The sequence below is a fragment of the Phragmites australis genome, chromosome 21 (genome assembly GCF_958298935.1).
Source record: "Phragmites australis chromosome 21, lpPhrAust1.1, whole genome shotgun sequence".
In the NCBI taxonomy this organism is placed as follows: domain Eukaryota; kingdom Viridiplantae; phylum Streptophyta; class Magnoliopsida; order Poales; family Poaceae; genus Phragmites; species Phragmites australis.
This window is the reverse complement of record NC_084941.1, coordinates 18,692,937-18,765,025: the sequence shown is the minus strand read 5'-3', so window position 1 is coordinate 18,765,025 and position 72,089 is coordinate 18,692,937. Positions and strand designations below refer to the sequence as shown.

At 43.8% G+C, this 72,089-nt stretch overlaps 3 protein-coding genes, 1 long non-coding RNA gene and 1 pseudogene across 4 annotated transcripts; 3 read left to right on the top strand and 2 right to left on the bottom strand.

Moving 5' to 3' along the window:
- The first annotated feature begins 24,251 nt into the window (after nucleotides 1-24,251).
- On the top strand, nucleotides 24,252-25,891 carry LOC133904115 (uncharacterized). The gene is made up of 3 exons (XR_009907397.1): nucleotides 24,252-24,882; nucleotides 24,972-25,121; nucleotides 25,522-25,891. It is a non-coding gene; the product is annotated as an uncharacterized LOC133904115 (long non-coding RNA).
- Nucleotides 25,892-26,300: 409 nt separating this feature from the next.
- On the top strand, nucleotides 26,301-30,362 carry LOC133904114 (serine/threonine-protein kinase Nek4-like; annotated as a pseudogene).
- Nucleotides 30,363-31,072: 710 nt separating this feature from the next.
- On the top strand, nucleotides 31,073-33,536 carry LOC133903591 (ribosomal RNA small subunit methyltransferase). Its single transcript, XM_062345008.1, has 2 exons — nucleotides 31,073-31,607; nucleotides 32,530-33,536. Exons 1-2 carry the CDS (start codon nucleotides 31,290-31,292, stop codon nucleotides 33,280-33,282), a joined length of 1,071 nt encoding a protein of 356 aa, XP_062200992.1. The 5' UTR covers nucleotides 31,073-31,289; the 3' UTR covers nucleotides 33,283-33,536.
- An 823-nt stretch (nucleotides 33,537-34,359) lies between these two features.
- On the bottom strand, nucleotides 34,360-39,066 carry LOC133903350 (SUN domain-containing protein 2-like). Its single transcript, XM_062344687.1, has 3 exons — nucleotides 38,653-39,066; nucleotides 36,179-37,295; nucleotides 34,360-35,022 (listed from the first exon to the last, which is right to left on the bottom strand). The coding sequence occupies exons 2-3, from the start codon at nucleotides 37,247-37,249 to the stop codon at nucleotides 34,726-34,728; spliced, it is 1,368 nt and encodes a 455-aa protein (XP_062200671.1). The 5' UTR covers nucleotides 37,250-37,295; nucleotides 38,653-39,066; the 3' UTR covers nucleotides 34,360-34,725.
- A 12,240-nt stretch (nucleotides 39,067-51,306) lies between these two features.
- Nucleotides 51,307-51,867, bottom strand: LOC133903199 (uncharacterized). The gene has a single exon (XM_062344521.1). The coding sequence runs from the start codon at nucleotides 51,865-51,867 to the stop codon at nucleotides 51,307-51,309; it is 561 nt and encodes a 186-aa protein (XP_062200505.1).
- Nucleotides 51,868-72,089: the final 20,222 nt, after the last annotated feature.

Below are 72,089 nucleotides of genomic sequence, written 5' to 3'. Positions count from 1 at the left end.
TATGGTGGGAGTGCATATATTATCGAGAAGTGCACGACATGTACTTACGTTAATGATGTGATGGAATGGCAATTAGTTGATTGGTTCAGACATATGTGGATGATCCACTGTTTATATGGACAGAACTTTGGTTAGCATATGCCTTTCGAAGGTGGTATGGAGTACATCATCATGCTACTCTACCTAAAAAGAAGCCCATCCAAAAGAATCAATGCAGGCCTATCCAAAATAATCATGTTAAGCCTGCTCAGAAACAAGTAATTGCAAAACGGAAGGAAAATGCTAGCAAGCTAAACCTAGGAAGAAGAAGAGAAAGGCAAGGGACACCTCCAAGAATGAGGAGACAAATGCTACTACTTCTTCCAAATAAGTTGAACCTCTGGCTAAAAAACTTCTCTATATATGGTGAGAAAAGGTTCCATGCTCTAGGTGCGGTGATCTTGACCATACTATGACTAGAAGTAAAAAATGAAAACACCTAATGACACTTCGTAAGATGAAGACAATGGATGCAGGGTTGAAGACCATTGCAAGAAAGATGTCTATTTATGATACATGACCTCTTATGTCAGTGGAAGATGTTATGATAGGCACCTATGAGTATGGCTCAAATGAGTTGATGTTCATAGCAGATCTTCCTATAGTCATAGATATATCATTTCTGGATCTTGGAGACTGTCGATGATTGGTAAAGACTATTATGTAAATTTATTTTAAATAGGGATAAATGGTCATCAATTGCACATATAGAACAAAAACACAAGATTTTATATAGCTCTAAGCCTTCCTTAGGATAATAGCCCATACATTTTGTTTCGCCTGGATTAATCTTAGGAAAATACAGTTGCAATAGGGTGTCTAATCTAATTTTAAGGATCTCGATGAGTTCTCTAGTGTTCTAAATCCTAAATCCCCTGTCAGATGAATCTAATCGTGGTATGATTCTATTATTGATCTCAATAGGTTGTTTTTGCTCATATTCGACTAGGCTTGCTCTGTATTGTTTGTCTGGCTTCTGACTTGGAATAAGATGCCTCTAGACATATCCTCTCTCCTCCTTATATAGTTGGGTTAATTATACGTACCATACTCAAAGTTTTCGAATGCAACCCTCCTGGATTGTATAACTTCTGAATATCCGGAAGACTCTTTCCTAAATCAGGGATTGGTTCTTTGTAGATCACAACGACTTGCCTACAATATCGACACATGATTTTTTTTTATCACGATGGAAGTTGTGAAACCTACAGTATCATGTCAAGGACACGTGTACGATGGATGCCAATGCTAGGGATGTACCGTATTTCTATAAATATATAATTATCAATTATTTATTCCTCATTAGAGACTTATCCCCATGTAAGGGCATTGTAACATATCTAGAGGAGAAATACTTTGAGAATTCTCTTGTTTTATATGAGTCATATTAGATAAATATTAAAGGTCATAGGCATATGCGTTTACCATTTATCAATTTGTGCTTTAAATTAGGTCATAAAGAGAGTATGTTTTACAAATGGTGCAATTCGGTAGTAGAAAAGTTTGGGATTTTAACATATATCTTGCATGTCTTATAGTGTGCAACCAATGGACGGAATGCAAGAGATATGTCTAATTTTATTAAATATGTTGAGAGATAGAAAGTACTTCCAGTACATGACTAGCAATGTGCTTACTATAGCTGGCAATTGTGGTAACATTGCTGGGATTTGAAGAACCGTAATTGTACTGGAGATGGATACCAAAATAATCATAGATGATGCATTATTTTTTTGAAATCGACACATACATTACTTAGTTTAAAATATATCCAAAAAATAGTTTCCTTGTGGAAAGTAATGAGGAGAATGGAAATGTGTATCTACTAATAACTAGAAAACTTGGATAAAAGATAAAAATTACGGAAAGGCTTCCATCACTACCCTCAGGTTTGAACTATACCTTCAATAAATCTAATGAAGATATTGTTGCAATGAGCGTTCAAGCACAAGTTCCTAAATTGTTCAGAGTGTGGTATCAATGATTAGGATATCCTGGAACTAGTATGATGCACCAAATCATACGACATTTAGTTGGACAAATCTCAAGTCCAATGTAATCATTAACTCAACATAATTTGTGTGTGAGGCTTGCACTACGGGAAAGTTGATTATGAGACCCTCGTATCAAAAGATCAAGGAGAAATGTTTGAATGAAATTTCATTAAGAGAATTCAAGGTGACACATGCGGACTAATTGAGGCCAAGTATAGGTCATTTTAGTACTTTATGATACTGATATATGCATTCACTAGGTGGATGCATGTTAAGTATGTTTGTCACTAGAAATCATGCTTTTGCTAAGCTGATTTCATAGGTTTTTAACCTAAGGGAAAAGTTTCCAGATCAAAGGAACCAATCTATTAGGATGGACAATGCTATGGAATTTACTTCCAAAGCATTTGATGACAATTGTATGGCCTTAGGTATAATAGTGGAACATTAGTTCCTACATGTTCATACTTAGAATGGACCAGCAGAATCATTAATCAAGCAAATGAAGCTGATAGCTAGACCTTTGTTATTGAAGTCTAGTCTACCAACCACATGTTGGGGAACATGTTTTTATTACATGTTGTGTCTTTGATTCAGCTATGACTATTAGCATACCATGAGTACTCACCTTTCTAGTTTGAGCGTGAGAAAGAACCAAATATTTCCCATATGTGAAAATTCAGTTGCACTGTATATGAAGAGCTATTCCCCATATTATCAGCATACCCTCAACGTACTGCCCTGGGTCCAACATAAGTTCGGAATTTACGTTGGATTTGAGTTTTCTTCTACACTCAAATACTTGGAACCCATTACATGGGATTTGCTTAAGGCAAGATATATTGATTCGATCTTTAATGAAGAGCTATTCCCCATATTAGGGGGAGGAAAGGACCTTGATCAATTGGAATGCTAAGAATTATCATGGAATGATAGTAGCCTTCAATATATTGATACATTCACAAAAGAAGCTGAGATAGAGGTCCAGCATATAATTGATTTACAAACTCTTGTAATCATGTTGCTAGATTCATTCACATGTCATAAGGGAGTAACATGGTTTCATATACCTATGGTAAATGCACCAGAGAGAGTTGAACCACCCTGGATAAAGGGTTCAATCTCTGACTCTCCCTTCGTATGCAAGAAGATGGGGAGACCATATAGTTCTAAGGATCTGTTATGTAAAGACGTTAGCTAAAGAGATGCAAGGAACTTGGGGGAGAAACTCTGTATGAATAATTCAATCATGAGTGATGAGCATACAGTGGACACGCCACTTAATGCTAATACATTGAGAAACACACATGATTTAAGGGAATGTGCACCCGCTAAGATCAGCGCAATAGAACAATTAGGTTTAACCATATTAGGAAATAATGGTGAATTGATTGAACAGAACCATCATCTAACTATGTTGGATAAGGAGTTCAGTATAATCTGCCTTGAAACCGGAGAAGTCTTTTACTAACAAGTGTGTGCTAATAGCAGCCACTTTGCCAATTTGATTGCATTGCATATGAAAAGTATGGATCCGGAACTGAAGACTAGCAGAGTGCAAATGTCCCTTTGTTGATGATCTATAAACCACCAATATTATGAACTTGTGAATGAGGTAGGGGATACTTCCTGCAGTCGATCACATGGCATACATAGAGATTTATATAGGTTTAGGCCTCCCTTAAGATAATAGTCATACATCATGTTTATCTTATATTAATCTTTGAGACTATTTACAAGGCTTTTTGGCTAGCCTAGATAGATCTAAACCTAGTCAAGGGGCTACTTGTGCATAGTCGTGGAGGGTTGATGATGTAGATTGGTAGCACATAAGGCTTGAGGGCTCAAGGCTTCTATAATCTTGAATGGCTTGAATGTTCTTCAATTGGTTTGTCCTCCGCAAGGTCCTTTGGCTCCATATATATAGGGGGATCATCACCACCTATGAACTCCTTTCTTATCATTCTTAGAGATAAACTTCTCTATTTACGAGATATCTCAGGCACCTACGACGGTTTCCATGCATCTAGGGATTCCCTTACTAGGCATAGAGATATTCCCTGAGAATATAGAAAACCCTAGGGGATCCAGATACGGTATTTTAATACTACCCATCGTTAAACTCCCTATCAGTACGTGAAAAGAGGCTTCGACGGATCAAAAGCTTAGTCAGAAAAGAAAAACATTTTGTTCGACTACATCTTCAAGTTGTAACTCGGGTCATCGGATAGGATGATACATCTAACCAGTATCTCAGAGTCCTCGGGACGTCTAGTCGGGATTCCGAATACTTCTGAGTGCTCAGGAAAGCCCCTGAGAAGGTGTTCCATCTGAATAGGAATTCTGAGTCATCCAACAAATATCATCCTAATTTTTTGAAAGGATGGGGAGAAAAGACTTGTCACTGATCGGATTTGAAATTTTAACCATCGCAGCGGAGATTTTGCATAGCGGTGACAAGAATCTTTCCCTGGCAAAGGATCATGATGACGTTTGGAAACTGTGCACGTACGGTGGAGTAGTGTGCCATTCTCCTAGGGGTAATGTTCCAACTATCCCACGTGCGTCAAAAGAGATCCTAGGCATTGAATGTGATGAGATGTTGGCACAAGAGATCATAGTTTTGAATTGTACTCGGAACCATTACCGTGCTAGTCAGAGGGTCATCAAGCGCCTCTTTGTTCACGCGAGCCCGCTGAGTAGACGTGATTTGATTGCTGCTAGATGCATGGTTTACTGTGAATCATTATGTTGCCAAACTCATCATATGACACCTAAAGATGGAGAGTCACAACCGCTCCACTGCCTGGTGGCCTTTCCACCTTTGTATAAAATGAGATTGAGGTAGCCCACACGATGTTAACTTCCTTCATCATCATTTTTCTCGAGCCATCTTCTCTTTTGTATCCAACTTCATGCCTGCAACCACCACCAAAAACCCTAGATTTGTCGTCTACCTCTTCCAGGTGCTTTGGGACGCAAGAAGATCTATAGTACAAAGAGTTCTACTACCGACGCCACCAAAGTGGCGATTCCGCCACCATCGGAATCTGACATTTTGGAAGAGGTCCTGACCTAGGTGGAGCTTGATGATGTCATTCCCTTGCGTGCCTTGATTTCCTGTGCACTAGTGGCAGGCGAGATGATCCCCAGTCGAGACACCACGTGGACTATCACATTTCTTGATTTCTTCCACTACGGCTTCCGTTTCCCTCCTTCTAGCTTTTTCGTCCAAGTGCTCAGCTTCTACAACATCGAGCTCATCCATCTCAACCCCAATTCCATCATCATGCTCAGTGTCTTCGTACACTTGTGCGAGGCCTACCTGGGCGTACGCCCTTCGATTGATTTCTTTCGGCACTTCTACCTCCTGAAGTGGTTTTCGGGCAGGGTTGCCGGCGGCATCGGATTCCGCCTCCAAGAAGAAAAGTTGGTGGAGTACATTGGCTTCTCTGCCAAGAGCTCTTGGTGTAGGTGGCATAGAAGGTGGTTCTACTACCATCCAGGCCTACCTAAAATCCCGTACCGAGGTCTCGCACTGTCCGATATGGATTGAAATGCCAAAGCCCACCACAATCACTTGGACCCTCATTGTCGAGATCCTACATCTGAAGGAGCGGGGGCTGACAATGTGATACGTTGCTAGTGACTTCATCAAGTGTCACCTATGTTCCATGAGGTTGAGGATTTCTCGCTCTTGGGAGTACATGACCGGGGAGGACCCAACCTAAGAAGGTGGAGCAGAGGACTAGAGGACCAAGTTCCTCTTCGACATAGCCCCCAAGCCCAACCGTGAAAACGTCTCGATCTCCATCGTTGAGTTGGAGGCTGATGCTCGGGCCAGGGTATTGCCGGTAAGTCTTGTGAGCCTTTTTCTTTCCTTTCTTCTTCCTTCCAAGTGTTCATGATCTAGGGTGATGGTTAGCATGAATCATGAAGCGACTGGACATGGATGGCCTGACCCGAAGGCTGAGAACGAGGGCATTCGGGAAAAGTAGTCGGACGAGGTTGAATACGTGGGAACTGTAGGCCTAGGTTGAAGCAGAGGTGGTGAAGCCATGACACCGGCCTCGTCCTCTATAAGTGGTGACATGCCAAATGAGGACGAGGTCTCAATAGGTGGCGATTCGCTGGTCGGCGATCCTGTGTTGCCACCATCTTCGATACCCGCCCCTGTGCCTTCGTCCTTAGCTACAGCACTTGAAGCTTCGGCCCCTAGTCCGGCTCCTAAAGCTCTAGCCCTTACTCCGGCTCCTCAACTTGCTCCTTCGGTAAGTGCAAACTTCTCACAAAACCCTTGTAGCTGTGATAGTTGGTTAACTTGTCACGTGGATAGGTGCCGTACCAGGATCACAGAAAGGTGGTCGATGGCATGGGCGCTTTAGCCGTCATGACCTTTCCTGCGCCAGGAGCTGTAGTAGAGGTGGGCGTCCCTTTGAAGCCATCCAAGAGAGCAGACCCCCTCATTTTCCCGTTGAAACCGTCTCGAGGCGTGAAGCGACCCAGGTATGGTTGTTAATGTGGATGTCTTTCTTACGTTCACGGGAACATGATTTTTAGCTTTTTGTTCTCGCATGTTGCTTGGAGCACCAACATCAGCCCTTGAGTCGCAACAACCTCAGATCCAGGAAATTGAATCCTCTGAGGGATGTAGGAACGAGTCCATTGAGCCCCCGGTACCTACCGATGAAGGTAGGGAGGTAGATGTTTCATCCCCTGAGGCAGATTCAAACCTCATCCATGGGGTGCCCAGTGACATGCGCTGGAGGGATGTCTTCATGGGGTTTTGAGCTCCAAGCGGCCATGAAACAAAATAGTTCATGGGCATCTTCTTCATGGTGAGTGCTTCCTTGCAAGGCAGTCGCTTAATTACTGAAACCATAGGTACTGACTTGATGCTTTGCAGTTGGTCCTGTCATGAATGCACATGCTTTGCCATGAGGTTCAGCAGGCGAGGGTCCAGATAGCCAAGCTCGAGGGGGAACTTGCTGAGAAGAAGCACCAGCTGGATGAGATGGGCCTCCAAGTCTCCCAGGAGATCTCTGAGAAGGAGGGGACGTGCTCCGAGCTGGAGAGCAAATCCAAGGGTAAGCCTTAGATATCTTGGACAAGCCATGCCTTGTCTTTTTGTTTCGAGCTCAATGTTTTCTTTATGTAGAGCTATCCGAGACCCACGATGCCCTAGTCTAAGAAGGGGCTCGAATGAACTCCATCTGACAACCTAGCCTAGGAGGGGGCCCATGGAAGACGTTGATGCTGTCAGACTAGCCACCTAGATGACCAAGCTTGCTAAGGCCTTCGGAGGTTTCCAACTGAAGGTGGCCGACCACATCTCGAGACAGGCCCGGTAGGGCATAGAGGAGGCGGTTTCCCAGGTGCTGGTCATTCTGAAGGTGCACTATCGAGGCATCGGCACTGACATCCTTCTGGTAGACTTCCCTAGGGAAACAAAGGAGGAAGCGATCTAGATGGTGGAGGAGATCCTTGGGCTGGCCAAGGGATATGTGGATATGATGATGTTTACATCATCGCCTTAAGACTCTCATTCTCCGCAGTCTATAATAAGAATTTGGTAGCTTGTTAGTACCTTAAGATGTTTATCTTAGGTGTTATGTGCTTAAAATGGGAGCATCGTGGATGCTTAGTATCGAATGCGTTCAACAACACATCATGGTAACTTTACTTGCTTCTCCCTTTGATTAGTTCATGATGCATCAATGGCTAATCAAGGTGTTTATTATAGTTAGCCTTAGGTCCAACTTGAGTGGCAAGCATCATAGCCTTAAGACATTTGTCAAGGTGATAATGAACCTTTTTGCAACCCCATAGTCGCAACTTAACACTCCATCCCTTTTCGTTCAAATTTGCTTTAGAGCATACACAATATATTATTATTTTTAGTTTTCAGTACTAATAGCCTATTTGGGAGGGCTCTAACTCCAAACTCCACTGTGGATCTGTACGGAGCCCTTCCAAACACCCCAGCTCTATCAATTTATGGATTAGTCAACTCTATGGAGTAGCTACTCTCATAATTCATTTTAATGGAACAGCTAAAGAGATATTTTACAAACCTTAATTTTATGTCTCGTGAAGTTATAGGTAATTATTCGACAGTGCCACTGGGTAATACCCCGTCCGTCCCTGTCCTCTCCCCCATCTCAACTCGTCTCTTTGCAGTGGCGACTTGCTCAACCCAAACCCTAGCAAGCCGCCTGGACACCAGAAAATGGAGCCAGTCGCTCTTCCCCATCATCTTGGCTGCGTTTCCCCAAGCTCATCCCGCCCTCACCTCCTCAGGCTCGCCCTGCCATCCGGCCATTGCCACAGCATCTTGGTCTCCTACCACCTGCGCGTCAAAGCTCCTCGTCCCTAGCATGCTTGTTGTCCATTCAGGCTCGGCATCGCCATCCCTCCTGTCAGCCAGCAAGGTGAGATCCATCCTTATTTCTTTGGGTCTGGGATTCGTGGGTAGTAGACCTTGGAAGATTTGGCTTGTGAGGATTCATGGTTGTTTTCTTGATGTTGTGCATGTAGTATGCCGAGCTGATTGAGCCCATCGAGAAGCGCATCAAGGCCGTGGAGGATTACATCAAGGTTGTGCTTACCCTGTCTCCTTGTTTTGTGTGATTTCTGCTGGTAAAGAATGAGAAGGATTGTGAATGACTAGCAAGAAATATTGGTCTCTGAGATTGGCTTGGCAATGAGTTATGTGGTTATGTGGTTAGGCTCGTCTATTTCGTGGTCTGAGATTGGCTTGGCAATGAGCTAGGTGCTGCTGTTTATTGTAGTGTGGTGCGCTCTAGGTATTCGTTGAATTGCCTGATGAGCAGAAAAGTGTGAGTTTTGAACTGTTTAGCCAACTAAACAAGACATATGGTGATCTAGGCTGCCTGCCACTCAACTCAATTGTTGGGAGTAGATATTGCTTGGTGCTCAATTTTGATTGCAGGGTCGAGATATCACCGTTCTCTAAACTGGTTGTCAGGGGAATTCGATTTACTTTGTTTGGTTTGGACCCCAATAGAAGTATAATGCTACTATAGCTGGTTTTTGGTAGGTTACCAGTGACAAGAAATGTTCCTGTCTGACATTATTGTTAGTTTTATTAAGGAATTCATCAAGTACTGGCTTAGCTTAAATCTGTCCGAGTTGGTCAGTGTCACACCTTGATTTTCATATTTATCAAATCTCTAAAATTTTATCATATAAGTTGATAGATTAAATAATTAGAATAAGGAAAAGCCCTATTTTCTAAATTCAAATTCAAATTTGAATAAGGTTATTAATTGTTTGTATGCATTCATGCTGAATAATAGGCATATAGGTTTTATTTTGGCCTTTTGATTTTATTTGGTTTTCTTGGATTTTATTTGGGCTCATTTGGAGTTTACTTGAATTTATTTGATTTTAATTTTATTTCCAAAGTACCAAAATGCTTTCATAAGCTCAAAATATTTTTATTTGGCTTCTAAATGCTTTCAAAAAGCTTGGTGGTATTTTTCCTAGACTTTTAGGCTTCCATTGATATTTTATTTGGTTTTATTTGCTTTCTTTTATTTTATGAAATTCCAAAACCTAAAAGGAAAAGGCTAAACTCTCTACAGGCCACCCCTCTCTCTCTTTCCGGCCTAACCCCCTCTCTTTCTTTCCCCGGCCCGCTCTCTCCCTCGGCTTGGCCTGCCAGCTCGAGCCGGCACGCTGCTCCTCCCACCTTCCTCTGCCTGGGCCGCGTCACCCCGATCAGCCCAATCCAGCCGATCTGTCTCAGCCCAGCCCCTCGCCCCTCCTGGACCCAGCCGTGTCGGCCCATCTCCGTACGTGCACCCCGGCCTAGCTCCCACGTCCTCGTCGTCCACTTCTAGCTGGAGCCGTTGTGCGCCGTCTGAAACAAACTCATCGCCGCCCACGCCAATCCACCCAAATCCGAGCCATTTTCAAAGGGGAGATCGTCTAGAAGTTTGCCAACGGGTTCAAGGAGGTCTCCTCAACCAATTCCCTACCTTATCTCCAACCAATTCATTTTCAAATGTGCAAATCCACTCTAGATGAAATCCGGTGTTGCCCTCCCCTCTTGGTGTATGTGCCACGGACTCCTTGAGCCGCCACCTATAGAAGTGCCCCTCATGCCCCTGCCTCATTTTACCATCAATCCGTCGCCTCCCTGTGCCGAATTCACCGAGTTCTCCAAGCACACATCGCCGTCGACATTGTTGCGCCGCCTGAGCTCGACACCCCGCTGCCCCTAGCGCCGATCTGTCATCATCAACCCGTCCTGGAGCCTCGCCGCCGCCTCTGGGATGCGCCGGTGCCTTCATCTTTGTTTCCCATCCACTGGAGTGTCGTCTCCACTGTAGCACGAGCTTCGCCGACGCCGTTCATTGCTGCCAGCCCTTTGCGCCGCCTTCCTGCCGTCGAAGACAATCGAGGTGAGGTTGCCTGCCGTTCCTCTCTATTCCTCCACTTCCTGTTGTTACCCATGCACCGTAGCTGGGTTTTGGCTGTGCTCTGGCGAAGCGCCGCCGTGTCCCAAGCTTTCGTCGTCGACTCTTCACCGTCGACGTGAGATTAAACGTGAGATGAAGGAAGAGATGAGCACCTGACGGGAGAGCACGAGCGGTGATGGAACCGGTGGCCAGTGGTAGGCTACTGCCCGTGGCGCGAGGGGGAAGAGCACCACAACACAGCTGAGTGTTGTGGTGAAGTCTTGGGCTGTTTTGGTGAGCTCGCGAGAGCCCACCAAAGCCAGAAATCTTCAGTAGAGGATCACACATGTGGCTGTCGATTTCAGCTAAAACGCCTGGGAAGCTCACTATCTCCTATTCTCCTGAAACCCAAGAAAGTAACACTTGAGTAGCAGCACTTGCTGTCCAAGTCCAAACAATTTAGCTCCACGAATCCTAAAGCAGTATGTTTAGTGGACTAGTTAGGTTGTTGTGAATCAGACCCTTAGTTATCGATTTTTTTTAATTATGCATTCTTTTTTCAGAAAAAAAAAGATTCGAAGGAAGAGACGTCCCTTCCAACACTTTCATGAAGGGAGGAGTCGAACCCAAGCTGGTTAGCCCACCAGCCATTGTGCTAAGCAGCTGCCCCAGGAGACTCTCTGTGCTTTAATTCTTAACATAGCATCGGTGAATTTCTCAAATGCATCGTATTAATGCACATCAGTAGTAAAAGTGAGCATACTTCATCTTTCATTTAATGGACAGAGTAGAATTTCTTTTAAAGGATGAATATACCTGAGCTTTTGTTAAGTCCATGCACATACAACCAAGATACCAGAGACACATGATTAGTACACATAGGCATGCGAAGAAGAGTTTATAATACAAACCATCCTTCATTTTTTAGAAACAAATGGTAGAGTTGTCCTTGGAAGTATCATCTCGAAATTTTACTAAAAAAAGAAGTATCAACACTTCACCATTGACATGGCAGGCAGGTAGCAGCTTGCTCAGCCTTCTGAACTTCAGAGTTCAGACAAAAGTAGGCAAGAAAAACAGGTGTTTCAACTACGAAACCAAAGAAATCAAGGTTGCTTACATATTTTATATTTGAAAAACATGCAAGGAAACATCTAGTGCTTCTCGAAGACAAGCATTCCTCACCAGAAGTTCATGACGTCTCCCATATATAAACGTCACATTCTTACCATATTGATCATCATGCGTGAACGAGCTCAAGAATTAGCTCTTGTATTCTCTATTAATGATCATAGGAATATATATATACACGTACATGAGCAGCAAAGCTGCTAACTGTGGCCGATTCCTATGCTAGTCAAAATGGAGATCGTTGGAGACATGCGGTTGTTGAGCGAGACGCGGGCAAGAGCCATGGAACGGAGGTTGAAACCGTTAGAGCATGCTGAGTCCGCACTTGTTGTTGCCGACAATAGCGTGACGTTGAACAGGTCTTCTAACACCCTGCCATAGTATTTGCATGTTCTGAGTGAATGTCCATACTAGACCTGAACTCCTGAAACGCCGAAGTAGTTAGGCCCTTCGTGAGAACATCTGCAGACTGCTGAGTTGTTGGAATGTGAAGAACGCGAATATCACCCAGAGCCACTTTCTCCCAACAAAATGAATGTCTAGCTCAATATGCTTCATTCGATGGTGATGCACAGGATTGGAAGCCATGTAAACTGATGAATTGTTATAACAATAGACAACAGTGGCCTTATTGAGCTTGTAGTGCAGTTCGTCCAACAGTTGCCAGAGCCAGATGCATTTTGTGACGGCATTAGCCACCGCACGATAATCTGCTTCGGTGCTTCATCGAGACACGATTGCTTGACGCTTGGACGACCATGAAACCAGGGAGTCGCTAAGGAAAATATAGTAATTGGAGGTCAACCGCCGAGTGTCTGGACACCCAACCCAATCGGCATCCAAGTAAGTAGTAATGTCCATGGACGACGAGCTAGAGATGGTGATGTTGTGATAGATCGTGCCTTTGATATATCGTAAGATCCGTTTAACGAGCAAAATATGACAATTGTGCAGATCATGCATATGCAAGCAGGCTTGTTGGACGGAGTAGGTGATATCTGGCCATGTCATGGTGAGGTATTGCAAGGTACCCATCAAGTTGTGCTAGAGGGAAGGATCTACCATGGGAGAGCCCCAAGTGCCGGAGAGCTTCGGCTTCGTGTCGATTGGAGTGGAGATCTATTTGCAATTGGACACACCCACACATTCTAGTAAGTCGAGAGTATACTTTGCTGGGGACAAGAAGAAGCCGCGGGATGAGCGAGTCACTTGAATCCCAAGAAAATACTGCAGAGGGCCCAGGTCCTTCACTGCAAATTCAGTTTTGAGCTGGCCAATGATCCGTTGAAGAAGAGAAGATGTCGATGCAGTCAGGGTCATATCGTCGACATAGAGAAGGAGGAATCAGAACGCGTTAGAGTGAGCCCGATTGTCCGGATGAACTACATGAACCTCATGTACCAAGCCCACGGTGCTTGCTTTAATTTGTATAGTGACTTGGACAAGAGGCAGATGTCAAAGGGACGCTTGGTGTCCACGAACCTCGTGGGCTACTGGCAATAGACGCACTCGAGCAATGTTCCATGAAGAAACACATTGGAGATGTCCATCTGGTGAGCTAACCAACGTCGAGAAGCAATCAGAGCAATGATGATGCAAATTGTAGCTGGTTTCATCACATGGTTGAAGGTATCGGTGAAGTTGATGCATTGATGCTGTGAAAAATTGCGCACAATCCATCGAGCTTTATACCGATCGAGCATTCCGTTAGGGTGGAGCTTGTGCTAGAAGACCCACTTGCCAGGGATGACGCTTGTGTTGGGAGGCCGAGGAGTTAACTCCCAAGTGACATTGTTCTATAGAGCGTTAAACTCCAACTGCATGGCATGGTGCCAATTCAGGTCGTGGAGCGCGGCACACACAGAGGAGGGAGTTGGTGAGATAGGATAGAAGCCGACATCGTGACATGAGCGTACTTGGGGTTGGGCTTGCTAATGTAAGCTCGGCCATGGGTCACCATCGGATGAGGCATACGTACGCTGGACTCGGCTGTGGATGGAGTAGTTGCTAGGCTCGGTGAAGCACTAGGCGCGTTATCCAACATCATAGGAGCGGATGGTGCAGGAGACACATACATGGTCGGTGCTGGCATGGACATCATGGAAGAGGACAATGTGCAACTAGAGAAGCTCGACGGATTAGTGCGAGCAGATGAAGCCGATGATGAAAGTGGAGCCGAGTGCTGAATGCGACCCAAAGGCAGTGGGAGAATATGATCCTTAGGCGATGCCGAGATGGAGGACGTCGGTGAAGTGGTAGGCTATTGACACAATCGCTGGAATGGAAAACATGACTCATCAAATTGGACATGACAACAGATGATGATACACCGTGTATTGAGATTATAGCACCGGTAGCCACAATGATCGGCTAGGTAACTCAGGAATGCATAGGTGGCTTGAGAGTTTGTGGGGCATGATGGAGCTGAGCTTTGGATAACAGAGACACCCAAAAGCGCGAAGTCTGATGTAGTCTGGTGGTGACCCGAAAAGAATTTCGTGTGGTGTCGAATTGCCAATGGCAGTACATGTGCGAATGTTGAGAAGATGAGTAGCGGTGGAGAGGGCCTCGACCTAGAATGTAACATGCATTGAGGATTGAAATAGCAAGACACGAACACAGTCATTTAGTGTTCGAAGAATGTGCTCGACCTTGTCGTTCTCATGGGAAGTATAAGGGCAAGAAAGATGAAGCGTAATGCCATGGGTAGAAAGAAACTAGCGCATCTTTGTGTTATCAAATCCACGGCCATTATCTATTTGTAGAGAGAGGATGGGCCAACCAAATTGGTTGCCAACATAGGCATGAAATGAAACAAAGTGCACGAACACCTCGGACTTGTGCTGCAAAGGGGAAGTCTAAGTGTAGTGTGTGAAGTCATCGAGGAGAACCAAATAATAGGGAAAAATGAAAAAATCCCCCCAAAAGTCACTTGGATTTTGATTATCCCCCCCAAAAGTTGTTTTGTTGCAACCCCCCTCCCCCCAAAAAAGTTTGACTTTGTTGAAAAAAACCCCCAAAAATTAAAAAAAAAAATAAAAAATCACAAAAAATTCTAAAAAAACTAGAGAAAATTCTAAGACCTTCTGTGAAATTTGTTTTCAAAAATAATATCCTTTGCATCATATTTCATGGAGAGGAATTTTGGGGGAAAAAAGAAAAATGTGCAGCTCATTTATTAACTCATGTTATTTTAACTTTGTCATGTCTACCATTATTTTTCCTACACAAATAATTATTTAAGTAAACTAATAAAAGTGGTTTTACTAATTTTGGGGGTGTTATGGATTAGTTATGGATTAATCTATCTGCAACACATTTACTCAATCCTGCACGTTACAATAACTATTTCAAGATTTCATGTATTTTTAGAATATAGAGGATCATGTAAGAAGGCTAAAAAAATTGGTTTCATGTTTTTTGGATTACTAAATAATTAACTATGCATTTAACTCGAATTAATAAATGAGCTGCACGTATTTCTTTTTTTTTTAACTTCCTCTCCATGAAATATGATGCAAGGGATATTATTTTTGAAAACAAATTTCAAAAAAGGTATTAGAATTGTCTCTATTTTTTTAGAATGTTTTGTGATTTTTAATTTTTTTTTTGAATTTTTGGGGGTGTTTTTGCAACAAAACCAAACCTTTGGGGGTTTTTTTTGGCAACAAAACAACTTTTAGGAGGGAAAGTCAAAATCCAAATGACTTTTAGGGGGGTTTTTGCATTTTCCCCAAATAATATTGCAATCCAAAAATGATGGATGCCGGAGATGTCCAGAAATCAGCATGAACAATTTGAAAAGGAAAAGAGCTAACTGAATTGGAAGAAGAAAATGGCAGTCGGACATGTTTGCCCAATTGGCATGCATGATAGAGGTGTGATAATGATTTATTTACATGAAAAGGTAAATGATCGAAGAGACAGAAGAAGACATAGGCACCCGGAATTACCAAGCCGTTGATGCCAGAGATCGGTGAAGACTTTTGTCGCATAGAGACCGATCGTCAACATCACGGGCAGGGGGTAGAGCGAGCCATCACTGTTACATCAGAGCATCACCCTCTACATTTGAATATTCTTGATAGAAAAACCAGAGGCATCATATTCAATGGTAACAGAATTATCACAGGTGAGGGCACGAACAGAAAGCAAGTTTTTGATTAAGGAAGGATATACAAAAACATTACCAAGGTGCAATGGCCCTGAGGAAGTGGAGAGCTGGGAATGGCCAGTGTGAGTAATAGGAAGGGCCTGACCATTGCTAACTATAAGTTTGGAGAAAGGAGGAGAAGGACAGAGAGAGGAAAGAATACCAGTGTTGGACACAAAGTGAGAAGATGCCTCGGTGTTGAGGAACCAATTGGAGGTTCCACCAGGAGTAGCTGTGTGTACACCGGTTGTATTGAGAGCGTTGAGCAGCACGATCTGATCTCAAACCGTGGGTGGAGAGGATGCAAATGCTTGGGAAGTTGTGAGCACATGAGGTGAGGACGGAATGCCAGGATGTGGTCCAAGAACATCGGCACTTGGTGGGTGCATCAGCAGAGACCAGGCGTGAACCATGCCCGTCCAAGGGTTGAACCTAGGCTTCCATGGCGGGGGAGAAGTGGTGGATGCCTGAGAAGCACCACCCGTAGTGGACAATCCACTAGTAGTCAATGAAGAGAAGGAAGTGCGGGGTCCCTTCTTTTTCTTCTTCTTGGACTTGGCATTGACGGTCCCAGACGAGGTGTCACCAGAAGCAGCGGATGAAGTGACGTGCCCGACGTAGAAAGCTTTTGCGGTTGCCTACTTCTCACCTTGGTTGACCTGAAGTTCCTCGAGAAGCAGGGAGGAGCGCATGGCCAGCAGGGACGAAAGAAGATCCTTGGATATGATAATGGGAATCACGTGTCAGAACTTTCGGTTCAGGCCACGGGGGAGATTCAAAACTTGGTTTTCTTCACGCACTGGTTGCCCGATGTCATGGAGAGCATTGACTAATTGCTTCAGATTAGAGCAGTATTGCATGATAGGCAGCTCATCTTGGCATAGGGTGCGAAATTCCGCCTCGATGTAGACTGCCCGAGTGAGTCAGTTGTCCCAAAACAACCCTTCGATGGCATGCCAGATGTCATACGAGGTGTTCCCTGACATTGAGATCATCGACTAATTGCTTCAGATGAGAGCAGTACTGCATGACATGCATCTCGTCTTGGAACAGGGTGCGAAACTCCGCCTCGATGTAGACTGCCTGAGTGAGTCGGTTGTCCCAAAATAACCCTTCATGGCACGCTAGACGTCATACGAGGTGTTCCCTGGTTTCATCACAAGGTCAAGGATCTTTTTAGAGATTGTAGTGTAGAGCCAATTCACGATCACAATCAATCATGACCCACTTGGAGTCAGCCAGAGCCTAAGAAGGTGCTGTGTTGACATGAGCGGCGAGGGCAAATTTTTCAAAAACTGTGTCGAAGAAAATTCACCATTGGGTATAATTCGATTCAGAAAGGTCGAGAACAACAGGAATATGAGATTTGATGTTGACCATCTAGATTGTGGAAGAAGGAGCGGTGGTGGGTGGCAAATTGATTGCAACAACACTAGTACTCACGTGAGGAGGGGAGGTGGGCTGGGAAGAAGCTGAGGAGGAAGAGGAGCTGGAATTTGATGCCATAGCAGCGGAATATTGGGACGCTAAGAGGTTGTCGATGGCGGGTCGAACACACTCTAACACCATGAACCAGCTCAAGAATTAGCGCTTGTGTATCTATTAACGATCATATATACACACATACACACACGTACATGAGTTGCAGAGCTGCTAACTGTGACCGATTCCTATGCTAGTCAAAACGGAGATCATTGGAGATGTGCGGTTGCTGAGCAAGATGCGGGCGAGAGCCGTGGAATGGACGCTGAAGCCGTTGGAGTGTGCCGAGTCTGCAGCTGCTATTGCTGACAATAGTGTGACGCTGAACAGGTATGAACAGTATTCATGAAAAAAAAAGATAGCAAAAATGTGCGTTGTCCTTTCTTTAAGATCACTGTAGGGTCCATTTGGACCTACTTGACCACCTTATGCGGTACTATTAGTACCATCGCTTCATAATTTCATCTTCAATGAAAGTTTAGGCCCCTTTTACAATGCAATATTTTACACGAATTTTATAACAAACTATGTACCTAGTGAAAGTGAATGTCTGCGGTCTTATGAAATTCTCATGTTCGAAACATAGTCTAGTTGGTTTTACGGTTACTTTCTGCCCCGAATTACGGTATGATCCGGTTATCTGTGCCATATTTGCAACAGATATTGTGGAGCATTTCTAAGAAAAAAAAAGAGAGGTTAAGAATCAACACCCAAATAAAAAGGGGAAATTGCATTACAGCAAGTGTTTCTCCGCGGTCCCAAACAACACAAAGCCATCCCCTCAGATTTGCAGTGAAGTTGCTGGGTTGCCCAGATCGGATGACAAAGATGCCGCCGTCGGTCTTGTTACCACCACCCGCATTGGATCTGCCCACGGCACGATGCAAAATTCTCCAGCCAGTGGTAAACAAGCTACGTCTAAGTGCAAATGGTAGGTACCCATGAACTAGACCTCAGCATGGGCCGGGCTCGGGCCAGAGAAAATCCCAGTTTGTTCTGAGCCAAAAATGGTTGCATAGGCTCGGTCCAATAATCCTACTACACAGCAAAGTCGAGCTGCTCGATGAATTTTACGTATAAATATAACTAAAATTAATGTTTTGGATGGGCTCAGTTTAGGCCTAATTTTTTGGGCTCATAAACTGCTATCCAGGTCCGTCACAATAGATAATGGGTTGGTCTGGGGATTTTTTTATGTTTATATTTTTTTATTAAAAATTTAATTAAATATATTTTTCGTAGGAGAAATTATAAAACTAGACGCCTACAATACTCTAAGAGGATGGAAGGCCTAACCGCCCCCTCAAAGAACGGGTACGGCCTACCCACCCGTGCCACCTCCCTTACCACCCCCTGAGGGGGCGGGTAGGGGTCCTTACCGCCCTCTCAGGGGGCGGTAAGGGGCTTCCCGCCCGCGCCGCTCGGCTTCTCCCCATCCCGGTCTCTTCTATAAAAGGGGCTAAAATTAGTCGAAAATCTCATTTTATTCAAAAAAAGAAAAAGTTGAGAAGAGGGAGGAGAAGAGAGGAGAGGAGAGGGGAGGAAGAGAGCCCGGCGAAGCCCTGCTGCATTTGAGCCGCGGATTTGAAGATTATTTTTGGGTAAGTCTTTTTTTCCTTTTATTATTGTTAATTAGTGCAGTAGTAGTATATGACATAGGTTTTAGACATGTATGATCTAGGGTTTAAAAAATTGTCAAATTTACTTAGAAAATTGTACGATAGCAGTGAAATATAGAATATTATTTTTACTATATTATTTTTACTATATTTTTACTATATTAGGGTTGTAATATGCGACATAGGAGGTAGCAGTATATGATAATTTGCGAACCTAGGATGTAGCATTTAGAAAATAGTAGCGTTTAATTTGCACACGGTACAATAGGTAGTAAATATAGATTGTATAGAGTGATATTTATAGGTTAGTTTGGTTAGGACTAGTATTGAAAACCTATTGTTATGTATGAATCGGTGTCGGTAAATTATTTTATCCGATAATTAGAAATATAGTTTGTTGGTCTTAATATTGGTTATGTTTGCAGGTGTTTCCAGGGATGACAGATAAATTAATTTTTCGGATATATTATGGTGAGGGTGAAATTAGGTATAGTCCTAACGGTGTAGAGCTGTCTGGATTTCGTCATGTCATGAAGGGTCTTAGTAAAGCTAATGAGAGGACCATTGTGGGTGTGTACAAATGGCTCATGCGGTTTTTCCAACTGGATCCTCAGCAACATGAGCTGAAGTTGAAAGCTGTCCCCAGCCGTGCTAGTCATGGATACTTTGGTGAGCTTGTTCCCATCGAAGCCACATCAACTTGGAGGTAGTATATAGATATATGTTGTGAACGTGACCTGCCGCTGGTTTTGTTAGCTGAGGCGTACCTGAAAGATCAAACTGAGGTGAACTCTGCGGAAGCAGTAGCAGGACCAAGTGAGGCAGTGGAAGATGAATCAGAGGCGGCTAATGTCTGGTCCAGGGAGGATGTTGGTGATATTCCAGAGCTGCAACCGATGGGTGTAGCTGATGAAGGGGAGCACATCCCTAGCATCATTGAAGATATAGAGTTGGAGGAAGGCCTTACCGATGGGGATTCATCTGACGAGGAGGGTAATGCTCCAGTTCCTGCAGAGTAGAGGGATCATGAATTTTTGAAGCTGGTGGTTAGCGAGGCTGACCGGATACTGTGGCAGTACCATGAGAACGAGGTGTCACAGGGTGCTATATACCCTACAAAGGAGGTAGTTATTGATGCAGTGAAATTCTGGTCATTGTCTCTTCAGAGGCAATTCAAGGTTGTTAAATTCAGTAAAAGGGAGTACGATATGAAGTGTTTGGTGCCGCAGTGTCCTTGGCGGGTGCACGCATTCAGAGGGAAATGGGTAGACTACTAGCAGTGCTCAATAGTTAAGGAACATAATTGTCACATTGAGGAAATAGAGTTCGCCCACCGGAACATGTCATCTGCTTTCATTGCAAATGTTATGTACAGGGAGATTGTGGACAACCTAAGATATGAGTCACGATCAATAATCCGTGCTATTGAGCAAAGGTTCTAGTACACAATAAATTATGCGAAGGCATGGAGGGCAAAACAAAAGGCTATTGAGATGAGGTTCGGAACATATGAAGATTCATATCACAATCTACCTCGTCAATTAGCCACAATTTGTGGAAGGAACCCAGGCAGCTATTATGATATCAAGCATTACCCCTCTACTGATGTGGAGTACAACGGGAAAAAAGTGTTGCAGCGTGCTTTCTTTGCATTCGCCACAACTATCAAAGTATTTCGATATTGCCGACCCATCATATGCCTAGATGGAACATTCCTGACTGGGAAGTACAAATGGCAGATATTGTCTGCAATTGGGATCGACGGTAACAACTAAGTCCTGCCACTAGGGTTTGCTTTCATGGAAAGTGAGAACGGGGACAGCTGGTATTGGTTCCTAGAGCGGGTCAAACATGCTATTGTTCTTGACCGACCAGATGTGTGTCTCATTCATGATAAATATGCAGGATTGTTGCAGGCTTTGCTAGATATGCAACATGGTAGTGTTCGACGAGGTGTAGCAGCACAGTGGTCTGACCTCAAAAGCAGGTGGTGCATGCGCCATATGAGTGCGAACTTCTACAGACAGTTTAAAAATAAAGAGTTGATGAAGCTTTTCAAAAAGTTGTGCAGTCAAAACTAGCAACGGAAGTTCAATGCGCTATGGGCAAGACTTGATGAACTAACTCTAAAACAAACTACGGAGGCTGCACCTAACGGTGATGAACCAATAGCTCTCGAACCTCTTCCAACAGATACTCCGCAGATAGTAAGGAGATCAGGCTCATCTATTAGGAGCTTCTCACAGTGGATACGTAATGAGCCAAATGAAAAATGGGCTCTGTTGTACGACAGTGGTGGTGTAAGGTATGGAGTAATGACTACAAATCTTGCAGAGGTTTATAACTGGGTCATGCGAGGAATGATGTCCCTACCACTAGTTAGAATTGTAGAAGGCATTTTGCATGGGACTTGTAAGTATTTTATTGATCGGTATGCAGCTGCTAAGATTGTAATGGAGGACAATCGTATGCTTTACAGACGGATGCTATGTGAGTACATGGAGAAGGCCAATAAGAAGGCTCACATGCATCGCGCAAATCAAGAGAGGACTGCGGAGCACAGGTTCAGTGTCCTATACCGGGATAAGGGTCGGAGGGGGGGGGGGGGTAGACGTGAGCGGCATGTTCAAGAGTGTGTGCTGAGGAGTCTTACCCTAGTCAGGAGGATGAGGCTGGCCCAGACGCCGCATACGACCTCGTTCGTGACTTCTTCGGGGGCACACCTGACTACGACATCCTCCAGCGGTCCCAAGTACCCAGTGCTCCCCTTCGGACACAGCCCACACAGGACGAGGCCTCGACACCGGTGCTCCCTACTAGGCCTACCAGACACGTCGGTCCACCCGACCCCCTCACCTACTCCAGGGATCACGTGAGGGTTAACCAGCGGCATCAGGACCACGATGGGGCGCACGGGCGACGGCAACGAGGGAGGTAGCAGTAGAATTTTAGATTTTATGTAACTTACATATGCATATTCGCTTCGCGATGTACTCCTACGTATTCAGACACGTTTACTCTTTATGGTCCACTTAGCATGTCGTAATTGCATTTCGTATTCCAAAACGATGGCATCCTAGTTGCATTTCTTAATCCGACACGACCACAAGCTACATTATGTCGTCGTCATTATATCTTACAAAACAACTTATGCAACGAGTGATACCTCGCTTCCTCTGTTTGGAGTGTTACTTTAATGAAGAAGTGACCACACTACTGAACTTTAACCATGATATGACAACACATGCCTCCTTGCGCAGGCTTTAAACAAGAAGTGACAACACTACCTAGCTTTTTCCAAACAATAAATGACAACACAGGTACCAATAAATGTGGAATCTCTGACTATGATCAATGACACAATTTTCCCATTCTTCAAGATGGAATCCAATGCTCCTGCCACCAGCTGCGCCCCTGCACTCACTCCTTTCTTCAAGAGCGAATCTAATGCTCCTGCCTCCTCCAACTATAAATAGCTGAACCTCCTTACGTTGATGCACCACTCATTTCTCAGATCTCTCAAGTGCAATGTCTTCCTTAGCTCTATCAAACCTACCAAAGAAATATTGGAGACTACCATACCTGAAGGTCTCGAACAACCAATGTGCAAATGTGGTGACCTTTGTAAGCTCTGCGAGTCGCAAGACATCTTATACACCTATGAGCTGCGTTTCTTCATGTGTGCCAACTACGAGTATGACAAGCCTCAACATGCAACAACTGGTTATCGACCGGTATGACAACATATATCAGCCTCATCTCTTTCGATTTCGCACCCTGTTTTACTAACCGCTCATCTTGTTCCATCTGTTTAGTCCCCTCCACCGCTCTGTGATTTTATTCAATGGCTTGACAATAAGCAAAATGACGCACAGAAGCAGTGGGTTGACATGAACATGAGGTGGAGAAGGGAAGTGTACACACATCGGGAGTACGAGCAACAGCAAGAGAAACTTCGCCTCAAGTGGGAGGAAGAAGAGTGCATAAGGAAGGCGGCACACGACCGTACCGTGGCTCAGTCTCGGGAGGCTGAGAGGGAAAGGAAGCGGGAGAGAGCCCACCGTGCTAAGGCGGCAGGTCCCGATGCCCTCTGAAAGGGAAAGTATCCTGGATGCACTCAGTAGAGAGTATCTAATGTAACCCGACATACTTTCACTCCCTAAGGCATGTTATGATTAGGATCGGCGCACTAATAAGTAGGTCTTAGTACCAACTGTACATGCCACCTTTGTTTCCTCGTCGTGTTGTCGCGGTTACAGTCTATTGTAATATTTTCACCCTATGTTTAATACTATGTTTGTCGTCGTTCGCACCTCATACCCACGTAATATGCTGCGAGTGCTAATTACTTATTTTTTATTCTCCGACTATTACATAACCTACTCCAAATTTAAATTTCAAATTTTCTTAAAGCCTTTTTTATTTCTTGAATTAAAAAAAATACATTTTTAGGGAAAAAATACTCTAACCGCCTCCTCAGAGGGCAGCAAGGGGCTAACCGCCCTCTCAGAGAGCGGTTAGGGGGCGGTTAGACCTGCCACTCTCTCAGGGTGTGGTTAGGTTGCCTAACCGCTCTCTCAGAGAGCTGCAGGCGTCTAGTTTTGTAATTTCTTCTACAGAGAATTCATTTATTTAATTTTTAATAAAAAAATAAAAAAATAAAAAAAAACTCTAGTCTGGGCAGACCAAAATCAGGCTAGGCCTAGGTCAAATTTGGGCCTTTCGGACCGAGCTTTTTATGCTCTGATCTACCATGAACATGAACCCAAAACTCATCTCAGCTAACTAGGCTACCAATCGTCACATAGTACATGATTTTGCTGCAGTATTGTTATGGTCAACTAAATGGTCATGTGAGAAAACAGAGGGCGATCTTGTTAGATTTGCGGAGGATCTAGTTTTGATGGATGATCTGTGAGCAACCTATGCATTATTTTTTTACATATACTTCGTATTAAACATAGATACACGATGACATGAATAAATGTGGATAATATATATTTTTCATTTAAATGTGGATACTCGTGCCATTAACACTCGAGGCTGATGAACACTTTAAGACATTGTTTGGTTCGTGGTTTTGTAACGTAACCCAATTATGGAGGGTAATCGATTTTATTACACACATTTGTTTCCGCTGAGGTGTAATAGGATCACAAGGAATCAGATACCGACGCTATCTCTCCTACTTAAAAAAACACGCAAAGCGTGTTTTGTCTGCCGCCAAATATTCCTTCACTCCCCTTGTGATTCCTTCGCCTCCCTCGCAATTCCTCTGCCGCGCCCGCGCCCGCGCGCACGCTCTGCATCCTCATCTTCATCGCTTCCTGCCCCTTCCTCATCCTGCGCGTCACCTCCCGCGTCGCCCTCGCTATCGGTCGCCTCCCCGCCGACGAGTCACCGTCGACGACGTCCAGGACCCCACCTTCTGAGTTCCAGCGCCGTTGGCAGCCGTCCTTGCCGTTCGCGCGCTGTGCTCCACCAAAGGGAACCCATTCCTAGGGTTTGGCCGTTGCCGCCAATCCGCGCTGTTGCGCCGTCGCTATCCCCGACTCCGATGACGCCGTTGGTTGTAGTTGCTGTTGCGGCTGCTGGGATAACAGCACCGGAGGCAGGAGCGAGGAGGATGCAACGGTGGAGAACACCGGCGTGGGGAGCGTGTTGGCGGCGTCGGGGGCTGACTGTGGCGCGGCGTTGTAAAGGAGGACGGGATCTGGGTGGTGGGATTGGGGTAGATGGCGAGCTCATCCCCACGATGCTGTGTTCTGCGAGCGCCACGCCACCCTCCAGAGCTCGCATGGCATCTCCACGCTGCTGTGTACTGCAAGCGCCGCGCCGCCCTCCACAACTCGCATGGCATTCACACGCGCCACCATTGCCAATCAGAGGCACCTCAATGAAGAACAACCGTGATTCCATGGATGCCATCCTCCACAACGAACAGAAGAACCTCCCCATCTCCAATAAGGTACACCTCTAATTGATGCACGCCAGGCACTCGATGAAATCACCAAGAAGGGGTCGTTCATGCCCAAACAGTGAGTACAACGTCCCCCTTCATTGTTGAAATGCTTGTTAGGTTCTTACCAGTTACCAAAAGTAATGGTTGTTATGGGCATTGGCACAGACTGGGAGTAGAGAGCACTGGTGCTGCTGTTGAGCACGGTGCAGCTCACTGTCACTGGTGTGGCTTAGTGGGTCGAGGTGCTTCTATTGTCTGCCTTACCTTAAATTTGGAGCTGGGTCCGCCATTTCCACCAATGTCTCCTCCCCCAAGGTTCGTCTTAACCATTGCCGTTACCACCTCATTTGCTTGTATTGCTCTGGCCTGAGAAATGGTTGCTTGCAAGGTGTTTGATAAAATGCCCACTACGAATCAGCGACCAGATTCGCTGCGCTCTAGGTCTAACCATTTGCAGGAAAATAAGTTCCTGTTGATTAATCAATCAAATTTGTCCACTACTCTGTATGGACAGAGAAACAGAAATAAAACACAAGCTATCAACCGTCGTACAAGAAGTGCTATTTTTTTTTAAGTGGCTGTCATACTATTCATGCATTTGATTTTCAAAGTTTGTCATTTCCTTTGTGAGATTAGTTCAAACCAGAGAGTTGTTTTTAGTGTAGTCGTCAAAGTTCATAGTGGTAATTGGTTTTGATTTGCTGGTGTATTTCAGTTCATTTGCTATCACTCCCATTCTAATGGTTTAGAAGAAGAGTATCCTATGCCTGCGCACTACTCTGATAACAAGTGCCTGTCTCGGTCTCTCATTAGCCTGAGGTCACTCTCCCATAGTTTACTGCAACTGAGAAATATACTTTTGTTGTATTGCTTGGGAACAACTCTCCACTCTGTTGAACATAAATTCTTTATTATTGCTACCAGGTGGTAAGCATCACAAAACTATTACATTTTATTTCCATAATTTATTATGCACACAAACTAGAAGAACATTTGTACAGAAATACTGTTGCACTTTATATATCCTCCTAGCAGTAGTACTAGAACTTGATTAAGCCCCAGCTGGTGATAGGGTACACCACAAGTATTGTTTGTTACATATTTTTTTTTTATGTTTCCAGATCTTGGCGAGAAATTTGTCTTGGCAGCATCATGCGTAGCCACGGCAAATGTGAGATCGCCAGTATTGGCATAGGAGATATGGATGTCAATAGAAGATGGCTTGACGATGGTGAAGATCTATCATGGTCACCCGCTGAAGGATACTAAGATATGGTAGGAAAATTGGCTGTTGCGAAAATGGTGCCAGACCTGTCAGCTAATTCAGGTACCATTTTTCCTTGTTGTACAATTTATTTGGTACTCTCCTGTTGCTAGGAAATTACTTAGAGCGTTTTTTTTTGGCTGAAAATTTCAACCTTTCCATTCAGCTAGCATGTGGACGCTACTGAGTGTTGGAAATTAAATGGCGTCACTATACCCAAGAAGGTAATGGACTTTTTCCTTAATCTTTTAAAATCCCTCTTGTTTTTATGAATCTTCTCTTTATCAGTGCTGATGTAAAAAAAGTTACAGTTTATGAAGGAGTTTTGTCAAGTCCAAGATAATCTCTCCGGTTCATGTTTCATAGGTCAAAAGATAATTACAATTATTTTGATTTTCTGGTTACTGAAAGCAGCAGATGATTATGACCATAGTAGGCGGAGATGGTCCAATGATTAGTTTCAAGCAGCATGGCAAATCATGTTTAATGTTTGGAACCAATCACTCAAATTAAGATAGCTTGGAGTGGTTCCTCTGCTGTCACTTCAGCAGAGCATGAGAGCAATGTTCTGCGATATTATTTGTGAAAAATGGTGAACTAATTGGAACAAAAGACACTTTGTAAGTATCTTACATATACGATTTAACATATGGGACTATTAATTTATTTTTGAAAAATAATAGTAAAAACAACTCTTTCTGAAACAAAATATTCTCATGACAACTTTGGACCCTGACCACACCTCGCCACCAACTATTTTTTTTCCTGAATGTTCAAGCTGGAGGGCTGCACCGAGAGGAGCCTTCCATCTTTCCCTTTGCTATTTCCTCTGTATTGTTTGGTTGGTGTATAAATTTTGGTTGTGACAAGCGCTCCAATTTCTACTGTTCAGTTATTTAACCATGTACAGGATGAGGCTTTGAAGACGGAGATGACTGCCAGAAGAACAAACGCTCTGATTGTAGAAATCTGATCCGGTTATTCATGAAGGCAGAGGTGACAAGCACTCCAATTTCTACTCTTATTCAGTTATTCAGGATGCATGTGAATCCCGATTCTTTTCCATTTTTTATAGGGGAAATAGTAGGGGAGACCCTACTACGGTAAATATATATACTTAAAAAAGCAGTAAGATGTGTTCCATCCGCTCAGCATATTCCTCTGTCGATTCCTTCATCGTTCGTTCGTCCGTGTGCGCCGACACGTGGGACTGAGCCAGTACCCCCGTCCGCACCCGCAACGTCCCAACCGCTCCTCCGTGCCTTCCTCGCCACCTCCTCCCCCTGCGCCGTTGTGGCCCGGGCTCCCCCGCTCTCCCGGGCCTTCCGTGCTGCCACAGTCTCCCGGGTTTTCCGCACCACCGTCAACTCCCCCAACTGTGCCCGAAATCATCCGCCCTCCACCAAGATCCTGACGCTACTGCTCAGATCTGGCTGCCCAGAGCCCCTGGCCGCCTCCCCGAAGCCCGAGGCGCTCCCCAAATTTTTGTTTCCTGCCAGAACCGTAGGAGAAGCATCGCTGCCGCATTCGGCGGTTCCGGCCACTGGCCAATGCAGGTGGAGACCGCCGTGGTAGGTCCCCTATCTCCGCCGGGTTGCGGTTGGTGGGAGCGGTGTGCTTGCTGTGTGCAAATGCAGTGCTGTTACGAAATCAGTTGTAAATTTGCCTCCTACTGTTTTGGATAACTGGGCAATAGATTCTCGTCGAGTAGTTCATCGATTCCCGTGGTTCAACAACTTTCTTGTGCAAGCGCAACATCATCTCTCCTTTCTAAGTGAAGGCACATGTCGTGAATTTGATTGGGTTGCACGTGACGCCAGTGCACCTTCATCAAAGCTACTTGCCTGTTTGGCTTATTAGGTGTTTGGGTTCTTTGTTTGCAGAGCTCGCTTAGGATGTGAAGGTGTTTGAGCTGTAGGTGGGCTGGATAAATGTGATTCGTTCGGGTTCTTTGAGATTGACATATACCTGTCACGAATTGCTGTTGTAAACCTGTGATAGTTCTGTTATGGATTGGGGCTCATGGAGTCGCGGATGGATCAGTATGAGATCATGGAGCGGATTGGTCGTGGCGCATTTGGTGCTGTCATCCTTGTTAATCACAAGATTGAGAAGAAGAAGTATGATATAGCACCCATCCATCAGTTGGCTTTCTCCCTTCAACTAGGTGACTGTATGCTTGTCTTAATTGCAGGTATGTGGTGAAGTAAATCCGACTTGCAAGGCAGACGGAGCGTTACCGCAAGTCTGCCCATCAAGAGGTTGGTAGAAATGTGAAATTCTTAGGTTTTGTTCTTGATTCACTAGGTGTGCTTTGAGGATTTGATAGGAGAAAATGCAAATTATAGATGACTCTGATTGCTTGGCGGCAGCACCCTTACATTGTTGAATTCAAGGAGGCTTGGGTTGAGAAGGTTTATAAATTTAGGAACTTGTTCTTACTATGTTTCTTCTATCTGAGCTTGTTTAGTTGACAAGGTGAGTTATGCAGGGTTGCTATGTCTGCATCACAAGATATTGTGAAGGTGGAGATATGTGAGTGTGATTTAGCATTTTGGAGGTTAGTTTTTTCGTTGCCATATATAGATTGTATTATGGCTCACTTTCCTCTTGTACCACAGGGATGACTTGTCTTTTCTGTTGGTCTGATTGAAGGAAGAAAAACATCTAACACTATGATCATAACACTGAATAATCTTCAGATATTTCTGAAATGATTTGGTCAGTTGGTATTAGCTGTTGACTACTTGCACTCGAACTATGCCTTGCATCGTGACTTGAAAGTAAGTGGCAATGGGTAGAGCATCATCAATTCGTCATCGTCAATTTTTACAGCAGTAGATGGTAATGCTTCTTCCTCATAATTGCAGTGCTCCAACATATTTCTCACCAAAGACCACGACATATGCCTTGGTTAGTTTCTTATAACAAATACAATAATGCAAGTTTGTAGCTGACATGTTACATTTGTATCTTGTAATCCTTTGTTTTTACCAAGTTACAAATATTATCTGTTTTGCATGCAGGAGATTTTGGTCTAGCCAAGACTTTAAAGGAAGATGATCTAATTTCATCGGTATGACCGTCCTTCCTGTTTCCTTACTTTCCTATTTTTTTCCGCCAAAACATTGTGCTTCATCTTAAATTTTCCTGTTTTGAGGAAAAAAAAGTTATGCATCACTCGTACCGTGCATGAGCAAAGACACTAACCATGGCAGCATGCAGCTTATCATGACTCATGACTATATCCCTCGTACCACTTATATTTGGATTATTTTCCTTTTTACCACTCGACTGGAACCTCATTTTCTTTTTTGCCACTGGATGGGCTTTGGGGCTTTGAGCACAAAATTTCAGTGAGAGACCCTAGGGGCAAAAAGGAAATTCTAAGTGACAAAAGGAATTAAATTTCAGATCCAGTGGCAAAAGAGAAAAAAATCCCTTTATTTCTTCCCATATTTACCATGAACCATGTAGACATGCAGATTCATCTCACAAAAACATATGAAGTTATAATTCTTGTTCTATGCTCATACTCTAACTGGCGGCACCGTGCTTTCTTTAGGTCGTCAGAACACCAAATTACATGTGCCCAGAGCTGCTAACAGATATTCCCTATGGATTCAAGTCAGACATATGGTCTCTTGGTATTTCATATTGTCTGACTCGGTTCTCTTTGTAATATAAGATGTTCACATGACTGCTTATCAATTCCAATTTTCTAATTTAACATGTATGCATCTGCATAGGATGTTGCATGTATGAGATGACAGCTCATCGACCCGCCTTCAAGGCTTTTGTGAGTTCTCATCAGATTTTATTTCTTGCTAAAATGATTACCCAGAAGTAGATTTCCTTGGTTGATATGAGTTGGAAATTTCCCCTTCCATGGTACATTACATAAAAAAAGGTTGCAAACAAAACTAGAGGATTCCCTACATGTTCCTGTCTAGTTATTACATGCAAAATGATATACATTAATACATCATATTGTGATCTTAGAACTAGCTGGTGTAAGTCAAAATACCAGTTGAAGTGTTGGCAATGATAATATCAAATAGTAAGTTTAGTGTCGCAGTAGAGTGCATCTTTTCATTGTTTAAAATTTATCTGTGTATTTTAACTCCTGAACCTACCAAATACATCACGGAAAATGGTACTGTAGATTCAAAAAAACTAAGAGCAAGACACCACCTACTACTACTGGACGCCCTAGCCCTCGGAGGCAAGCTGGAGTAGGGACTCCAAGCCTCCCAGTCACAGTGACAAAACGAGTTCATACCAAGGTCATGCCAGAGAGAACTCCACAGCAACTTTCCCGTGGCCTAGATACTGCTCTCGCTCTCGGTGATCTTCCATGTAATAATGTGACAATGTCTACAAATCCTAAAGGACAGCATATGAAGCTTAACACCCCACAAGCAAAATTGGCAAATCTTTGGGAATTTTCACTGTAGCATCCAAGGAAGACAACAGTGCTTGCTCAAGTTCTACAATTGGTTGTACTGAAAAGATGGATCATTCTGAAATATCTGAACCTAATTCACCAATCTGCTTGATTTCATCATGTACAGGTTCTGCACCCAACACTGTCAAAGAAGAAGATGACTTAAGCACCATACCATGTTTCAGAATATTTGGTGCTGTGCTATACCATGAGCATGTGGTCTAGGCATGTGTGGCAGGAGCCATGCATGTATGCAGACTATTTTTTACATGCATTTATCGTTTGGTCTACTTACTTTCTACGTGGTGTGTTTTGATTATTTGTCTATTATTATTGAAGGAAATTGAAATGTATGGATTGGAAAACTGAATTAAAGTTGCATGAGCATGTGGTCTACGGTATGCTTCACTTCTAACTGTCGGTCGTGACAATTCTGCATATTTTTATTTAACAAATTTTTTACGTCTATTAATACAAGTAGAAGGACGGACAGAAAATTAATACAAGTAGAAGGACGCTTCACGCCTGCGTTTCCGCCGCCTTGCGATGGAGAGTCCGGCCTCATAATTTGGGCTAGTTCGGCGCGGGCCCAATCGAGCAAACGAAAACGAAGAGGAGAGAAAAAGCCCTTGCCTCAATGCCATAAAAACCCTAGCCGCCCCTCTCTCTCTCTCCACCCGTGTCCGCCACCACCCATAGCGCCTCACCAGAACCAACGCGACCTACTCCTCGTCCGGAGGCGGCAGCTGCGGGCGAACCCTGACCCACCACCATGGCGGGCGGCAAGATCCAGAAGAAGCGCCACGGGACGGGAGGCGGCGGCGGCGCGCGGCTGCAGGGAGGCATCCCGTTCGAGAAATCCAAGGGGCAGCACATCCTGAAGAATCCGGCGCTGGTGGACTCGATCGTCGCCAAGGCCGGTCTCAAGCCCACCGACACCGTCCTCGAGATCGGGCCCGGCACGGGCAACCTCACCAAGCGCCTACTCGAGGCTGGAGTCAAGGCCGTCGTCGCCGTCGAGCTCGACCCGCGCATGGTGCTCGAGCTCAACCGACGGTTCCAGGGAAACCCGCTATCCTCACGCCTCAAGGTAAACTTACGGACGGTCTTCTTCTTCTTTTTGGCTCGTAATAATTTGCGTAAATGTGAGAAGATTGAATTTTGCCAAGGATTAGGTGCTAATTTCTGTTACCCCTGTGTATCTGCTCCGTGATGGTTGCTTGTAATATTGTAGTGGTTATGCTTTTGGGTAACTTGATTTTTCGCTGACTGCAATTTGAGAGAATTTGTATTGCAGATAGTTTATAAGTTCTGTAGAGTGACAAAAGATTGGATTTTTGGGGCAGTTGGGGAATTCAGGTTAATGATGTTGCGTGTTTGAAGCAGTTGATTTTGGAGAGATCTCTCTCTGCCGCTGTCTTTTGTGGTTTTTGGTGGACAGGTTTTTAGTGGACAGGTTTTTATTGTATTCTCAGGTATTTTTGGTGCGTATGTAAGAAGTATGAGTAAGTTGTGGTTGTCAGGAATGAGCTTTCCTTGCCCATTAAAACACAACTTGGTTATTGCTGATTATAGTTAATTAGCATTGTTGCATATCATCATGCATGATGAAGCAAGATAAAAGTAATTGGAGCATCCTATGTAAGAATGAACTATCTAATGATGATAACTTATCAGTTACAGCCGATAATTGTTGGTTTGACGCTGATTTTACATGATAATTTGATAAATGAAATGGGTGCTGATCTTCGACTGCGGACAGTTAATTTCACGAATGATCAGTCATGGGTGATAAGGAAATCTTAGTGCCATAAAAACTGAATTACTTGATACAATAAAGATTAAAGTAAATGGCAGTGGACTGTTGCATGGCTAATCTAATAGGGCCAACTGGATCGGGAGGAGCATATACCCAGTCCACTGACTGTATTCCTCATCTGTTTTACTTTCCCTTGCACAGTAGTTTCAGCGTGAACAATGATTCCTGATTCAATGGGTGAATCATGATGCAGGTTATCCAAGGAGATGTCCTCAAATGTGATCTCCCATACTTCGATATATGCGTGGCAAACATCCCATACCAGATTTCATCACCACTTACATTCAAGCTTCTGTCGCACCGTCCAATCTTTAGGTGTGCTGTGATCATGTTTCAACGTGAATTTGCCATGAGACTTGTAGCACAGCCTGGAGACAGTCTCTACTGTCGTCTCTCGGTGAACGTGCAGCTCTTGTCACGAGTGTCACATCTCCTAAAGGTTGGGAGGAACAACTTTAGGCCTCCACCCAAGGTTGATTCATCAGTTGTGCGTATCGAGCCCAGGAAGCCTCTCCCTCCTGTCAGCTTCAAGGAGTGGGATGGCCTTGTGAGGATTTGTTTCAACCGGAAGAACAAGACCTTGGGCTCCATATTTAAACAGAAACGTGTTCTTGAATTACTAGAGAAGAACTACAAGACTATGCAGTCTCTCCAACTTGGTCAAGATGCGGAAATGGATCAGGAGAAGATGTCTGCAGATGACGTTGCATTGCTAGCTAATATGGTTGAAGACCTGAGCATGGAGACTGGCGATGAGAAGGAAGACGATGAAATGGAAATGGATGATACAGACATGGCAGGAGATGGCGGTGCAAGTTTCAAGGAAAAGATTATGGGGATATTGCAGCAGGGTGATTTTGCCGAAAAGAGAGGTTCCAAGCTGAGCCAAGTTGATTTCTTGTACTTGCTGTCCCTCTTCAACAAGGCTGGTATACATTTCTCATGAGGGATTCTCTAATGGGCTAGCTAGACTCTAGAAGTTTTGTTTGTTTCTTTCTGTCATGTAAGTCGCATAAATTATGTAAGCCCTCTAAGCTCATGCTCGTGGAAATTTTTACTGGCCTTTTGTCATAGTTTTGGAGATGATTTGAAGAGTTGTAAGGAAAGAAATTCTATTTGGCGTTGCCTATGCTCCGCCTAGATTAATCTATGGAATTGGTTGATGACAGTTGAAAAAAAAATTCTTTTCTGGTTTCAGTCGATTTTTGGTCATTTTCAGGAATCCAATCCCCTTGATTTTTTTTAATTTCTAATAGGATGATAACAAAAGAATTTGAGGTTATGCTTTGACAGGAAAGTGCTATATTTTGGAGCCGAACATCACAATCCCTTGTTCTTTGTGAAGAAATGAAAACAAACTTTAATTTTCTGTTTGCAAAGGACTTGTGCCAAGATTAGCGTCAAGACAAAGTATTCTTATATTATAATAGGTGGAAAATCCTCTTACCACAGCTCTGGTTTTTTTCTCTCGCTAATATTTAGAGCCTATTTGATAAGTTTTAGCTTTAAGAATTTTTAGAGCTAAGTATTTCTACTCTTAAGAGTTTGTCAAGATGTAGCTGTAGGTACCTTGATGGTATTTTGATAAATTATATTGTTTTTATTTTAAATAAAAAACTAAAATTTAAACCACTTTATTTTACTGTATAATTAAAATCAAACAACTTGTTAGACCAACTCCAATAGCTACCGTATCTAGGTTAGTATCTACATCCACATCAAATACGGATCAGAGATGGCCCGAAATGCGGCTCTAGCAGATGCCATATGAGTGCTACAGGGATGCGGGAAGGAGAGACACCCCAAACTTGCGGCCAGCAAGGACAGAGACACCCCCAAACTTGCGGCGAGCAAGAGGAGGCCGTATCACTGTACGGCGAAGACTAGATCCGAAGAGAGATAAAAAATAATAAAATGTAAGAAATAAAACAGCTATTTAAGATGAAACAATAAAAAATACTGTAATAATATTATAAAGGACTAATTTTTAGAGTATAAAGAATAATTTTTTTTAGAGCTATAATAGTATTATAAAAGATGTTGTAATAGTATTATACGGATGCCTTAAACCAAACCTGCCACCATGCAGACACACCCATGGATAATCTTACTTCAACATTACAGTATTGACAACAGTTACAACACAATCATAGCGAGTCAGGATCCTACACTACAGACTAAAATCAACCATAGCAATTTAGGCTGGTCATTTGTAACGAGCCAAACCTTCCCTTGCGCTACACCCTGGCATTCTTTCCACAATTAATATAGTTGCCCAAGAACTGTGGCAGGCGCATGAAGTGCTGAATGCTAAAGAAAGCTCACATGGGCAAAAAGGCTGCAAGAATCTTGTGAAGCTCAGGCATGCAGCAACTCTCAGATCAGGGCTTCATGCTGCAATACTGAGGGAGCCAGGCTCACTACCATGCACCCTGATGCGATAGATGCATGTAAGCTCCGAGTTACCGTGGTTTGAGGAGAAGTCAAACTGAACCATGTTGACAACCCGTGAATCGGTGGTTCTCTCTAGTTGGAAGGTCTGGGCATTGCTCTTCTCAAGGTCATAAGAGAACTCCCCTAAAGTTGCCATCGAATTTAAATTCTTATCTGAATCATCCGATAATCCTTGGTACCATCCATGGAACTTGAAATACTTTGGAGCACTAGATCGGTCGTAGGCCACACTCTGTAAACATAAGTCATGATCATCATGAGTTAGCACAAAAAATTGAAGCCAATGACCAAGTCAAGAAAAAACTGTCCACCTAACTCTGAACTGAATCAGTTCATTTACCAAGGAAACATATATACAATCAAGAATTACTTTTATGATACCTGACTCAACCAAAGAAGCCTGATACCATGTTGAGGTAGACTTAGCAGCTTAAGATTAGTTCATGGATGATGGTAAGGATGGGTTTGTGAGGTTAGAATATGATGGCGGCAACTATAATTACCACAATCCCGGTTTAGTAATAAGTAAAATAATAAAAAATCTTGAACAATTGATAATATTGTAATCAGATATCATAACCTGCAATCTGAATGTTTTTACATCAGAAATTAAATTACTGTTCACGACTTTATGCTACATGTCGAGTGATCTGGACATAAACTAGTATATTTGGGTTGAAGAATCAGGGAACGGAGAGTTATTGAAGTTCTCCAAACCTGCCATGTAAGAGCATAAGCAGCATACTTGATGTTGACAATCAAACGTACTTTGTTTATTACATGCACAACAATCTAATCAAGAGTTCAAGACTCCATGAGTCCCCTTGCTAACTGACTCCCAAGTGCTATGTCAGTTCCATCTCGCATGCAATTCAGATCAACCCCACCAAAGAAAACTCAACAAACTGTAGAAAATCATATCTGAGACAAAATATGATCTTGGTAGAAAGCTCGAAAAGACATCTATGCCTCTAAGGCTGGTCTTGTGGGTTAGATTGGTAGTGAGCAGACAGAGTGAGGTCATTGCAGTGGAACCCAGGAAGGATTGCGGTTATTGCAGTGGAACCCAGGCAAGATTGCTGACTGGCCGCCAAATAGTCTATTATGTTGCCAGGTGAAAAAGTGTGGCCAAGTGGTGCAACTATAGCTGTAACAATTTTTCTAAATTGAGTAATTGACCAAGAAAATCACATTAGCTAAGCAAGTAATACAGGGCAGTTGCTTTGTGGCTGACAAGACACCCACTTCAGTGGAAATATGTTTGCTACATGAGAGCTTTGGGAGGGGAATACCTCAACATTTAATCTAGAAAATATACCAGCTATGAAAATGTGAAACAAGGAATAATATTGGATTAGATATTATGAATGTCTGACATAAAACCTTACCTTGTCAACATGCTCTAGAGTGACCGCCTCAGGGATTATTCCTGTTCTTAGCTTGATATTCACAAACCCACTACTTCCTTTCAATGCAAAACACTCTCCTGGCTGCCCAAAACTTGGCTCCAGCATCTTTTGAGCTGTTGCATGCACGCCACTGCGACCAGGGAATAAGGCCTTGCCATTCTGGAAAGGTTCTGAATGGCTTACCACTTTAGCCCCACCAGATCCTAGTGCATAATCCACCATTCCAAGGCCATCCGCTGAATGCCTTGCTATCTCAATCTCAACTATCTCCTTGGCATATAGCCTTAGGTCGTCCAAACTTATGTCATCGTCAGTACCATCCAAACCCTTCTTTTTCTTCAACTGAGTCAGAATTTCCTCGAATTCTTTCTTAGAAACAAAACCCATGTCCCTCAGCTCAGCTAGAGACTTATCCAATTCGTCAGTCTTGACTTCCAATGTCTTCATCTTTGTCTCTAACTTATTACCCTTGTTTTCAAATTGTTCAGTGATATCCCTTTTTGTTTTTTCAATCTCATTTCCTAGCTTCTTATCTAAAATGTCCAGCTGTACCTGAAGCATCTTGGTTGTCTTCTTGAACCCTTCCACCTTGGATAGCCTGCTCTCCATATCTAGTGCTGTAAATGACAATTCACCATTTTTCCATCTCCAGAAGAACTGCCCCATCCAAGCAATAGCTGAAATAAGAAGGCAAAGCTTCACCAGCACACTTAAGGCAGTTTCCCACTTGGTTTTTTCTTGTTTAGTAGCACCTTTCTGATGACGTTCAGCAGCAGCTCCAGAAGCAACATTTTTTCTTGCCTCAGTTGAATATTTTGACTTGTCAAGAACTGACTCTCCACGGATAGTATGAATAAGATCCTTCTTGCTAGCAATCTTATCTTCTGAGACCGCATTGCTTCCACCCTCAGCAAGAAGTTCAGGTGTGGCTTTCTTCTTTGCAACAACAACTGTTCGCCGCCTAGCATCTTGGCTGGAATGTGAGTCCAAACTTAATGCATGGTTTCCATTTGTGTTCGCAGTCGGAATTGCAGCAGTTGAAGCTGACATTGTTGCCCACTACAAAGTAGATAATAAACTGGAAATAATAATAAACCTGTAATGTAAGGTAGCAGGAATTTAGCAGAGTTCAATAACAATTTCAAAGCTTTTAGTCCAAAGCTAGTTGGGGCAGCAGGAATCTAGTCTAGTAACTTCAACAAGGAAAATTGGTAGCTAATTTCCACAGAGTGACATGAAAAATACAACAATTGAAGTGATCTTACTATCCTACATGCCAAGTAAAGTGCTTTCCATTTTGTTCAAAAACTGCAGTAAACTTTTAATAACTGATAATCCATCTAGAGCTAAGTGTTCATATAGTTAGCCTAAAACAAAATATGGCATTTGCATCAACAAGATGTGATGTAAACATTTATAAACTTCCAATGAAAAAATGCACAATCCACCAATTAACATATCCCACACACCAATTCAAGGATATACTGCCGAGTTAGAAGCGATAAACAAATCTAGAAAATTATTTAACTCATACCATTTATCAGAACAGATCATAACAAAGAATGATAACTGGTAAAAGTGGGAAATCATGGTTCAATGGTGGTACATTGGCACTCAAATATCTAAAGCGTAAGCATTCCAATGCCATACAAGAATGACCAAAGAAGAATCCACCTAATTCTTAGCGTTCCCTACAAATCCTAAGTTTCAAATTCAAAACACCAAGAGAGAACAGGACAGCCAAGCTTTAGTCTACAGATTAGCATCCCACGCAAACTCCTACAGAAGCAAAAGGATAATTAAAAACTCAATTGCACAAGTTATAAAAGAAACCCTGGTTACCAAACATAATTGAGAAACAGCAGAGCTAAGTGTGTATCATTTAATCATAATCCCATGCTCAAACTTAGAAGTAGAATTGCCAAAATCAAGTTAAGAAATGTGGTGGACAACCAAATTGAGAAAACACCAACCCTGATTTCCCCAAAACCTAGTTCTGTGATCCTCTCAAACTAACCAAAGAATACTAAATTGAGATGCAAAAGAATAATTAAAAAGTCAATTGCTGTAGTTATATAAGAAACCCTTGTTACCAAACCTAAGTGAGAAACAGCAGAGCAAGGTAGCCAAAGAATACTAATTTCCACCACTGCTTCCAGTTAGTTCACTTCGCTCTGCTGCGATAGAGCGCAACGGAAGCTCTCACCGTCAAGCTAATTAATCAAGAGATAAGCACAATCGACCGCAGAATGCATCATGCGGCAACAACGGAGCCGGCTTAACGGGGGCAACGGAGGTTCAGTTCGCACAAATCCATCACGCAAACAAATCCACAGCAAACTGGTCGGAAGGGAAGATTCGGGTCTGACTGCGCACGGCAAACATAGGGCAGACAAGAAGTAACAAACTCTTGGAACAATCCATCCAGGCAAAGCTAGGGTTTATTTTCTTACCAACAAAAGGAGAATCCAATCGAAGTCCGGATCCCTTTCCGGACGGATCTGCGCTCCACGCCAGTCCTGTACCAGCAAAGCAAAGGGGACGCGGAGGAGGGCGACCAGCAAGCAGAAGAGAATTCGAGGTGAGGCCCTTCAGTTAAAGGACCCCCTCAAGATGTGCTCGGCGGTCGGGCGACCAGGGTTTGCTTGACGGTTGGCGTGAGGAAAGAACGGGGAGGCGAGAGAAGGGCGCGCGCGACAACCCGGCAGGCCGCCGGCGAGGTGAGCGTGCGCGTGCGCGTGCGCGACGAGGAGGCAGGAGGACGGCAAAGGTTGGGAGAGGAAGGACAGGGTCGGGACGAGGATTTCACACGTTCGCGCACGACGCTGCGGAGGAGAAGGGTGGAAGTGGGATCGCAGCCACATTTCTCCTGTGCTTTCTGGGCCGTTGGATGGCACCAAGTTTCTTGCGCTTCGATGGGAGCGGCTGAGGAAACTTCCGGTCAAAATTTTGTTGGTGGTGTGACAGGAATAGAGCAGGTTCAAAAAAATGCGTCGGTTACCGTCGAAATACGTGGTAACCGACCGTATTGATTCGACTCAGCTTCCCGGTAACCGAATTTAAATTAAAAATTCAAATCGATTTAGAAAAAATTCAGAAAATTCAGAAAAAATTTCATAAAAAACTAGAGGTAATTCTAAGACTATCTGTAAAAAGAATATCGTTTGCATCACCAAATGACTGCTCAAACATTGGGAGTTTGTAAAAAGACTAAAAATGATTAAAGGCCGAAACGGGCCTAATGCACAGTAAAATTGACCTGTTTTGGCACAACTCAAATGGATAAGGGTAGTTGGCGTTCAGCTGTTGTCGGTGCACAACTCACTTTTCCCTCGCGTTTCTCCACAGCAAAAATTGAAGAAGCGTCGCCCGGCCGGCCAAATCCGCGGCAGTTCGACGGAAATCTGACGTCGAAGCTTCGATTATCAAGCGATTAGCGTCGGTAACCGACCGCATCTAAGTGGTTACCGTAAGCCTTCGAAGAATAGCGCAGAGCGCCTGACATCGAGCGATTTTCAAAGATCCTTGTTCAGTAACCACCCATTTACTAGCAATTTTTCATGTAATTCGTTCGGTAATCGTTCTTAGGAGGTCGGTAGTTCGTTATGTGGTTGATTAAGACAATTTAGTGCTAGATTCGCTCGGTTATCGACCATTTACTAGCGATTTTTTTATGTAATTCGTTCAGTAATAGATGTTAGGAGGTCAACAGTTCGTTGTGTGGTCGATTATGACGATTTAGTGGTTGATTCGCTCGGTTATTGACTCTATTGCGTCGGTTTTTAGCCCATTGTGCACGGTTGTTACCTTGTACTGGAAAGGGTTGTTAATATTGGTCAAGTTAATTGTTTCTTGAGACATTTATGTATGACTAGCAACATGACAGCACATGTTTATCAATTTAACATGCATGGACATAATTATTAGTAGGTTAACCATTGAGCTTTCTTCTTCGAACAGAGACAATACAAACTAATCGATGGCGGATAGAGATGTAGTGTGGCAGCACGGGGGCAATTTGGTCCCGGGGTTTAAGTGCAATTACTGCAATAAAGAAAAGAAAGGCGATGGTGCCACAAGGTTGAAAGAACATTTGATAGAGCGCGGATCAAACGTGAGCTGGATAGGGCAAGAGATAAGAGGAAGGGAAAGACTGAGGAGAGGTTTCGGAGGCAAGAGTCAGCAAGACTTCAGGTAGATTTGACAAGCGATAATGAGAACATGGAAGAGGAACATGTGCAGCGTGTCATGGCTCAGTCTAGGGACGATGAAGAGTTCAGGAGGAGGGCAGGTGAGTCCTATGAGTATGGAGGTGGCACTGTGTTAAAGAGGATGCTTAGGAGAGCATCTTCAACCAGGGAGCCACCACTAAGTGTCAGAGATTACAATGTTGCTGTAGAAAAAGCCCCTGTGCAGCTGAGGATTGACACCGAGTCATGGAGTGCGAAGGGAAAGAAAGCGAAGGAAGCTATTGGTTTGGCAAGGTCCAAATTTTTCCACACTTCAGGTATTCCTGGTAGAAGGGCGAATGATGCATTCTTTGTTGCTGTAGTGAAAGAAACACAGAAATGGGGTGAGTGATTAAGTTTGTAATGAATTTATTGTTGTCATATTTCTTTCTTTTTGACTTATGACCATCTGTTCTATAACAGACGAGGGTGTACCATCTTCAACTGCCCAAGATATAGATGGTAAGTACCTGGACTAGAACGAGAGTGCATTGAAGAAGATATTTGACAAGTGGAAGCTAGAATGGCCAAAGTATGGTGTGACCATAATGTGTGATTCTTGGACTGGACCGACGCACATAGTATTATTAATTTCCTTTTATATTGTAATGGTCGTATGTTTTTCACAAGTCCATAGATGCGACTGGCTACAGTCAAGATGCAAAGTATTTGAACAAGGTACATTATTTTGCTAAGTTGGTAATATATTATTTCAATTGTTGTATATTTATTTGGTTGATTCGTTTATGTAGGAGATAAGAGCAGTGGTCAATAATTTGGGGCCACAAAATATTGTGCAAATCATGACTGATAACGGGTCCAACTATAAGAAGACCTGTCAGGTTCTCAGAAGGGAATATCCTACTATCGCGTGGCAGCCTTGTGTGGCACATATAATAAATTTAATGTTGAAATCAGTTGGTGAATTTAGAGAATACGACATTATCATTCAAAGTGCAAGGTCTATATCACGATGGCTGTATAATCATTCAAAGCTACCTGAAATGATGAAGACCGCGATTGGTGGAGAGTTGGTCAAGTGAAATGCCACAAGATTTGGCACAAACTATCTATTTTTTGAAAGCTTTCTACGCCAAAAGGATAGGTTCATGCAATGGATAGCATCTAGTGACCTCCAGCAGTCTCGCTACATTAGTTCTGATATTGGGAGATATGCACATAGTTACCTATCCAGCTTACTATGGTGGAACAATCTTAAAATGGTTGTTGATTCCGTTCAGCCATTGTATACCTTCCTCCGATTTGCTGATCAAGACAAGGTGCCAACATTGAGTGAGGTGTTCCTGAGATACACCGATGTCAAGCAGGAGTACGATTCGTTATATCACAATGATAGGGATATTTTTGAAAAGCACATGGCAATTGTCGATCGCAGAATGCATGATCTAGCAAATGGGACCTACATACTACCGGTAATACACTCCCACCACTTGCATTCTTATTGTACTAATGCTTATGGTTCTAATGCTTATGGTACTACTGCTTTGATCATCAACTTACAGCGGTCGCATTGAACCCCCGCATGCACTACGTGTATGGCATGGATCCAAACTTGTTCGAAGATCTCCAGGAGGCATTCGAGAGGATGACCGATGTTAGTACTTCTGCGGAAGCACTTATTGAGGTTGAAATATATCGGACAAAGTCTTTGTCGTTCGCTAGTCCGCTTGCTTCACGGATCGCTTGTGATGGTAGGACTCAACTTGGTACGAATTGCATTGACATATCTAAACGTTGCATCAATTTATCTACTTTTCCAAACCTTATATCACTTTACCTACTTGCAACGCAATAGTGGTCTATGTTTGGTTCGTCTATACCTACACTAACAATGCTTGCCAGGCGCCTAGTGTCTCAGCGCGCTTCATCTAGTGGGTGTGAGAGGAATTGGAGTACATCTGCATTTATCCACACGGAAATTCACAATCGCTTAAGCTACAAGAAGCTCTATAAGTTGGTATATATCAACTACAACATGAGAATACAAAATAATTTGGATGTAGGCATCATGTCTACTGTTGATGATGATCCATTTCAGTGGATTATGGAGCTCACATTGACCGAGGAGAACAATTCGCTGTGGGACTGGATGGAGACTGGTAGATCAAATGCTGCCCCAGAGCTTGATGAGGAGGACACAGACAGTGACATACCCCTGCCAACTTACCTGGTGATAGACACAGTGAACCCACAAGATTTACAATAGTGGGCTGCTAAAGTGGTAGGTGGCACACACATGGGAAAGAGGAAGAAGCAAATGGTGCATCCAAAGAAGAGCAAGAAGATTAAGGGTAAGGGCAAAAGACAAATGCAAAGCGATGAGAGTACGTATAGTGACTCAAAGAGCCCAACTTGTCAAGAATCGAATAATAGCAGCTCAAAAATAGATAGCGCTGACAATGACAGTCAGGGAGGCGATGTTCCTCCATGCCCATCCTTTGTTGTTGCTCCCATACAATTTACTAGTGAGAGTCAGTTTTCGCATGCCACACAAGACCAAAACCACGGTGCCCCATCCTCATAAAGGCATGTCATACAGGGTGGCCATGATGGACTATAAGATAGTAAGAGCTATTCCAGCAACTATAGCATGGAGAGTAGTTTTGGATCGTATCTGTACTACTATACTGTCCCTGATACTCAGTCAGAGCCTCCTATTCAGTGGGTCTATGAGTGGCAAGACCCTGAGTTTTATGCCATATTGCAAGGACAATGATAAACCACTTTTGCATGAATGGGACAAACTTGTGCAGAGTTTAAAGCAGAGTTGCTATCTACACGATGGATAATACTCATGTCTACTGAGGAGTACAATACAGCCAAATTTAATCGCCCCCAAGCTGGTGGCTATGAAGGTGATGATAATTTACTTTCTGCAACTACTTTATTTCCATACCATGGTATTATACTATTTTTTTCTATCTCGTAGGTTGCACGTGGTGTGGATACTATTCAAACTACATTTTAAGCATGGACCATCACTTTGGTAAGTATGGATGGTATGTGATTGTGTTTTTAGTCTTTGTATGGACAACTCGACATATTTATTACTTTAAGGTGCTACATATGTAATGTATATATATATTCGATGAAACAATTATATGGTCATGCTCGTATTGTTATTAGTATATATTTGTTTCCTTGGAAATGCCCAAAATATAGCAAAAGTCATGCCAAAATTTTTTCTAATTAAACAAAACATAGCAAATTTCATGCCATATTTGTTACTATTTTTTTTTCTTATTTTTTGGTGATTTTTATGTTTTTTATTTTCCTAGATATTCATAGATTAGGAGTTAATCTGGTCAGTTACCGCTTCAAGTCGCTCGGTTTTAATCAAAATTGCTCGGTTATTGAGCGTTCGGTTTTCTTAAAAAACCGTTTAGTTTATTACAAAATTGCTCGATAACTGGTCCAATTCGACCGGTTACTGAACGACGAATCTAGCACTTTTTTTGTCTAAATTGTAAATTTTACCGAATGAATTTTGAGCAAATTTTAGTCGAATTTTGAGCGGTTATCGTAATAACCGCCATTTTTTACCACCCAGGTCCGATTACTGTTTGCAAAAGGATTTTGAAAACCTTAGAATAGAGATGACCCGATGGGCACAAAAGCTTCCAACCAATTTCATCGGTTGCGTTAAGTGTACTAAATTGCTTGCATCTCTAGGCTAGAGGTCCATCTCCCGTGATATAAAAAGGTAAATTTATCTTAATCGTTCATATTTTACGATATATTTCATAACAAATTTAAATATTACATTTATAACTATCTAGTTACGAAGTAGCATTTAATAGTCTCTAAATATATCATTACATATTTAGGGATTAATGACTATCTCAGATCTAAGAACCCTGGAAGTACACAATTTAAGACTACAACTGATGGTACATTATATAACAATCCTAGTATTATCTTAAGTTGGATTTATCCAACACCATATTCTTTAACATGTATCCATATTATTGATTTGATATCTTAATATCTATGATCTGTGAAATATGATTATCAATAAATACATATGCTAGTGTACAAATCATAATTATCCCACATAATACTATAAGACTAAAGATCATTTAGAATAACATCACAATAGAACAGAGAGCTTCACAAACAAGTTGCATCCTTACTAATCAATATAAATGATAATTATCCAAGGAATCAAATAACATATTATCCAAAAATATATAAATATAGATGCGATATAATTATCTTATAATTACCTTAGGGCATATCACCAATACCTATCAGCTAAGGTTGTACAATCTGAGTTACAACGTCTCACCCGCTTAGACTAGAAATGGTAAACGATTTCACATGAGGACGATGGATTTCTTGGGGCTTTTTTGAGAGCGGAAGAGCTTTGCAAGATGATAGACATCAAATTCCTTTTAAAATCTCATAGAGTAATAATCTCAATTAGGGAATGGGAATAGGTGGATGACCCTAAGCCCTCTTTGCATTTGGACAAAGTGTGGGTACATACCGCAGACGTCCCGCTTGTGCTTTGTCACTACCTCGGCATTTGGGCAATTGGAATGATTCTCAGCGCTCCTCAAGAAATAGACATGCACTGCCTATAGAGGAGAGGCGTAGTGCGTCCTCAAGTCGCAATGATGTATGTTAATTTGCTTCCGCTGAGATCAGACATTATTTATGGTGTTGCAGGTTATGACATAACATTTTTTCTTGAAGCTCATGACTTCCAAGGTTGATGTCGGTCCACCCCCATCCTCAAGTAGGGAGCCGGATTTTAGTGATGACGACCTCTGGATGAAGAGAATCAGGGGAAAGAAGACCAATTAAGCAAGAAGCCAAAAAATGCCACACCCAAAAATAACACAGAAACACAACAAAACCCTTTGATTCGATGGAGATGGATGCAACATCTCTGGCATAAGGCCCTCTCCAACAGCGTCGCTATCCGCATGGTAAAAGACTTTAGCACCCGATTTGCCGCCGTAGCCGTCCGCAAAGGTCTCCAACAGACGCCGTATCTAGTGGAACTGGGATGCGGGGAGGGGCTCGGCGTCGGCAAACTTGCAGAGCGATGCGGCATCCTCATCCCTGTGCGCAAGGGGACTAGAGAAGTGGTCGTTGCTCCTGCGGAGCGGCGGAAGTGGAGCTGGCGAGCCCTTGCGGAGGCGAGGTGGGCGGCTTCGGTGGCCGGCGGAAGTGACCACCATCCAGGTACCCGGCAGAGACACATCCTCCCCCGCGACTGAGGACTGGTGCGACGCAGATCCGGCAACTGCCGCTTGAAGCTTCCCCACCTTCCGTGTGCTCGGCTGTAGTAGCCAAACCGTGGTCCTCCCCAAGTCTGTGGTAAGTCCTCCAGTCTCAGATCCATGTATGTGTGTGGCGGACGGCCGGAGCGTGGGTTGGTCGCCGCGGGAACTGAAGAAGATATTGCTTGCTTGGTGTGTTTAGTTAAAGTTTAGTTTGTGATTTGGCGTTCCAGATCTATGTCTTTGCTAGTGTATGTTAATTTGGTGTCTGTAAATGGCAGCCTTGAATAGCATGAGATTTAGATTTGTCTGTGATAGAAATGGCCGTTCTTTATTCGTCTATGAATTGAACAGATATCACTTTGATTGGTGAATGGCCGTAGATCCTGAATATGTTAGATGTACGATTATTACTGCATGATGCTTGTAGAGATGTTTTTGAATGCGTGTATGCTAGCTGGTGGGTTACTGACGAGTTGGGTTTCAATGGATTTTCATGAACTAGTTTACAGAATTGTGGCTAAGTGATTTTATCAGCTTCTTGTCCATGTAACTGAAGCGTGTACCTTGATTGATTTTGCTCAGCACCGCACTGAACCACTGATGCTTGATAATATACTTTGATTGAAAGTAAAAGTTGAGGGAAAGAAAATAAGACTGCAAAACATGAGGTAACTATGAGTGAAGTTTTGGGACTGACCAAAGTGCATAGTATTTGATTACAAAAATGTAGTCATGAACTTTGGACACAACCATATTTGTTACTTACTATTTGTGTGATTGATTATCCTTTGTACCACTGATTGCAGTAGTTATTAATTGTATCATTTGTTCATATATGGTTCTTGTAAGATAAAGGGTCCTATTACCATGTACATAATTGACAAGCTACGTACTAACAATTGAAATGGCAAATGAGTACAAGTACGAAGATTGGGATGTCATGCAAAGAACAAAATCTGCTTCCTGAGAATGAACAAATTTGTTGCAAATAAAAGAAAAGGAATGTTGTTGGTGTTTAATTGTGGTTCTTGTAATATCTAGATAATTGAAGCTGCCCAATGTAAACCGACAACACCAATAAAGAACTTACTAGCAATAATTTCATAAATTTCAAGGCTACCACAATCGGTTCATGTCTCAGATTTACCTCATGCTGAAATTGTTTCCTTCCCTGTGATGCAACTGGTTTTAGAATTTTAATAGCGACATTAGCATGATCCAGTACTGCCTTATATACTGGTCCATACCCACCTTCTCCTATCTTGAGTGCCTTGTCGAACTTATGAGTGGCAGCTTGTATGTCATCAATGGAATATCTCTTGTACCGGAGATCATTTTTGTCCATTTGAACGAGTGCAAGAGCTTCCTCTTCTGCATTCCTTAGATCTTGGTACTTTTTGGATTCTTCCATCTTCATCTAGTGCATCTGTGCTACCTGCAGTTAGATCATTGTTCATTATATCAACGTCTTCTGATTAGTTCAGGAATTACTTGTCATTTTTGCTTAAGGCTAGCAATACAGAAGCAAACACACCTTCTGTCAATTCACCTAAGAGGCATACATGATATCTGTTCTCCACAACATCCAGAAGCTGTTGGTTCCTTAAAGGAATGGCATGGTAGCTAGTGCAGTAATGAGAATGGCCACTATATTAGTGTGCAGTTTTGTGTGTATATATATGTTGCCTGAAATGCTTAACTAGTGTAAACTTTGAGTTGAAATTTAGTTCCTCGCTTTAGTCATCCCTGTCCGTGCTTGTAGATGGACGCCACAGCGCTTGCCGCTCTTGTGTCAAAAATGCAGGACCATGTGCAGGAGATGGCTGCCGCGTTGAAGAAGGTGGTCAAGGACAACTTGAGTATGAACAACACCCCTACTGACGTGGAGCTCAACAGAGCACTGCTGGTGGTCGACAACATTGCGGGGGACTTGGAGCAGCTCGTGTTCCAAGTTGAAGATGCTTTGAGCGGCACAATGGAAGCGTGGTAGTGCAAGAGGAAGCGTGGGGCTCAAAGGACGTTGACGACAACGACGTCGTTCCCGCTGACTGGAGCCCGGATGACATACTATGTGGCGATTCGGATGACCTACTGTGTGGCGATTCGGATGATGGCTTGTCCATTGAATCCGATCGATCTTGGAGGCTGTAGTTGGGTAGGGTGTGTACTTAGTTGTTCGGTAATTGTTGAGTTGAGGTAGCCTCTAGTTGTTGGTCTTGTACTCTGGTACTCCCTCATGATGTAAGTGTTATTCCTTAAGACATATCCCTCGTTATGTTCGTAATGTCTGAATGGTTGATAATTTTTTGCAAGATAATGCCTTTTACATTCTTTAGATTTCATACTGCGTTGTTGTATTTCATCGTGTTTTTAATGGTTTGCAGGGACTCTATGGAGTACACCCCCTTCCTACGTGGTGACGACAATGGGATCCCTTGGGACGATGTTGTGCCGCCCACCCAAGAAGGCATCTTCGGGACAGAGGCTCATGTGGCAGAAGATCAGCAACCCGAGGCACCGGGAGAGGTGGTAGCTGCAGGTGGCCGTGGATGCAGTTACACCATGCAGGAGGACCTTCATCTTGTGAAGGCATGGCTGAACGTGAGTATGGATCCCGTGGTGGGGACCAACCAGAGTATAAGGGCTTTCTGGCAGAGGATCGAGACCTTTTTCCACGAGCACAAAGACTTTCATTCCACCCACAATAAGAAGTCTCTGCAGGGGAGGTGGACCTTCATCAACGGGATGGTGTAGAGGTTCTGCGGGCATTATGCTAGGGCTGTGCGTAATAGGAGGAGTGGGACGACCGAGCCCGACACGGTACATTTATTTTCTATGGTTGATGTATCTATGTGCCATTGTAAGCTTTACCATATGTGTTGTCATGATGGAACTGTCCCTTTATTACTGATTTTTATGTGTTTCAGATCGCGGCGGCATGTCAAATGTTCCAGGCCATGGAAAACAAGGAGTTCACGTTGCTGCCTTGTTGGGTGGAGTTGCGGCATCATCCCAAGTGGCAATCCGAGACCTCATGCAAGAAGCAGAAGACCTCCGCCGTGGGCAGCCCCGCATCGACGCAGCATGTTGAGTCTTCTCCCGGGGTTGGCCACAATTGCTCGAAGGAGGTTGCCCGCGGTTCTTCCTCCTCGAACTCAGCTTCTAGGCCCATGATAGAGATATTTGACCGCCAGTTGGCCATGAAAGAGAAGGTTGAGAAGGACAGGGCCGAGATATTTGCTGAGATGATGAGAATAGAGCACCAGAGGCTCAGGCTCGAGGAGGAGCGTGTGCAATTGGAAAAGGTAAAGGAGGAGAGGGAAAAGGTAAAGGAGGAGAGGGAGATAATGAACATGGATCTTTCGCAGATGGATGAGGACCAGCATGCCTACTACAAGAGCCTCCGGCAGAGCATTATTGCAGCTAGGCACGCCGCCTCTGGGCCATCCGGCTAATTTGCACTCTTGGTTGTATTATGTTCGAGATTCAATCTATCTTGCAGCTTACAAATAGTGAATGTAATGCATGGTTGTGTAGAAACATGGTGTGCTTTATTTGTGTGTAGAACTCCATGGTTGCTTGCTCTGCAATAAGGATCATTGTGCATAGGATTGCAGCAGAGGAGGAGCTGATCTAGAAGGTCACCTCCCAGTCTATGATGGATTTGAAACCATGCCCAGATTTGCTTGTTGATTTCTTATTTGTTACCTCCCTTGTTGTGTTAAATTTCTCCCCTTCTGCTATCTTTCTAGTTTCTGTGTCGTGCAAAACTGCAATGCTGTTCGGTTCTGTCGGTGACATGGGAACCGGGAGTTCCTGAGTCCCGAGGCTAGGACAGCAGAGTGCCACGTGGCGCTCTCCCTCGGGGATTATCTCCCCGAGACCCGAGAAGACCAAGTTCCGGGAGAGGGTGCTCGGGGCCATGAACAGTGGTCCCCGAGTACCCGAGTTCCCTGAAGATCCGAGCAGACATAGTTCTGGGAGATGGTGCTCAGGGCCATGAACAGTGGTCCCCGAGTACCCGAGTTCCCTGAGAACCCGAGCAGACACAGTTTCGGGAGAGGGCGCTCTAGGCCATGAACAGTGGTCCCTGAGTACCCGAGTTCCCCGAGGACCGAGAAAAGGCATATCCAAGGGAGAGTGCTCGGGGCTATGAACAGTAGTCCTCGAGCACCCAGAGTTCCCAAGGACTTGAGAAGCCCTTTGCCGGTGGACCCCACAAGGGTTCAGCGGTGAGGTGTCAATTGGTGAGAGGCCCGATGCTGCATTTAAGAGGAAGCATGGCTTGTCACTTCCAACCACTCCCCCACACCTGCTGTCAGTCCCTGCCACTGCCTGGCAGGGAGGCGTGGGGACATCTAATTCAGCGGGTCCCGTCGCGCGTTATCCGGCGCGCCTCGGGATATCGTCGCAGGGCTCGAGGCATATCGTCTGCCGCTCTGCTGCGCCAGGCTTGCTCTGACTGGATGGGTACGAGGGGTTGCTCGGTGGCTGCCCAATGGGCCCTCCCTGCTGCATCCACTGAAAAGCAGCATGATGACGACAGTACCAGACGGGGGCGCATTTTTAACCCCCCGTAACATCAAGCTGCAGCCCATGATGGTTGTTTTCCATTTATGGTGCCTTGGGACTTGCGCCATCCTTTCTGGGCACTCTAGGCCGCCCCGACGGGATATAAGAAGGGGTGGGCGCCCCGGAAAAGAAAGGTAAGTCTTACGGAAGCCTTGAAGATGGACAAGCCGGACAAGTGCTGGAGGTCGACCAAGACTCACGAGCTGAAGAATACCGAGACAAGCTAACGAAGAATAAGACACACGAAGCTCTAGACTTAGATAGAAATCCTTATAACATAAGAGATCCTCAGAGAGGCATTCCCAGAGCATTTATAGCATACACACAGGAGTAGGGTATTATGCTCCGTGCGGCCCGAACCTGTCTAAAATCTCCTGAGCATTTATTTCCACTAGCATCCGATCATCCATCTCACCTGCATCCCATTTACTCTCATTTAATTCACGTATGAGGTAGATTCAGAATCATCCCCCCGGCCGAATCTCAAAGGGGGTCCCTCCAGATCCCCGCTTGTGGAGTTCATCCTCCGACAGGTTCTTAGTTCAAAACACGAAGAATCAAAGGAAGCCGATCCAAGGACTGAGTTCATTTGACTACACATGCAACAAGAATGGTACATACCATTACCAAACATAATACGCACGTACATACCACATAGTTCCTTAGGACATAGTACTAAGCATGTTATTGATCGAACTACAAGAGATTCATACTACTCTCCTCCGTGGAGCTGCCAGAGATGCTCAACAATATCATCACGGAGTTGCTGATGACCTGGTCTGCTTCTTATATCACCATACCTTTGGATAAATGCTTGCAGTGAGGGGGTTGCGGCGTGCGACGGCACCACATCCTCACCAGCACCCTCGTACACGTGTTCGACTTCCCCATCCGGTCTCTCATCTTCGATTACCATGTTGTGCATGGTAATGCAGGGGGTCATGATGTCATTAAGGGTTTCCTGATCCCATAACCTCGCTGCTCCTCGGACTATGGGAAATCGGGACTGCAGGACTCTGAAGGCCCGTTCGACATCCTTTCGTGCTGCCGCCTATTGAACCACGAAGTGTTGTCGCTTCCTCCCAACTGGAGATCGTATGGGCTTCACGAACGTTGCCCACTTTGGATATATGTCGTCTGCAAGGTAGTACCCCATGGTGTAATGGTGTCCATTAATGGAGTATTGTACCTTGGGTGCCTCGCCAGTGGCAAGATTGTTGAGGAGATGTGAACGATGCAGCATGTTGGTGTCGTTCAGAGAACCTGGCATGCCAAAGAAGGCTTGCCAAATCCACAGGTCCTGCGATGCCACTGCCTCTAGAATGATCGTCGGTGCATTGACATGGCCGGTGAAAGAACCCGACCACACCGTCGGATAGTTCTTCCACCTCCAATGCATGCAGTCAATGCTTCCCAGCATCCCGAGGAACCCTCTTCGCTCGTTGATAGCAAGCAAGCGAGCAATGTCCTCCTCGTTCGGAGCATGGAGGTACTCATCGTCGAACACCTCGACGACAACACAAACAAACCGTCTCATGCTCTCAATGATGGTGCTCTCCCCTAGCCGGAGGCACTCATCCAGAGAATCTGCAGGAGCATCGTATGCTAGCATACGGAATACCACAACCACTTTTTGCAAGGAGGATAGCCCCAGCTCGCTTGCAGCGTTCCTCCTCTACTGGAACCACGGGTCATGCTCCTCAACCGCCTGCACAATCTTGTGGTAAAGGTCATGTTTCATCATGAACCTGCACAAACACCGAGCATTAACACCTCACATACCATCAGTACATAATACCTACACAAGAGAACTTCTGTTTATAATTGTACCTGCGACGGAAAATGTAGTCGAGGTACACCGCGGGATCGGCAAAGTAGTCATTGTACAACCTATTGTGGCTCTCCAGCCGATTTCGGTGGATACGCCGATGACCCGGCACTGAACCGCCCCAAGGCCCCCGCTGTGATGCCTCCCCGTCCGCATGCCAGGCGCTGAGAATCGCTAAGACCAAATCATCTTCCTCATCGGAAGAATCATTGGAGAAACAAAGGTCTCTCAAGTGCTGCTTCCAGGCTAACGAGGATCCATTTGGTTGGCTTGCAAGTGAGAGTACCTCAGCCTCATATATATAGTGAGATGCTGAGCCTTGTGACCGAATCCACCGCAGTTCCTTCCCCTACAAGCCACTAGTCGTGAGGCTTCTGTAGCAAGACTGGTTCTTCCTTCCTTTGTAAGCTAAATTGTAGTGGAAGCCACAACCATTTCGTATGTTGCAAACAATCATTTGTGACTGCGTAGTTGAAGGGGTGAAAAAAATTAGCTCCAAAAAAATAATGCCAAACAAATATTTATTTTTCCCGAATAAATGCAATTTATACGTACCACGAATTTTAACCGTGCCAATCAATACCCGTTGCAACGGGAACAGGTGAAACCCGATGCTGCTACTGCGGTTATGGCGGTTGGCCACAAAACATTTTAATATAGGAAAGAGAAGATAGTGGATGAGATATAGAGTTTCTGTTAGAGATGGAGGGAATGAGGGATGCTGTAATAGTGATAGAGGATGCTGTAATAGTATTTTAGAGGATAAATTTTTAGAGTTTCTGTTAGAGATGACCTAACACCCCAGGTCGATGGCTCCCTTCCCTACTGGGGGCGCTCACGGCGGGTCACGCCTCATTGCGGTGATGCCATTTAACCTGCGTGAAATGGGGGCGAGCAGGCAATCAAGCATCGTGAAGACTCCCTTGTCTGTCATGGCGTCTCCATCGGTTAGTGGAAGTGCCTCTGGGTCTTCGGGGTGCTTCGGCATCCACCGTTGCTCAGGTCAGCATCTCCACGTCAAATGTTGTGGTGCTCAGCTCGGCTCGAGTGGAAGGTTCCGCAGACTATGCGATTGCTCATGGCTCCTCGGCCGGCTCGATCACTTCCACCACGATGCCTGTGCTTGAGGCTTCGCATACGGTGACTGAAGCAGTGATTCTGTGTGGTGGGCGATTAGGACGGGGTGTGGCTGCCTCAATAGCAGGGGAGATCTATGATGAAATTGGTGCTTCTCATGGGCCCTCGATCGCGGCTCGGATTCCACCATGATGCCCAAGTCCATGTGTTTGTGAACCCTTCTTTTAATAATGATGTTATGATTTTCACAAAACTCGTTTTATAAAAATAAAACTTTGCATGTGTAAACTTAGCATTTTTGCAAGATTCAACTTATGGTCATGTACTTGTTAAATATTGTATGTATGTATTTATATCCCTTTGATGTAGGGTAAGTATTGAGACTTGGTGAGTACGTTTGTACTCACCATTGTTTATGATTTTAGAGGAAGATCCGGATTTCACTGACGCCGACGGTGAGGCTTATGAATAAGTCTTGGTCGCGTCCTCACCCGAGTTATATGTGGAGTGGCATGCCCCCATGCTGGTCCTATTGTGCCCTCTGGTGTTGTGGACTCTGTTGCTCAGGAGCCTTTGCGGAGCTCTTTATGTATTGTTAGCTTGGTGGATTTATTTCACTACTCTATTTGTTGTACGACTATGATATCACATGTTGTAAAACTTGTATTTAACAGCGACAGATCAGGAACTATATAATAAAGTTTTAAACACCGAGATGACCCAGGGCACTTCAGAAAAGCATTGAGGCACAGATTCTATTGGCCGGAGGCTATCAACGAAGTGGATGCCACAGTCCAAAGCTGCATGAAATGCAATACATAGCCAAGAGCTCCAACAAACATTTGTCAGCGATACAGCTCATCCCACCGATTTGGCCCTTGACTTGGTGGGGGGATTGACATCATAGGACAGTTGTCAGCCACTCTAGGATACTTTCGCTATGCTGTAGTGACAGTTGAGTACTTCTCCAAATGGGTGGAGGTAGTTCCATTTGCGAAGATCACGCTAAAAAATGTTCAAAAGTTCTTGTGGCAAAACATCATCTGTCGCTTCGGCGTTCCACACGAAGTAACAATCGGTAATGGAACACAATTTGATAGCAAAGGATTTAAGCAGTGTTGCGAAGACATGGGAATCAAAATTCATTTTGCTTCGTTGTGCCATCCCAGTCGAATGGAGCTATGGAGAGGGTGAATAGCAATGTGTTGGCTAGTGTGGCAATGCGGCTGCAAGGTCTCCCGAAAGGAAAATGGGTCGAGGAGTTGCCGAAAGTCCTGTGGTCACTCAGAACAACAGCAACCAGACCAACATGTTTCACGTCGTTTCACTTACTCCTCGGCGAAGAGGCTATGACTCTAGAGGAATGTAAAAACAAGTTATTTTGTGTCATCGCTGAGATAGCTCAGAACGAATAGCTAGTAATAAAAGATATACTGGAAGAAATTAGAATGCAAGTCGTTGAAAACTTGGTGAAGTACCAAGAGGAAACAAAAGATGAGTGACAAGAATGTGTCTCCGAAGGAGTTCACTCTAGGGGACCTTGTACTACGAAGGCTTCCCAATGCTTCGACTGTGGGAAAGCTAAGAAGCAAATGTGATGGACTTTTTTTGGTGAAGAGTTCAAAGAGGACTGGGTCTTATCACTTGGCTACTCTCGAAAGAGAAAAGCTTACGCACACTTGGAATGCAGATAGCCTTCGCAAGTATTATATGTAATCAAAGACATTAAAAGGGGGTTTCATAGTAATAGGCAAAATACCTGTAGTAGATTTACGTTTATGCAGTTTTAAATTCAGCATTTCAATTCAAGCAATGTGCAGGTGTTGTACTATTTTCCTCATAGGGGAAACCCCTCATCAGGGCATGAGGTTTTTAACAAGGCAGCCACCTTTGTAAACCCTTAAGATTATATGAAATTACCCCCAAGGAAGCATGTGCCTCGATGGAATTCATGCATAATTCATCGTCAAAGTGATGCAAACCTTCGCTTGAAGGATGCACACCAATCGACAAAATAAGGCGGGTTGAAGCTAGCAAAAAAAAAGTCAAGGTAAGGAATGTAAAAGTATGCCTGACACCTTACCCTTCGACTTAAAGACGGGTACACAACCGCAAGAAAAAGCCAAAATGTTGCTAGACCTTAAAGCAAAGGTAGCACACCTCTTGACTTAAAAAGAAAAAAAAATCCAATGTGTTGCGAAACCTTAAAACAAAGGCAGCTTACCTCTCATCTTAAAAAGGAAGAAGCCGAAGTGCTGCTAGACCTTAAAGCAAGGGCAACTCACCTCTGGACTTCGAAGAAAAAAAATCTTGTGTCACTAATCCACAGTGGGAATTGCACACCTCGGCATGAACAAAGTTAAAGCACTGCCGAGTTAAAGATGAGTAAGGCACACATCGAATCAAAAAGTTCAAGAGAACTTTGAACTACAAAATAAAGACAAATACACCCTTCGGCCATTACATATTTGGTTTTTGAGTAAAAAAAGAGAGGCAAAAACAACCATAAATCCGTGAAAGGGGACTACTTTTTTTTTTATCGACGCTTCACGCTCGTTGCCACCGAAGGTCCCTACGGCTTAACGTTGGGGGGATGGTGTTTTTTTTATTGAATCTTCGCACATGTTGCCGCCAAAGGCCCCTACGGCTTAAAAGTTGGGGGGGGGGGTGGCGTTTTTTTGACCTACGCTTTACGCATGTTGCTGCTGAAGGTCCCTACAATTTAAAAGTTGAGGGACAGTGTTTTTTCGATCGACGCTTCATGCACGTTGCTGCGGAAGGTCCCTACAGATTAAAAGTTGAGGGACAACATTTTTTTTGATCGACGCTTAATGCACGTTGCTGCCGAAGGTCCCTACGGCTTAAAGTTGGGGGGACGACATTTTTTTGATTGACGCTTCACACATGTTGCTGCTGAAGGTCCTTATGGCTTAGGGACGGTGTTTTTTCAATTGATGTTTCACGCACGTTGCTACCGAAGGTCCCTACGGTTTAAAAGTTGGGGACGATATTTTTTCAATCGATGCTTCGTGCATGTGAAAGCCGAAGGTCCCTACGGCTAAAAAGTTTGGGACTGAAGGCTCAATGAAAGATTGCAACAAAGAATAATGAAAATTCATTCTGCATATTCATCAATGTCAGGATCTGCAAAATCTTTATACATTTAACTATGACTAAGTTGGAAAGCGATACCTCTCCTTGTGGGAAAAGGCTCCATCGGGTCCAGGGGGGACCCGATATAACTATCTAAAGAAGTGCCAGGTGAAGGTACAGACAGAACACCATGACATTCGATGAATGGTGCGCCTTGCGAAGGTTGAGGTTGCTGCTAATAACAAAAATGCAAGAGCGAGGTCAAGTTATACTCTTCATCAATTAGCTCATGCTTCGGCTCAAGGAGCCCTATCGGAGGGTCAAAGTCTCCACGCTCTATCCTACGAATTTCCCATTTGACCCTTCAGACCTCTAAGTCTGAAGGGAAAAATGAATCCCAAAACACTTTCATTTTAGCATTTCTAGCATCATAGGTCCTAGCCTTTGCACGCCAATACTTATCAAATTCTATGTCAAGGTGGCGATGGTGGAATGAATCACAGCAAGTCTATGACATGAAAAGGTTGTCCCGTATCATAGTTATAGGGACAGCACCTTCAACTACCCGCAGAGAGTCGAAAGGGGAAATGCGCATGGTGCGAAGATGGTCAAAATACATCGTGTTTTAGTCACAAATGACTACAATAAGTCACTCCTCGCTCACACCTACTCTGGCCCCACATTTTGTGCTTCGTCAGTGCCCTGTGAAGGAGCAAGTGGCGAAGTGGGCTGAGCAGAGGTTCCTGTAATGACCAAAGCATCCCTGGTCTTCATGGTAGCCTACAATAAAAAGTAGTTAAAAATAAATGAAAGAATAATAAAACAATGCTAAAACATAACGAAAAGGTACTTACTCATCGGTGGTTGTTCTTCGCCTCTTGAAGGGCGAGGTCGCACCCATACTTGCACCAGTAGTTGCTGGTGAAAGCTTTGGTGGCAGCCTTCGACGTCTTTGTCACCGCCTCGGTTGACATGTCTGGCGGGTAGTAGAACGAAGGGCTTTGGAGAGCCTTGTTGTGGTTGTAGCTTGTCATCTCTAAAGATTGTATAAGGCTTTGGCCTAAAATCATGGTGCAGAAATCGCCATACAAGTGGGCTGCTTGCCGAAGGCCTTCAGGCAATTTTGTGACCCACTCGAGAAGGCCGTCGAGGTCGAAAGCTAGAATTGAGGTCGAAGCACCCAATTCTTGAAGAGTTTTGCCAATAGCTTCAGTGGCCCTCACCGCTTTTAGCTCCAGAACCTCTACCCGCTTCTGGATAGTGTCCCCAGCAAGTTGCCTTGGTTCGTGCAGTGCTTTGTTTAGGCGTTGGTTTTCAACTTTTTCGGCCACATAGAGAGCTCGAACTTCTTGGTGATCCTTTTTAAGCTCATCAAGCTTTGATATGGGTGCTTCCGACACCTCTGCTCGTTGGGGAAGGGTGCCTACCTCTTTTTACAATTCCTGCACACTCAGTACGACCATCTTCATCTATTGGAGGTATTCACCGATCTTTCCTTTGGTCTTCTCTGCTGTTTTAGGAAGTAGGTCTCTCATTGCCTCCGCCCCTTTTAGGCGAGCCTTCTCCTGTTCTTCACGCTTACGCGTAGCGCACGCGAGAAGCATGCCCTATAAAATAAATATTAAATTATAAGTATGAATGTGTGAAGGTAAGAATAATGATAATCGAAAGTACCTTTGCTGTCATGACGTCAAAGGCGTCCATACGTTCAGAAGCAGTTTCTACGCCAATTGTATCTTGAGCACGAGGAGGGCGAAGCTATCGAATGTGTTCTTTGCATCCTTCACCTCTCCAGCATTCGGTTCAAATGAAGTCAGTCACAATGCTTTGGCCTCAATGATTCTAGCATTACATGGGGCGCCCTCTGACATAAGGTCTTTGCCACCGTGACGACACAACTGTGGAGAAGCATCCTCCCCCTCTTCGGTCTCCGCACTCAATTGACTTTTGGAGGAGTCAGAGTCTGAGCTGGAAGAAGATGAGCTGTTTGGCTCGGATCCAGAGTCAGTAGGGCTAGCCTCTTCAACCCTCTTGCCATGCCAAAGCTCAGCCTCCCTCTCTTTTGCCATAGTTGGGGCAACAAGCCGAGACCCTAGTAGCTAGTCGATCTGTGCAGAGGTCACGACACGCTTAGGAGAAGGAGTGACCACATCTACTGTCTCCTTTGGAGGCACCTGTCGGAGGGGTACAACTTCAACAGCCTTGGGGCCCTCGAGGTCGTCCTCACCCTGTGTATCGCCAAAGATTAATTGGAGAAACCCCTTCTTCGATGTTGTTGTCTTCTTTTTATTGGCTGCCTGAGCTGGAGGATTTAAACCTCTCCTCTTTTTTTGATCTTGGGTGGCGGAGGGACCTCTGGTGTTGGAGTCCGAGAGGTGCTCCCTTCTGCACCGCCCGCGGAGGACCCGAAGAGCTTTGGCCTATCCTCATAGATGAGGCCTCGATGCTCGAAGATTCGATTCAGCTAGTGGCCAAGGGCCTATTCAACACAGGTTTGGCCTTCGGCTAGTGAGAACTTTCCGAGAGGAGTCAGGCTTCAGCCTCCACTTCATTGACTATTAAAGCTACATAAAAAATACTAAAATACTTAGGAATGTAGCATAAAAATTGTGACTAGTGGGAAATTAAGTCAAGACATACTAGTTTTTCCTCCAAAATCAAATAGGGGGCAGCATAGCCCCTCTGGCCCTTTTGGCCTGAAGTATGGAATAGACCACCCTTCATTCAGGAGCTAAACCCCCGCAACAATGAACTCTTCAACGAGGTCACGAGTGCTTAGGTGCTTCGCACACCTTGTGAAGGCTTCAAAGGTAGCATGCTAAGAGTTTTTTAGAATCACATTGAGGTCATGGTTACCCTTGTAGTCTTGGCACTTGGACACAAGGTACTCCCTCTTCTCCACCTTATGGTCGAACCACCACTGCATCCAGTCCTTCGACCACTTGTTCTTGTAGGCCACGGCAGGTGTAACCAAGTTGCCTCGATAATAGAAGTTAATACAGTCATACTGGGCTGTGCATTGGGCGTTATCCACAAAGAAAGGCTTTGGTTGGTGATGAAGTTGATGAGCGGTGATGAATGCTCGTGCGGAGGCCATTGTCTCTTTTGATGTCGGTGCCCAAGTAAACAAGCTGAGCCAAATGATGGCATTTGGCATTAGTTGGTGCAGAAAGATCTCAAACATCTTAAGGACCTTCACCATCATTTCATCACAGGGTAGATGAAGCCCCGCTTAGAAGTAATCCACAAAGACAATGGCTTCATCATCTTTTGACTGAGGGGTCTCCTGGTCCTTCGGAAGCTGGACCTTCGAAATGTCGTTTATCGGACCTTCTTTCTTCAGGCCGGCCAAGACCCCTTCCTTAACCTTCGACCGCCTGATCCAGTAGGTCGTCGGCTTCACGGTTTTGCTCTTCAGGGGCATTAGATCAGGATGCCTTAACTTCCGCTAAAAGTGCGAAGATTGTTGGATGGCTTTGGGTAGAGTGACAGAAGTAGATTATGTGGGCTTGAAAGCAATGTGTTTGCGGTAAAAACTGCAGGGTAACACATTTATATAGCGGTCAGAATGCGAATCAAGGGCAGTAAAAAAGACGTGCGTTAGGAATGGAACCATCACATTTATGGAAGTTAAGACAAATGAATAGTAACTAACATCTCAAACCATCTTGCCAGAGAAACCAACAATAATAGAAAAATCAGACCCTTCAGGTAAGCAAAGGGGGACTAGTTTACCGAAGGTAAATCATGTAGTGCGAGGCCTTCGATGGGCCAAAGGGGACGACATTCGGTGATACCATCTAATTGACGGGTTCGGCCTATTGAAGAGGAACCTTGCCTGTGGGGGGCTGCTGTTGGGGAATGGTCTCACAGGCCCCTTCGGACATTAGGTCAAAGACCTCTGCAAACACCTAACTAACAAGGCTTACATTTTCCATGGATCTGTCATGTTGCAGGAATCCTTTGGCAAGCCAAATAATCCTTTGGACTCTTAACGCCGCAAGAACGGTTCCGACAGCTAGGATGGGCGAAGCTTTCGTTGGGCCTTTGGAGCTCGGCCGAAGGGCTTTGCTCGACATGAGGGATTCATACGACGGGACATCGAAGGTGTTACCAAGTGGAGACCTTCAGAAGTCCAAGTGAAAGGTGACCCAAGGCCGATGCGAAGACGGAGGAAAGGGTGAAGGCATGGTCGAGGGAGGACCACTTCTAGCGACTGAAAACCATGAAGGGCAAGATTGTAAATAATCTGGTTGTATTTAGAATAGTACCATATTACCCGTGTATTTTTTGAGAATGCGACAGTTAGAGGGGTAATCTCATAAACTGTAGCAGTGAACGGTTGGTTACGGCCTATAAATAGGGCGTAAGTGTAACTAACAGGACATGTGACATTGATTCTAGTAAAAGCTTCCCCACTTTGTGTGCATTTTCCTCTAGCCATCAGATCCCTGCAAGGTCCGAAGGCCCATCACTTTGTTCGGGAACACTAGTTCCCAACACGAACCCTAGTTGGAAAGGCTTTCAGACATGGTTTCTATTGGTCTACGACTCTCCATGATGCTAGTGAGTTGGTAAAAAGTGTAGAAGCTGACAATTTCACAGTAGAAGAGTACATCAACCCGCTCAAGCCTTACAAACGATCCCTTTATCATGGCCTTTCATGACTTAGGGGTTGGATATTCTGGGGCCCTTCTTGGTAGCACCTGGGGTTGGATGCTACCCTGTGAACTAAAGATCAAATCTCCCCAAGTCGAGTTATACGTTGATAAGGATGAAATTCCAAAAAGACAAGATGACATCAATGCTCACTAAGAAAAAAGGACACAAGAGTTTATAAGATTAGCACAGTACCAACAAGCTTTCCGAAGCTACCACAACCAGAACATCCGTAAAAGATCTTTTGAACCTGAAAATCTGGTTCTACGTCTCCTACAAAGCCAGAAGAATAGCAACAAGATGTCTCCAAAGTGGGAAGGTCCTTGTAGGGTGGTCGAATCTAATCGACCAGGGTCGTATAGATAGCTATAGAAGATTGTCAAGTCCTTAAAAATTCTTGGAATATCGACCAACTTCATAAGTTCTATGTGTAAGTACTTAGAATATATTTTGTAATGATAGTTGTCATATTATTAATATACATTTTTTCCTATTCTCAAGCGAATACCATAAAAAATTGAGGTAATACGCAATTCGGGAACTTGTACCTACGCGCACACTTGGTTTTTTGACTACCCATCCAAGAATCCTTCCCCGATAACTAGTCATGGGCTTCATACATATTGGGAGAACAAAACTTGTCGTGCATATCTTTTTCTTAATGAGAAGGGAAGAATTTTTTTTCTTTAGGGATTGCAGAAGACCTTGTTGAATCTCCGAGTGACTGAAAACTCAAATGTTTTCTGCTTGGAATCGAGCCTAAGGTTGTCATGAAAAATATTCCGATAAGAAACTCCGCAAACCTCAAAACTATCTAAAAGAGATATCAGACACTTGTTAAAACTTCCTGTATTCAAAAGAAGGATTACAGTCATACCTAGGTATTCTAGTAGAAGTAGGAATCTTTCATTTAACAAGATTTTACAGATAAACTAATGGAGCAATGATTAAAAAAAGAGCTACCCGGCGAAGAGGAAGAGATTGCCTGACTCTCCTGCCCATTGAGAGGTCAAGGTCAGTAGCGTCCCAACTCTCGGTTGAACTTGCCGGTGTCATAGCCTAAGATCATCAACATCTCCGACGATGATGATTTAGACTCCTCACCTCGGGTTGCTGCTCTACGATAACAGTTATGGTGAGGGATTGGCTCCCAAGCACCATCGTCGGAGTCACCACCTGTTGGGGATGATCTACCGCCCCCCTTCGGATGGCAAGTCGAAGTCCACCGGTGGCTGAGCACTGATGGGTGTTGCAGTTGTGTTTCAGGAAATGAAGGTGAAGGCCATGGTGGACCTTCGGCCGGAGCCCGAAGGTTGGTCTGCGACCTTCCCCACCTGTGTAGGAGAAGGCTGTAGCAGACCTTCGGTCGGAAGTCGAAGGTTGACCAGCGACTCCACTCGCCCATGCAGGCAAAGGCTCTGACGTGCCTTGGGCTGGAGGCCGAAGGTCAACCCATGGCACCGGAGAGCAGGGGCGAAGGTCGTGGAGAACCTTCAGTTGGAAGCCGGAGAGAGGCCCGCAGCGCAGTCATGAGACTGGCCGAAGACCACAAATGGACGTCGAGGCTCACATAGCCGCTCAGGGCACAATTGTAATTATGCAAATGTACTTAATTGTACCATAATGCCCTCAAATATGCTGGGAATGTGGCAGTTGAGAGGGTAAAATTGTAAATTCTAGCGTAGAGTCGTTGGGTACGGGCTATAAATAGGGTCATACTATTCCTGAAACGCTAGAGGAATGAAGATTATTCACCCATAACACGTATCACACCCAGGAGCCTTCGGCTTTCCCTCAGAGCGAAGGCTTTCTTTGTTCAGGACTTCGGTTCCAACACCGCCTTGGCTACTCGCTTTGGCCACCCTCGCCGAAATAACACAAGGAAGGAGAGGATGAAGTGGCGAGCATCTTGCCATTTTTAATGGAGACGCCATTGGATGCCTCCTTCTTCTCCGCCTTAGCTTCCGCTTCTTCCTCTTTTATTTCTGCCTCCAAAATATCCTAGTCTACTTCATCTTGGGCTTGAGGCACTGGGGGCTTGTCGTCTTTAATAGGGACACTGTGAGTCACAACCCTTTCTTCAACCTCCTCGTTAGAGGAGACTTCGATGACCTCCACTATTGAACCAGACTGTGCAGGAAACGATGGAGGAGTAAGGGGGGTGTACTCGGGGGAAGAAGGTAAGTAGTCAAGAGAAGAGGGTGTGTATTGAGGAGAATCCATGATCGGACTCGAGATTGGTGTAGCTGAGCTCTGGCACCTGAAGGTTTATATAGACCAATGGATCAAGAGGCGAAACGCTTCACCTACCAAGCATTAACTTTGCGTGCAATTGCGTTACGAGTCACGAGCGCCCAAGCGACGCTTGGTCATCAAAGCTACTTCTCTTCAGCTAACCAACGCGGACAAAGAGGTGGACTCCGTGCAGTCGTTTACCTGTTGAGTTTTTTAGGGCATGGGAGCAGTTAAAAGGATGGAGCAACGGACATTTCGCGTTTATGATGGAGAACCTTTTCACCACCACGCAAATTTTCCACTGCCATGGTTCAACCTTCGAGCCTAGCCAGCAATGAGTCTTATCTCCCTTGTACTTGGCAAGGACGAGATAATTTATTCGGGTCAACAAGAAAAACTACCCGAACAAAATACCTCCTTGAGAACTTGAATGTATTCAAAATCCTGAGTAGGTGATCTTATAACCCAGGAAATCCGATTAGATGATCTATCCTAATCGGAAGACCGAGTTTATGGTCGGATAGAAAGCTTATCTTTGTTGGCTATAAACTTGAACCGTGGAAGCCTCATTTCACGTACTAATGGGGGCCTTGAAGATGAATAATGGATAGTTATCATATTCGGGTACTCTAGTGTTTACTGTAATTCTCGAGGCATATCTTTATCCTTGGAAGAGGATCCCTAGAAGAAAGGAAACTACCTGTATATATCCAAGGCGACCCATAATCAGGAAGGCCTATCTTCAAGAATAGGAAAGAGGAATTCAGAGGATGTACGACACTTCTATATATATATGGAGCCAAGCGGCCCTACGGAGGACAAGTCGAGAGAGAAAGAGAACAAACTCGTGTCAAGCCCATAAAAGCCAATAGAAACCAAGGAAGAAGTTGCGTACTAGGTTTAGATCCATCTAGGCTAGCTACACCCCCTTGTAACAGGCTTAGAGCAATACAAGACAAAAATAACATAGGGTTATTATCCTCAGAGAGGCCCGAACCCGTCTAAAAATCCCTGTATGTTTTCCTTGTGATTTGTCTACTCTAACAAGTTCGTTAGATTGGCGATTTACGAATCGTTGACATAAGATTTTGCAGGGTAAACAACAAGACCAAGAGGAGAATACCTTGCTGCAATTTCCATCATCTAAGGTGGAAAAGGAGTGTGTGCAGCATGCACAAGAGGAAGAACTTGCTGAAATTTCTGCGGGAGAAGATACATTGGAGATATAGAAAAATAATAATATAGAGAGGTTATTTGGTACATATGATTAACAACAAGGTGAAAACATAATTATTCTAAACCATAAAGACTTGGGTATGTTTTCTTGTTAGAATATTGTCCATTCACATTGTTTTTGCACACCTGTGTTGCTTAATGTCATGCAGGAACAGATTGCACATAATGAGGTGTTGCAAGTTGTTATCAACAAGAATAATGTGTTGACATATCATATCTACCTCTTGGTTCAGAGAGAAGTGTGTATTGAGATTTTTTGTAGATAATGGAATAAGATTATCCCAGCCTCTGCATCAGAAGATGCACATAGCCATTCATTATTACAGAGTCGGAGCCAAAGGCTCTCACACCACACAACAACACAAACTCTCTTGAGCACCAAACTATGGAAACTCAACTATCAAGCACATATTCTATTATTAAACTTCCACCCATGCCTGGCGAAGATTTCCATCACCACTATCTCCAAAAGGCAGCATGCAACATTTATGTGGTGACATTCTTCCTCCTTTTGCAATAAAGCCTAGAACCTTATCCAATGGGTGCCCATGAAAATAACATGCATATGAGAATGAACTATTGCTTTATCAAAGACTGCATCATTGCGACTTAACCATATCGCCCAACACATAGCACTTGCACCAACTAGAATCTGATTCTTAAGCTTTGGTTTCACCCCATGTAGCCTAACATATTAGGAACACTACGAGGAGGTTGGAGACCAAGAGTTACTTGAACTGTTCACCATAAAAAATCTAGCAAAGTGACAATACAAAAATAGATGTTGTATTGTTTCATTGGAATTACAAAAACAACATTTAGAACTACCTTTCCACTACCTTTTTGCTAGGTTATCTTTTGTTAGAATAACACATTTATGCAAGTACAAAATAAACACTTTAATCTTTAGGGGGAGTTCTAGCTTCCAAATGCAACGGTTGTTAGGTATGACACCATTATTAATCAATGATCTATACATGGATTGTATCAAAACCGACCATTTTGATGTAAAGACCATTTAAAGGTGTCTTGCTGATAATTAAGCTCAACATTCATTAACTTTGTTACCAGCTCATGCCAAACTATTAACTTGTTCCCCACTAGCGCTCTACGAAAAGAATATTTAGGGGATTAGAATTTACAACCTCAGCAACTGTTGCACTTTTCTTTTGAGCTATGCTATAAAGAATAGGGTATTTCTCTTTAAGCAATCTTCGCCCGAGCCACACATCTTCCCAAAACCTAATCTGTGTTCCATTTTGCATGTTAAAAGAACCTAAGTTTAAGAAATCCTATTTGACCATCATGAGGCCTGATCAGAAATGTGAATCACCAGGGTTCTTTTCTAATTGAGATTTTGTTTTGGTTTTTAGATATTTATTTCTTAGAAGTTATTGCCAATCTCCATCTTCATTTATTAGCTTGTATAGCCATTTACTATGTAACAATCTTCTACACCTCTAAGATTGGAATGCCTAAACCATCCTGATCTTTAGGCGTGCAAAGAATGTTCCATTTTGCTAGCCTGTATTTCTTCTTGTGTTCTTCACCTTGCCAGAGAAATCTAGATCTATAATATTTCAACTTTTTGAGAATACCCTTGGGGACTTCAAAGGAAAATAACAGAAACATGGAAAGACTTAGAATTGAATTAATTAGGACCAGCCATCCTCCCACTGAGAGATGCGCCCTTCCAACAGCTAAGTTTCTTCTGAAACCTCTCCTCCGCATCTTTCCAGTCCTTGTTACTTATCTTTCTATGATGCATGGGAAATCCAAGATATCTAAATGGGTAGCTACCCGTATCACTTCCAAAAATTTCTGAATAATATTGCTCAAAATTCTTAGCACCCCCATAACAAAACATCTCACTCTTATGGCAATTAATTTTTAGGCCAGACAATTGCTCAAATACACACAACAAGAGTTTCATATTCTTGTCTTGTTCAATATCACGTTCCATAAAGAGTATAGTGTCATCATAATATTGCAATATTGAAAGACCATCACTCACTAAATTTGGAACTACCCCTATTATTTGTCCTTGATCCTTGGATCTCGCTATTAAAATTGCTAACATATCAGCTATAATATTAAACAAAATTGGAGAAAGTGGGTACCCTTGTCTTAAACCCTTTTTAATTTGAAAGTATTGTTCAATGTCGTCATTGACTTCAACCCCTACACTGTCCCCCATGATGATTTGCTCAATCCACTTACACCACAAAGGTGAAAAAACTTTTTCCTATGCATAAGATTTCTCGAAATAAAATTTAAGTATTACACCATTAATCTTTTTCCTATGCATCTCATGATGGATTCATGCAAAATTACTACTCCCTCCATAATGTATCATCTTGGTAAGAACGTCATTTGTGACACAAGTATTGATGTGATGTTTCGAGAAAGGGCTTAAAGAACAACAAAAGCTGAGGATGGCTTTTCGTGAAGAAAGGGGGATGGTGAGACCACATTAATCATGGATGCATCCACGCCCATCCAACAATAGGTACATGTTTTTGATAATTAGTTTTCAGGATTTGATTTGATGATGGTCATCCACACCAATCGTTGTCCGACTACAACTTCTACGCCTAGCTACTCAACGACTCTTTCATCATCTACTACAAGTTGGTGAGTTTCGGCATCCTTGGCATCAACTACGTCCTCTACAACAACTTGTACAACCTCTACTTCCACTACATCAGCCTCTACAACGTATAGGACAACGTCTTTCAATACCTGCAGCCAACCCCATACATGTTTGGGGTGTTGTGTGGGGGTTTCAACAAGTTTCATCTTGATAGTGTCACCTTCCGAAGGCCCTAATTATTTTATCCTAAGCACGATGAAGATATATGAGTACTCGATGGAAAGATTATTTCAAGATCTTTTCGATGGATCCAGTCCTACCTCAATATCTTGTCAGGAAGGCCTTCAAATCATCACACGAAGATGCTTCTATTTTTAGATGGAGCTGCACCACCTTTTATCGGGCCTTGTAATCTCATGTGCGATCTGGGCCCAAGTTGGATCACATATCCACCATAAGGAACACATCCAAGGGATGACTAGACATCCATTCCCTTGGCCACCACCTCCTTGGTCGCCCTAGCTTCCTCGCTATATTAGTATGTGTTGCCACCATTAGAAACTCGAGTTTTGTTGAGTCCTAGTTTTACATTATGAAACAAACATTCTTCATAGTACTTGAGTTGGAGAGACCAACCAAATTGAGACTTGAACTTTTATCTAAATGAAGCTTCATCTATATTTTCAAATTGCGTTATGTACATTCTTGCTTGTGTTCTTCAATTCGCATGCTGAGATAGCCTTCTTAGCAAGGTCATTGATAACTAAGGAGCAGTGGTATAACGATTGTAAGGGTTTGGATCAATTTTGATCAGAGGCCTAGTGATGAGGATATCACTCTTTCGGATACACACACCGAGTATTCCTCCAACAATAGGTCCATTGACATGAGCTCGTGCATGTCAACTAAATCATGAGGTGAGCTCGTTCCTTAGTGTTCCTTTATATTTTGATAAGGATGGGATGCTACTGAATAATTGTGATGTATTGTTACTTAGGAACACGGGAGAAGACCAGCAAGGGCGCCCAAGCCAAGGTGGAGGTCTACTCAAGTTCGAGTCCGTTTCGGAGTCCAGGACCAGACTGCACTAAAATCATCGCCCAGGACGCATACGGACTCCGTTTTTGACGTTCTACACATGGTTGGAAAGCTAAGGAGATAGGCTTTCCAACGGGACTGATCCCATGTCCAAATTCTTTTTGAGTCAACAGGAATCATCAAAACAATTGGACGTCCAGAATCTATCAGGGTGCTGCGCCACCATCTTTTGGCCCGTTGGGCCGTGTAACGTGTTGGAGTCCATTAGGGACGCGTCCAGGGGTCCTTGGCTGACCCTAGTCTCTTATATACAGTAGCTGCCGCCCCAATTAGGGTTGGGTTTTGCTTAGATATTGATCTACACACAGATTGTGAGATTTTCGCTCTTGTTCCGGACCGACTAGGCCGCCGCAAGTGTTTGTGGAACCCCAACTTCGAGTGCTTGAATTCTATTCGTAATATTTCAGATTGCATATTCTACGTTCTTGCTTGTGTTCTCAGTACGCTTGTAGGGATTGAGCCTTCTTGGCGAGGTCAACCGTGCGACACGGTTGATAACCAACGGAGCTGTGGTGTAGTGATTGCAACGGAGACGATATGTTCGGGTCGAAGCCTTTGGATCATCAACGTTGAGTTCTCTACCTACCAACTTATCGCTACCTATCGGAAGATCAGGCCAACAATCCCATCATCTGGTATCAGATTTTCAGGTTGCCTGTTAGGTAATTTCGTTTTCCCCTTTAGATTAGTCTGTTTTTCATTACCTAGAGTCCAGAAAAAGCCAAAAAAAAATTCCATCAATTTCCGCTGCCCTAGAACCCTTTGTGCCTTTGCAATTTTCGTTTTCAGTTGCACGTTGTTGAGTTTGTGTCCGTGGTCGAGTCTTGTTGCTGGTTTAGAGTTGTGTTCTTGGTCTTTAGTCAACGCTCCGTGCTGTTTTGATCATGCCGCTATCCCATCGCCACCATCCCCACTAACAAGTCGAGCCACCACATTGCTCGATTTGCCACCGCGAGCCGCCTTGTGTTACTTTCCACCACTCCAACCCTAGATAGGTCGCAAGCCGCCTTGTAATAATTGCCCTGCCATCGCTGCCCTCCTTGTTCCTCTCGCGATCCTATTTCTTGCCATACCTTAACGAGAACAATTTCTGCAAGAGGTGCTTTGAAAAAAAAAACCCTAACTCGATAGGGGTTCAGTAAAACGGCTATAACTTTCTCATACGGACTCGGAATCAGGCAAAAAAAAATTTCATAGACATCTACAGACTTGTCACCGGTTGTTCCTCCTTGCTGCGTTGGTAAGAACATTTGTAAGAGCGTGGTAAGACGCTTGAGTGTGTGTGATTCCACCTTCCACCACCTAGTAGTTGATAGGGATAATATTGTGTTGTCCTTTGTTTTCTACTAACCATGTCAGGTGATGGCTCTCCGTCAGATTTTAAGGATTGTGTGTCCAAGGAAGAACTCAACAAAGACTTGCAGGATCATACTAGACTATTGACAGACATTAGAACAAGCATTGCTAACCTTGTCATGCGAGTGAACAATCTTGAGTTGTGACAGCCACCACAGGATGATGAACATTCACATAATGATAATAATAATGGTGACGGAGATGGTGACCAGGAAGATGGTGAGGTTTTTATTGGGCAAGATGCGCATGCTAAGCAACGTTGTCCTGCTGAACAATTACGTCGTGAACAACAACAACGTCGTGAAGGTAACGGAGGTAATAATGTTAATCGCAATGGTCGCGATGATCCTTATTCTAAGATTAAGTTTTCAATGCCTCCTTTTGATGGTGCATATGATGCTGATACTTATTTGGATTGGGAAATGACGGTTGATCAAAAGTATAGTTCTCATATGGTTCCTGAAATGCATAGAGTTAGACTAGCCACTTGTGAGTTCATGAATTATGCTATTATTTGGTGGAATGGTTTAGTTTCTAGTGGCTTAGAACCTGAATCATGGCCTAGACTAAAGCGTGCCATGCGCAATAGATTTATTCCTCCTGATTATACACGTGAATTGAAAAAGAAATTGCAGCGCTTAAATCAAGGTTCTAACTCTGTGCATGATTACTATCAAGAGCTTCAAATTGCTATGCTTCGTTGTAGTATACAAGAGGATGATGAGGATACCATGATTCATTTTTACTCCGGGTTGAGACGTGAAATTCAGGACCTTGTTGATTATAAAGATTACAATACTACCAATAGGTTGTTCCATTTTGCTATCTTGGCAGAAAAAGAACTGCAGGGTCGACAACAGGTGCAGAAATTGTGGAACAATTTTGGGAGTACATCTACTTCACGAGTACCACCGGGACAAGCAACAACATTCCCTTCTACATCTACACGATCTGCTACCCCCTCCTCCAACACTCGGGCGCGTTCAGCAGGAGCACCACCACCATCACGTGAGGTGAGCAAATCTACTGTTTCGCAGGATCTAATGCCAAGCTCTTCTTCAAGTGCAGCTACCACGGGTCGTACAACGGGCATTGTGTGCCGTCGCTGCCAAGGTATTGGCCACATCATGAAGGATTGCCCAAGCCAGCGAGCATACTCCGCAACAACAGATGGTGGATATGTTAGTCATAGTGATGTCGAGGAAGAATATGCATTTGAAGCTAATCTTGCAGCCGATCATGACATGGATAGTGAGGGGGAGGAGATTAGTGGTACCACTGCCACGAAGAGTTATGCAGCACGCACTTTCATTGTGAAGCGAGTTTTGAGTTCTCAAATGGAGTAAGCAGAGCAGCTACAACGCCATAATCTATTCTAGACATTCCTCATTGTCAAAGATGCACGTGTTCGTACCATAATTGATGGCGGGAGTTGCAACAACCTATTGAGCTCCGATCTTGTGAAGAATCTTTCCTTGCCAACACGTGCACATCCTCATCCATACTACATTCAGTGGTTCAATAACAGCGGCAAGGTTAAGGTAACACAATCTACGAGAGTACATTTTTCTATTGGTTCCTACCACGATTATGCTAATTTTGATGTAGTGCCTATGCAAGCATGTTCACTTTTGTTAGGCCGTCCTTAGGAATTTGATACCGATGCTACACACTATGGTAGAAGTAATAAATACTCTCTCATGCACAAGGGAAAGAAAATCACTTTGCTTCCTTTGACACCTGCTGAAATTGTGCAATGTGATAAAGCGCTAGCTGAAAAAGAAAAGAAAGAATGTGTTTGGGAATCTGAAAATCAGCAAGTAGCTCAATCTGTTTTCCCACCTAAGAAAGAGAAGAACACACCTAGGTCCGAAGGCATTAAGTTAAAGGGTGGTGTTATGCTTGCTACTAAATCTGACCTTGCTGAAATTCAAGATAATGATGCTTTGTGCTATGCTTTGGTATGCAAAGAGGTTTTATTTTCAATTGATGATATACCTAGCTCTTTGCCTGCTGCTGTCACTAACCTTTTGCAGGAGTATAAGGATATCTTTCCAGCTGAGATACCCCCGGGGCTGCCACCATTGAGAGGGATAGAGCACCAAATAGATTTGATCCCGAGAGCGACTTTGCCAAACCGCGCTGCATATAGGACCAATCCGGAGGAGACTAAGGAAATTCAGCGACAAGTCCAAGACCTGTTGGACCGTGGGTACGTACGAGAGAGCCTTAGTCCTTGTGCTGTTCCTATTCTTTTGGTTTCTAAGAAAGACGGTACATGGCGCATGTGTGTTGATTGTAGAGCCATTAATAATATCACAATAAGGTATCGTCACCCTATTCCAAGGCTAGACGACATGCTTGATGAGTTGAGTGGTTCTATTATTTTCACAAAGATTGACTTGCGTAGTGGTTACCACCAAATAAGAATGAAATTGGGAGATGAATGGAAAACTGCTTTTAAAACTAAGTTCGGTCTATATGAGTGGTTAGTGATACCTTTTGGTTTAACTAATGCACCTAGCACTTTCATGAGATTGATGAATGAGGTTTTACGTGCTTTCATAGGAAGATTTGTGGTGGTGTACTTTGATGATATTTTGATCTATAGCAAGTCACATGAAGCACACATTGATCATCTACGTGCTGTTTTTACTGC

Excerpts from the sequence above, each read along its gene's own strand:
- LOC133903199 (XM_062344521.1), bottom strand. The coding sequence starts at position 51,867 with ATGCTAGCATACGATGCTCCTGCAGATTCTCTGGATGAGTGCCTCCGG.
- LOC133903350 (XM_062344687.1), bottom strand. The coding sequence starts at position 37,249 with ATGTCAGCTTCAACTGCTGCAATTCCGACTGCGAACACAAATGGAAAC. Across the intron at positions 35,023-36,178 it reads CTCTAGAGCATGTTGACAAG|AGTGTGGCCTACGACCGATC; the intron begins GTAAGGTTTTAT and ends TTATGTTTACAG.
- LOC133903591 (XM_062345008.1), top strand. The coding sequence starts at position 31,290 with ATGGCGGGCGGCAAGATCCAGAAGAAGCGCCACGGGACGGGAGGCGGC. Across the intron at positions 31,608-32,529 it reads CGCTATCCTCACGCCTCAAG|GTTATCCAAGGAGATGTCCT; the intron begins GTAAACTTACGG and ends ATCATGATGCAG.